Here is a 72,089-nt window from a genome sequence, read left to right on the forward strand (position 1 = left end):
CTCCAGGAAGCTGATCTGTAACTCTAACCAGGCTCTGTTGATCCTGGAGTTGTTCAGTCTCACTCGGCTCATGCTCCTGGTCTCTGACTTCCTTTGCCTCGACTGCTCTTTTTAAATTAAAAAAAAGTGTACTTTCATAGGATGTGGGCACTGCCAGCTAGGTCCGTATTTATCCCTAATTGTCCTTGAGCTGCCTTCTTGAACCGCTGCAGTCCACCTAATGTAGGTACACTGATAGGGCTATTGGAAAGGAAGTTCAGGTATTTGACCCAGGAAGGGGCAACAATGTATTTCCAGGTCAAGATGGTATGTGGCATGGAGGGGATCTCGCAGGTAATTCAATCCCTATGCATCTGCTGCATAGCTGGTAAAGGTCATGGGTTTGGAAGGTGCTGTTAAAGGAGCCTTAGTGAGTTGCTGCAGTGTACCTTATAGATGGTACACACTGCTGCCACTGTGCTTTGGTGGTGAATACTTAAACTGATGCGGATGGAAGTGCAAATCAAGCAGGCTGCTTTCTCCTGGATGCCATTGAGCTTCTTGAGTGTTGTTGGAGCTGCACTCATCCAGGCAAGTAAAGTATTCCATCACAATCTTGACTTGTGCCTTGTAGATGGTGGACAGGCTCCAGTCAGGAGGTGACCTACTTGCTGCAGAATCCCAGCCTTTGACCTGCTCTTGTCACCACAGTATTTATATGTCTGGTCCAGTTCAGTTTCTGATCAACGGTAACTCCCAGGATGTTGATAGTAGCAGATTCAGTGATTGTAATGCCATTGAATGCCAAGGAGAAATGGTTAGATTTTCCCTTGTTGGAGATGGTCACTGCCTGGTACTTGTGTGGCATGCGTGTTACTTCCCACTGATCAACCCGAGCTTGAATGTTGTCCAGGTCTTATTGCAGATGGACACATTGTTGTATTCTTCACCATTATCCGTTATGCCTTTCAGAGGTCTAAAGGGCTTATCATGTATTGCAAGAGCTCACTGAACACAACAGGTTGGTAGGAATTGAGCAGAAAGAACAAACCAAAGGTAAATATACCTAACAGTGATAGAAATAGTCATTTTAAACAGAATGAAGAGACTTGAAGGAAATAGCAATAGAAAAAGTATGACAGGAGAATGTTAAAAGAAATCGGTTTCATTTCTGGAAAGTATATGTTCTATGTAAGCTTGAAAATATTGAAAGGGTAACTGTGAATTTATAACTCCAGTGCGGATCTTCTGATGCCAGGTGCGCCAATTTGAAAATAATTTAAACCACAAATCTATGGCTGAGTGTTTAGGGCAAAGGGCATCATCATAACTATTTTATTCAATGACTGCCCTGGCAATTCATAAAACTGAAAATAATGACCTACATGAATACTTTCATAAACACTGAAGTAAAGTCAGTGTATTCCCTCAAGCTGATTACCAGCAAAGCATTGCACAACCTGGTTCAAAGCTGGAGATTGGCCCAGAATTTGCAGTCAAAATATTGGCGAGGTTACTGGCTAGTGATGTTATTTATAGTAGAGCAACTTCAGGTGAGGAGCAGATGCCTGGTTAAAATGCTAATATCCAAACATTGCTGATGACGCTGAGCCACTCTGTCAGCTTTGTGTAATGAGCATTTTGCTTTCTACCTTACCATTGACATGCATTGATATTATTGTATTGATGAGTCGATACTAACTAAAACTGTCACAGATATTCAGGGCTAGTAATTAGTAACAGATGTATCCTCTTAACGATGTGATAATTGTCAATTACTGCCAATCAAACCACTGAAAATTAACTATTCCAAGTATGGTGTCTCATTCCTTTAGGTTTTCAATGTTCACAGGGGGAGGTGATTAAAAAAAGTGTCCAAAAATTTCTTACTTCTGTCTCTTTTTCCTTTTTTTGTGTTAAACCAGTCCTTTGTTCCCTATTATGACTTATATTTCTGATTGTTTTGATTTCACCCGATTAATACCCCTTCCTTTTAAGTCCTTCCTGTGTTTAGTTCCTGGGAAATGCCTGCATGGTTGCCCTGTTAAATCAGGTGCGAGATCCTCAGGTTTCCTCACTGCACCTGGCACTTTTTGCAACTTGGTGGGCATATCTTGTTTTGAGCTGAAGGATGCAGAGCCAAGTCTTACAAATTCTAATCACCATCAGATGGCCGACTGTAGCAATGTCTGTCCATTGTATCTTTCTTTAATTTTATTTTAGTTTATCAAATTGAACTGCAATTTAGAAAAGGTGTACACTATTAATAATTCATTTTTTTAACATTGGTTAATTTTGCCAAAAGGATTGCTAATTACATTCTATAGTGCAATAAATGCAAAATTAATTAATGCTAACTCCACTCAACATATGACCTGAAATCAAAATTTTTCAAAATATGCTTTTCTGTCAATAGTCCTTCACAAAATTCCACCCTTTTCCCCCCTCAAAACATGTCTTCAAAACATGTGCTGCATATTTGCATATTTTCAGTGGCACTTGGTTCAAATGTAATCCTTAAAGCAGTGAAACAAGAGAAAGCACAAGTCAAATTTCATTTTAATTAGTTGATAATTTGGAATTGTTACTGGTACTTTAGAACGAAATTCATGATTATGGCTATTACAAATAAACATGTCTATGTTTATTTGTAATAAATGGTGCCAAAGTCTATTTGTAATAGACACTGAACAGAAGAACGTACGAACAGACAAAATAGGAGCAGGAGTAGGCCATTCAGCCCTTCGAGCTTGCTCCGCCACTCAAAGAGATCATGGCTGATCTACTTTAACATACTGACCAATAAGCCTGCTCCATCATTCACTTCGATCATGGCCGATCTTCAATTTCAACTCCACTTTCCCACTTGCTCCCTACTCCCTTAATGCTTTGAGAGAACAAAGCCCTGTCCATCTCAGCCCTAAATATATATTCAGTGATGGAGTATCCATAACCCTCCAGGGTGTAGAATTTGAGAGAATCACAGCCCTATGAGTGAAGAAATGTCTCCTCCTCTCAGTCGTAAATTGCTGGCTGCTTAACCGGAGACTGGCCCACCTTCTAGATGACCCAGCCAGGTAACAATTTTTCAGTGTCTATACCCTTATCAAATCCCTTCAGAATCTTGTATGTTTCAGTGAGATCACCTCTTATTCTTTTGAACTCCAGAGAATATAAACCCAATACCCCCATCTTTTCATCATAGGAAACCCTTGTATCTGAGACCAATCTATACAACTGTGCCAAAAGAGATTCTAGAGCTGAATAGATAGAAACTCTTGAATCAGGATGATTACATTGCTGTTTTTTGGATGCTTCAGAGGCCGAACAGGTGGCTGACCTGACAATCAACGAACTCAACCATCTGCTTGAGCCAGATGACTATCTGTTCAGCCTGCTCCCGGGTTTCAATATATTCAGCTCTTGATCCTTTGTTTATACAGCTACGAAATGAAACCTCCTTATAATGTCTGTCTGATCTCTGTATGTTAACATTATAACAAGACTTAGTTATTCTTGTATAATATTAAGTTTGCCTTCCTAATTGCTTGCTCTACCTGCACCTGCATACGTTTTGTGTTCCTTGCATGAGTACATCTAACTTCCCTTATATAGCAACACTTACAACTTTCACATCTTGTAAAAAAAATTCTGCTTTTCTATTCTCACAATTAGACTGAATAATCTCACAGTTCCCCATATTATACTCCATATTCCACCATGTTGCCCTCTCACTTGACCTATCTTTGTAACTTCTTACTGTCCTCCATACAGCTTGCATTCCCACCTAGCTTTGCATTGTTAGCAAACTTAGATCCAAACATAGTGTCATGGGAATTCAGAGCAGAAATAAACCATTCAGCCCCTCAAACCTGCTCTACTCTTCAACAAGATCATGGCTGATCTAAATGTGCCCCCACCTCCACATTCCACCAACACCAAATAAACTTTGACATCCTTCATAGACAAGAATTTATATCTCTGACTCAAAATGTTCAGTGACCCCCATCTCCAATGTGTTCCGGAAAAAAGAGTTCCAAAGACTTACAACCCTCTAAGAGAAAAACATTCTTCTCTTCTCTGTCTTAAATAGGAGATGCCTTATTCTTAAACTGTGTCCCTGAGTTCCAGTCTCTTAAAAGAGGCAACAAGATAGAGTCATAGAATCCCTACAGTGCAGAAGGGGGCCATTTGGCCCACCTCAGCAGTTTAGGGCTAGAATACAAGAGCAGGGATGTACTTCTGTGGCTGTATAAGGCTCTGGTCAGACCCTATTTGGAGTACTGTGAGCAGTTTTGGGCCTCAAATCTAAGGAAGGATGAGCTGGTCTTGGAAAGAGCCCAGAGGAGGTTCAGAAGAATGATCCCTGGAATGAAGAGCTTGTCGTATGAGGAACGGTTGAGGGCTCTGGGACTGTACTCATTGAAGTTTAGAAGGATGAGGGAGGATCTTATTGAAACTTACAGGATACTGCGAGGCCTGGATAGAGCGGACGTGGAGAGGATGTTTCCACTATTAGGAAAAACTAGAACCAGAGGGCACAACCTCAGGCTAAAGGGATGATCCTTTAAAACAGAGAGTGGTGAATCTGTGGAACTCTTTGCTGCAGAAGGCTGTGGAGGCCAGGTCATTGAGTTTAAGACAGAGATAGATAGGTTCTTGATTGATAAGGGGATCAGGGGAAAAGGCAGGAGAATGGAGATGAGAAAAATATAAGCCATGATTGAATGGCGGAGCAGACTCGATGGGCTGAGTGGCCTAATTCTGCTCCTATGTCTTATGGTCTTATACTTATTTTCAGACTTATTGGATGAAGTCCAACAGGATCTGGGGACTTGTCAACATTTTATTCTAATAATTCTCCAGTACTCTTTCGCTGGTGATTGCAATTGTTTTAAGCTCTTCCATCCCTTTCACCTCCTGATTCACAATTATTTCTGGGATGTTATTTGTATCTTCTACAGTGAAGACAAACACAACGCATCTGCTCAATTCATTTGTCATTTCCTTATTTTCAATTATTAATTCCTAACGTTCAGTTTCTAGAGGACCAATGCTCACTTTACTTACTCTTTTTTTTAAGTAAATAATTGTAGAAACTTTTACTATCAGTTTTCATATTTCTAGCTAGTTTTCTCTCGTACTCTAATTTCTCTCTCTTATTAAGCTTTCAGTCACTCTTTACTATTTTTTATATTCTGTCCAATCTTCTGACCTGACATTCAACTTTGCGGAATTATAAGCTTTTTCTTTCAATTTGATACAATCTTTAACTTCTTTAGCCACAGATGTTGTTTCTTTCCTTTACAGTCTTTCTTCATCGCTAAAATGTATATTTTCTGATACATTCTGAAATATCTCCTTCAATGTCCATCACTGCATCTATGGCTGGCACGGGATCTGGGTTCAATTCCCAGCTTGGGTCACTGTCTGTGCAGAGTCTGCACGTTCTCCCCGTGTCTGCGTGGTTTCCTTCGGGTGCTCTGGTTTCCTCCCACAGTCTGAAAGACGTGCTGGTTAGGGGCATTAACCATGCTAAATTCTCCCTCAGTGTATCTGGACAGGCACCAGAAAATGGCAACTAGGAGATTTTCATAGTAACTTCATTGCAGTGTTAATGTAAGCCTTCTTGTAACATTAATACTTAAATTTACTGACCTATCCTTAACCGAATTTCTCAGTTCACTTTCGTCAACATTGTCTTCATGCTTTCATAATTGTCCTTGTTTAAATATAAAGCACTATTCTTATATACAATCTTCTATCCCTCAAACTGAATATGAAATTCAATCATATTGTGATCACTGTTACCTCGGGATGCCTTCACTTTAAGGTCATTAATTAATCCTGTCTTGTTGCATATTAGCACATCTAGCATAAAGTGCTAACTGGTTGGTTCTAGTATGCACTGCTCCAAAAAAATCTAATCTCTAAGAAAGTCCTGAAAACACTATGAACTCACCATCCAGGCTCCCTTTGCCAGTCTGATTTGCCAAACTATATGTAGCTTAAAACCATCCAAAATTATCACTGTCCCTTTCTCACAAGCCTCAATTGTTTCTTCTTGTATACCCTATCCTACAGTGTGGTTACTGTTAGGATGCTTTAAAACCACTCTCACAAATGATTTCTTTCATTTACTATTTCTCATCTCTACCCAAACTGATTCTAAATCTTTATCTCCAAACCTAAGGTCATCCCTCTCTATTGTATCGCCATCATCCTTAATTAACAGAGCTATCCCTCCACCTTTTCTGAGCTTACTGTTCTTCCCTGGCGAATCTATGGAATTCAATGTCACAGGAAAGGCTGTGGAGGCCAGGTCATTGAGTCTAATTAAGACAGAAATAGATAGGTTCTTTATTGGTAAGGGGATCAAAGGTTAAGGGGAAAGGCAGGAGAATGGGGTTGAGAAACCTATTAGCCATGATTGAATGATGGAGCAGACTCGATGGGCTGAATGGCCTAATGCTGCTCCCATATCTTATGGGCTTATGGTCTTATCATATGTACCTTTGAATATTCAGATCGCTCTTTTTGTCATCCTGCACTGATGTCTCTGTAATGGCTATCAAATCATACTGAAGTGGGGTAATTGAAATAATTTGACATTAAATATTGATAGCTTTGAAGCAGACAAATGTAGTTATGAGCATTAAAAGAAAAGTGATGAGAGCCCTATCTCAGCATGCTGGTGTGGGAAAGTAACAATCACAAACTTAATGACCTTCACAGGATGGGAACCAAAAATGTGATAAAAAGTACAGAATTCAGACATCAGTTAAATGAAGGGGACATCTGCAACCTGGAGTGGCATGGTGGCACAGTGGTTAGCACTGCTGCCTCTCAGCACCAGAGACCCGGATTCAATTCCTGGCTTGGTTCATTGTCTGTATGGAGTTTGCACATTCTCCCCGTGTCTGCATGGGTTTCGTCTGGCTGCTCCGGTTTCCTCCCACAGTCTGAAAGACGTGCTGGCAATGTGTACTGGCCCTGCTAAATTCTCCCTCAGTGTACCCGAATAGGCGTTGGAGTGTGGCGACTGGGGGATTTTCACAGTAACTTCATGGCAGTGTTAATGTAAGCCTACTTGTGACTAATAAATAAATAAACTTTATAATTCTGCTTATTCGGATGTTATAGTGTAATTGTGATAACCAAAAAATATAAATCTGTTATGCAACTTTTGTATCAGAAACTCACCCTATGAGCAGGTTGGGTCTCCCAAGCATGCTTGTAAATAAAATTCTCTGTAACTGCAACTTACAGACTTGAGTGGTTTCAATCTATTACCGCAACAACACACATTTATTTCCATTTGAGCTGCTGATTCATCTGTTTTCTTACAAATGTTTTGTACATTCAGATGCAAAGCCTTTAGTTTTGTCTTTTTACTATTTTTGTGATTGCTGACCTTATCTGCTGATGCACTTTCAGGTTGTCTCTTTCTGCCATGCTCTGATCATTATTTCCCTTATTCCTACCTTGCTTTCTTGCCTCATCTTCTTGACTTAATTAATTCCAAAATTTGAATTTTGATTTGATTTATTACTGTCACATGTATTGGGATACAGTGAAAGGTATTGTTTCTCGCACACTATACAGACAAAACATACCATTCATAGAGTACAAAGAGAAGGAAATGAGAGGGGGCAGAATATAGTATTACAATCATAGCTAGGCTGTGGAGAAAGATAACATTATTAGGGAGCTTAAAAAAGTTAGAGTACAGTTTTAAAAGCATAGAAAAAGAGTAAAAGATAGAATTAGAGGATATGCTGGGGACAGTTCTAAGAAGTCGCAACACTCCAATGCCATCTTAAAGGAACACCTTGTCCCCACTGTTTAGTTTAAAGCCCTTTACTGCCCTACTTATAGGACTCAGCAGAACACTTGTCCCAGCACTGTTTAGGTGATGGCCGTTCAATAGGATAGCTCCCACATTCCTCAGTACAATACAAAAATCTGTCTCTTCATCAAAGTTATTAACATAGATTGCAAATAGCGCAGGACCCACTTACTCCTGCTCTCTGTATCCTGCCTTGGATCTTTTTATTACATTCCCTGAAAAGCTATGTAAATATAAGTTGTTTTGTTTTATTTCAAAAATAACTTGCTTTTAATGAAAATTAAGATGAGGTCAGAAAGTCTGTTTGCGTGTATGTTGTACATATATCTGTTGTTGGCATTACTACTTTGCCTGCAAAGCATTCTGTGACATCCTGATGTTGTGGAAGGCATTGTAAAAATCACAGCCTTCCTTTAATAAACTTGTTGATGTTTATGGAACATTTATAATCAGAAACCAATGAAACCTGTGATGGGAATATAGCTACCTGCATCTTTTACTCTTCATCCCTCCACTCCTTACTCATATGATCACAAATCAGACAAAATTTCCTGAATAAAGTTTAAATTTTGTTTAAGTTTTTTTCAAAAAACTTTCAATAGAAAAAATAACCTGTCATTCGACTAGTTAAATATTATTTAAGTATGATCAGAAATATGCACGTTGTACGTATTCAGACTGTAGGATCTACTTTTAGCTCACAGTTACTGAACAAAGATATCAGGCAGTATCTTCTTCAATCAGGGCTTGCCGATACAGCAGGACCATTTTCGGTCCAGGTACCCGACCATCTAAAATGTGCGCCTTGCTGTTGTTCTTTTAAAGAGAAAGTCCACCTAAAGTATGTGGATAAGCCTACTAGAGGAGAGGCTGTACTTGATCTGGTGCTGGCTAATGAACCTGGACAGGTGGAGGATCTCTCGGTGGGTGAGCATCTTGGGGATAGCGATCATAATTCTATCTCCTTCACGATAGCATTGGAAAGAGATAGGATCAGGCAGGCTAGGAAAGTGTTTCTCTGGAGTAAAGGGAAATACAGTGTCATCAGGGAGGAAATTAGACGGGTAAATTGGAAGGAGGCATTCTTGGGGAAAAGTACCGAAGGAAAGTGGAGGATTTTCAAGGAATGTTTGTCTGGAGCTCTGCATGACAACGTTCCGATGAGACAGGGGGGTGTTGGTAGGGTACGGGAACCGTGGTGCACGAAGGTTGTGATGAACCTGGTGAATAAGAAAAGAGAGGCGTACAGAAGGTTCAGGGAGCTAGGAGGTGTTAAGGATTTAGAGGAGTATACGGGATGTAGGAAGGAGCTTAAGAAGGAAATTAGGAGAGCGAGAAGGGGTCATGAGAAGGCCTTGGCGGGTAAGATTAAGGAGAATCCCAAGGCTTTCTACAAATATGTCAAGAGTAAAAGGATGAGATGTGAAGGCATAGGACCCTTAAAAGGTGAAGGGGGAAAAGTTTGTGCGGAACCGTTAGAAATGGCGGAGGTGCTTAATGAATACTTTACCTCGGTATTCACGGTGGAAAGGGATCTGGGTGGTTGTACTGCTGGTTTGCGGTGGACAGAAAGGATCGAGCATGTGGACATAAAGAAAGAGGATGTGTTGGAACTATTGAATGGCATCAAGGTTGGTAAGTCGCCGGGACCGGATGGGATGTACCCCAGGTTACTGTGGGAGGCGAGGGAGGAGATTGCGGAGCCTTTGGCGATGATCTTTGCATCGTCGATGGAGACGGGAGAGGTTCCGGAGGATTGGAGGATTGCAGATGTGGTCCCTATATTCAAGAAAGGGAACAGGGACAGCCCGGGAAATTACCGACCGGTGAGTCTAACCTCAGTGGTTGGTAAGTTGATGGAGAGGATCCTGAGAGACAGGATTTATGATCATCTAGAGAAGTTTAGTATGATCAAAAGTAGTCAGCACGGCTTTGTCAAGGGCAGGTCGTGCCTTACGAGCCTGGTTGAGTTCTTTGAAAATGTGACCAAACACATTGACGAAGGAAGAGCGGTGGATGTGGTCTATATGGACTTCAGCAAGGCGTTCGATAAGGTCCCCCATGCAAGACTTCTTGAGAAAGTGAGAGGGCATGGGATCCAAGGGGCTGTTGCCTTGTGGATCCAGAACTGGCTTGCCTGCAGAAGGCAGAGAGTGGCTGTGGAGGGGTCTTTCTCTGCATGGAGGTCAGTGACCAGTGGAGTGCCCCAGGGATCTATTCTGGGACCCTTGCTGTTTGTCATTTTCATAAATGACCTGGATGAGGAAGTGGAGGGATGGGTTGGTAAGTTTGCTGACGACACCAAGGTAGGTGGTGTTGTGGATAGTTTGGAGGGATGTCAGAAGTTGCAGCGAGACATAGATAGAATGCAAGACTGGGCGGAGAAGTGGCAGATGGACTTCAACCCGGATAAGTGTGTGGTGATCCATTTTGGCAGATCCAATGGGATGAAGCAGCAGTATAATATGAAGGGTACCATTCTTAGCAGTGTAGAGGATCAGAAGGACCTTGGGGTCCGGGTCCATAGGACTCTTAAATCGGCCTCGCAGGTGGAGGATGCGGTCAAGAAGGCGTACGGCGTACTGGCCTTCATTAATCGAGGGATTGAGTTTAGGAGTCGGGAGATAATGCTGCAGCTTTATAGGACCCTGGTTAGACCCCACTTGGAGTACTGCGCGCAGTTCTGGTCACCTCATTACAGGAAAGATGTTGAAGCCATTGAAAGGGTGCAGAGGAGATTTACAAGGATGTTGCCTGGATTGGGGGGCATGCCTTATGAGGATAGGTTGAGGGAGCTTGGTCTCTTCTCCCTGGAGAGACGAAGGATGAGAGGTGACCTGATAGAGGTTTACAAGATGTTGAGAGGTCTGGATAGGGTAGACTCTCAGAGGCTATTTCCAAGGGCTGAAATGGTTGCTACGAGAGGACACAGGTTTAAGGTGCTGGGGGGTAGGTACAGAGGAGATGTCAGGGGTAAGTTTTTCACTCAGAGGGTGGTGGGTGAGTGGAATCGGCTGACGTCGGTGGTGGTGGAGGCAAACTCGTTGGGGTCTTTTAAGAGACTTCTGGATGAGTACATGGGATTTAATGGGATTGAGGGCTATAGATAGGCCTAGAGGTGGGGATGTGATCGGCGCAACTTGTGGGCCGAAGGGCCTGTTTGTGCTGTGGCTTTCTATGTTCTATGTTCTAAGGACACCTAACCAAGTAAGGAAGAACTTCTATTTAAAGGGATATTGGGAAAGGTTCATAATGGCAGTAGTGATTGCAGCATACAATCCAGTGGAGGAGTAAAGAGCTGCATTATGAGTGGAAGATGTGCTAAATTGAAGATGTGACTGTCCCCTGGTTCACAGAATTGTCCCAGGAGGTGATGACTGATGCAGAATTTCTCTTCCCTGAGGATGCAGGAGGAGGCCTGCCCAACTTACCAAGAAGATGTAGCCTCCGGTTGCACGGTCTGTCAGTAGCTGAAATGTAATGCTGAGGATGTGGATCCAGTGCAGCAAAGGTTTACTGACCTCATGGGTTCCAGCAAAGTGAGTGTCCTGCCACCTGCTGCAGGTAGCCATCACTCTCTCCACTCCTTATCATTGTCCTGCCCAGCACTCTGCTGAACAACATGTCTTGCTGTCAAACACTGTCCTTTCTCTCCACTCTCCTCCTCAAACTTAAAGCTCAGCAGACATCACTCACATTCACCCTCAGTTTGCTGCCCTCTCATTTTTCCCAGCGATACCTGTGTATCTTTTTTAAAAAGTGAATGCACTGTTGCTCTTTTTCCAGCATAGGTCAGACAGCACTCCAATACAGTTTGCAATATCTGGGACAAAGTAAGTGGCTTAGATGCAGTCTGCCTATCACTGCAGAGTTATGTAAACTAAGGGACTTCTCCCTGATTCTTCAAACCCAGTAGAGTTGATAGCTGAAGTCCTGGGCAGTTGCAACTTATTCAATGATGCATACACCCTGGCCCCTGACCAATATGTTTGGCTCTTGTATGTTTAAAGATATACAATTGGCTATATTTGAGTGTGCCAAGAATTGGCTGATTTTAATGCCTAAGTTTTGAAATGTTATGTTGTTAATGTGGAGCTGTTTAGAAAGCTCAAAAAGAAAATGAACAATATTGGCCCATTTTGATTGTCCTGCCATCGCTGCCAGCAAGAACGGAAAATTTGACACTCAGCCAAAACTCCATTCACTGCAGTGGGCCTGGAGAATCCCAGCTGCAAGTGAGGTCAGTGAATTCCAACCATTATCTGCACTTTAATAAATAGTGTAGTGATACTGAGGCAAATAAACGTAGCTGGTAGACAGACAGTGGGTAGATCAAGTTATATTTCAAGATACTTAAATAAGGTAAGTTAACCTGGTTAAATGATCTTTATTTCTTGTTTTCTTCTTCATCAAGTAATATGTTCTCCTTTGGGATGAGTTCTTGATCTCAGCCAGACGTTGGTTGGAAAGAAGTCATGCATCCCAAGAGGAGATGAAGTAAAAAATAGAAGTACATCAATATTTGCTACTTTCAAAGGCATCTGTTGTCATTGAGATCAAGAGCAAGAAAACAGATATAGGGGCCTGATCAAAGTTATTTTATTGTTCATGGGTATGGCAATCAGGAGAAAACTTTGTGTTACAAAGCCTCTCAAAATCTAACACTGAACATGATATAAATCCAAAAAAAATGAACTTTATCATACTACTATTTCCTTTGTATCACTTACAGATCAGTATAATTGTCAGAGCTTAATTTTGTGCATACTTTCCTGAAATATTTATATTCTGTTGTACTTCGCAAAAGAAAAGAAATGAAAGATCCTTTACTTCAACCCTAAAATAGCTGGTGGATTTTGCTTAGATGTCTCAGGCTGGACAAAGTTATCAATACATTCCATTAACTTACAGAGTAAACCTGTTAAAAACTAAACGAGAAAAATAACTGCCCCAAAAGACAAACCACCATTTTGTTGGCATTCTTTGGGTTAACAAAGTGATCTGCAGGGTAAAGTGGATTCGCAGCAGTAACATTGCATAGGTCATCCGTAAAAATAGAAGATTCCATTATTCCTCACCTCCCCAGAGAGCAAGAAGTCTCCAGCATCATTACCTTGACTAAAATCTGACTTTTAAACTTCCCCTAATTTCCTCCCTGTAATTATAGGTCAAGCGTTCTTTTGTAATTTATAAAACCTTTGTGCTTATCAATAATGAATGGCAGAGGGAAAAATTATATAAAAAGGGCGAGAGAATTTCTTTCTGTTAGGAAACAAGGCTAATTTTGTATGACCAAAGACTGTCACGCACATTGACAGCATTCTATTATTCAGTCATTTGGGTTCTTTCAAATTAGTTATGTTAATGTCCTGTGAGCGAATGTAACACTTGGATGGGACAGGATTTCAGCAATTAATTTCTGCAGTCAGTGGAGAGACAAGCAAATTTATTTTCCCCCTCTCTGGGAATTGGTAGTCGAGGGTGTGAGGTGGAGAAAGTGCATTTTGGAGCAAGGAACAAACTAAACACAAGCCCTAAATAAAGCAGAAACAATGGGAGCCAGTGCCTCCTCATTCATTCAATTGACAATGTTTTGCAGCTTAAACCTGTTTTATTAATTATGTTTGACATTTCCTTAATTAGTTTCATTTACACCAAATCAATCCCTACTGCTGCATGGCATCATTTATCATTTTGAAAAATTTGCATACCGCGTGCTGACTTTTTCTACTTAATTATACATTAAAAGTGTCAAGCGTGCTTGCTGCCTGGCATTATCTGCAGCAGAAAGGTTTGTGGCTGGACGGTGATGGCATTAATCATTAAGAGCCTCCAAGTGCTTCTGGGTAATATCTAGGGAGAAGTGTGGCTATAATTTTGATGCTGGAGAGCCTGAGTGCTTTTGTAAAATGATCTGCTAGCAAACAAAAATAAATAACTACCAACATCAGCCATAATAAATATTTCTAAAAATTCTTACAGCACAACTGCATGTCACAAATCTTCAGGCAAAAGGACTGCAAGAGTCTTTCTTTGTAATTAAAATACTAACTTTCTTGTCCGTGTAGCAAAACAACAAGCTTTGGTCACTAAAATACTGATTAGACCAAAATAATTGTGGGACATGTGTAACCATTTACTCAGCCTTACTCAGCCTTGTGACCACTCTATTTTTAACATGTTACATTTGTAGTTTGTGACAGAAAGGTGTCTAACGGCATATTTGTTGATGAAAAGTTGTGTTGACGTAGGAGACATCAAATACTGATACCTAAGTCCCCTTGAAATTCTGACCCCAAATTCTGTCTACTTGGTAAATGCAGAGCAAATGCCAGCCAGAAAACAAAGACAAAATGAGTTGGACATGCTTGAAATTGTTCTAACCACAAGTTACAAAGTCTGAATGAAATTATTCTAATGACGTATTTTGGAATTATCTAAGAACTTAGACTTGTTCGTATAGTTTAGTAAAAGTGGAAATGGGAACCACTGGTGCTGATATTGCTGATGTTTTTGACACACAATAAACAATACTGGTAGCCCGAGAGATCTGGCGGCTGAGGGTGACATTCCTGGATCAGTTGGAGTCAGCTTCTGGGCCAGTTTTGTCTCAACACGGAGGACAAAGCTGATCTCTGTGAAGGGCTACTCAGTTGGGGGCAGACTGCTGCCTTTAGCAATGAAGGTATCAACTCTCCTCACCTTGTCTTTGTAAGGACATTTTTCAAATGCTGCCCTCAGACATTAGCCAATCTATTATGTCTTAATATTCCACCTTAGTATCTACTGCTTTGATCAGGAGGCTCAAAAGATCCCCCTTGGAATAGCAACAACAATACAAAGTCAAGCAGGAGATTTGCAACCGAACTGTGCTCCCAAATGACCTCCAAGCAACATCTGTACCTGTGGACACAAATGTACACCAGCTGCGAGAGAACATTTTGTTATTTAACTTTGCTGCTTGCCAGTTCTATATTTTAATACAAATGCTGAATATTAGATCAAGCAGATCTTATACCCAGATAAAAACCAATAGTTCTTCGAATCGATTGAGTAGGGGCTCTACTGCGTACAGTGCAGAAGCAAAATGGAGCATGTACGAGATACCATCAATAGTACTGAACTCTCAATGTGTGGGAAGAAACAGCAGAAAAATGATGACTGGTCCTTTATAGCTTACACCCTGCTGATGGATTTCCTCTGAATTCTTTCCCTGCCAGATGAACATGTAGGGCGGGATTTTACAGCCTCACTCATCCTGAAACTGTAAAATCGCACCCGAGGTCAATGGACCTTCCCATGCTCCGCCCCTCACCCGCTCCGATTCCCGTGGCGGGCGGGCCAGTAAAATTCCGGCTGTAATGTTTTTCTTTCAGTAATCCACTCTCACAAGCCTGCTCTCTCGCCGGGAATCTCTGACTTTGTTCAGCCTGTCAAGTTTATGTTGATCATCGCTCACCAAATCGAGCAGCCACAAGTCACTTTTTTTCATTTACAGAGTGTGGGCAAGTCTGGCGAGGCCAGCATTTATTACTCATCCCTAGTTGCCCTTGAGAAGGCGATGGTAAGCTGCGTTCTTGAAACACTGCAGCCCCTGAGGTGTTGATATATCCACAGTGCTGTTAAGGAGAGAGTTCTAGGATTTTGACCCAGCAACTGTGAAAGAAAGGTGATATATTTCCAAGTCTGGTGATGGTGTTCCACAGTATCTGCTGTTCTTGTCCTTCTAGATAGTAGTGGTCATAAATTTGGAAGGTGATGCTTAAGGAATTTTAGTGAGTTCCTGCAGTACATCTTGTGGATGGTACTCATGGCTGCCACTGTTTGTTGGTGTGGAGGGATTGAATGTTTGCGGAGCGGGTAGCGATCAAGTGGTCTGCTTTGTCCTGGATGGTGTCAAACTTCTTGAGTGTTGTTGGAGCTGCACCCATCCAGGCTAGTGGAGAGTATTCCATTACAATACTAACTTGTGTTTTGTTGGTGGTGGACAGGCTTTGGGGAGGCAGGAGGTGAAGTACTTGCCACTGTATTCCTAGCTTTTGACCTGCTCTAGTAGCCACAGTATTAATGTGATAATTCCAGTTCAGTTTTTGGTCAATAGATGTTAATAATGGAGGATTCAGCGTTGGTAATGCCATTGAATATAAAGGGGCAATGGTTAGGTCCTCTCTCATTGGAGATGGTCATTGCCTGGCATTTGTGTGGTGTGTAAGTTACTTGCCACTTGTCAGCCCAAGCCTGGATATTATCCAGATCTTGCTGCATTTGGACATGGACTGCTTCAATATCTGTGGAGTCACGAGTGATACTGAACATTGTGCAGTCATCAGCAAAGATTCTCACTTCTGATCTTATCAGTCCTATATATGTGGTCCTGACATTCAGCTTGCGAATTGAAGAGTTGGCATCTTCTTTCTTTTCATTTGTTTAACTTGTTTTCCTGGTGCAATGGATTCCATCCATTTGTTGAACAGAGCTCTAAGCTCCAGGCACTGATTACAGCAGAAGGATCATGGTGGGTCAGCACCTTACAATCTTGGGCTGCTCGATTTGAGGTGGATGGTGGCTGACCAGTGCAACATGATGGTCCCTGAGACCACTGAAGACAGCCTATAGTGCCCATTCGCCATGCCAGTTGAGTTGGACTCATAACTGCTGTCTCCGATGCCAGGGCAGAACATATGGGGACCCTGAACTGCCCAAACATCAGCATCAGGTGCGACCTGTACAAAAAGGACGGGTTTCACTTAAATCCCAGGGGGACCAATATTCTGGCGGGAAGGTTTGCTAAGATTACTGGAGATGGTTTAAATTAGATTGGGGTGTGGGAATCAAAATGTGGTGACTGGGAGAGAGGAGGTTAGAGTAAAAATAAGAGGGGCTGGTCGGCAGTGTGAGAGGGAGGATAGGCAGGTGAAGGGGAAGGGGAGCTCTCAGACCGAAGGGTTGAGGTGTGTTTATTTTAACGCAAGAAGTATAATGAACAAAATGGATGAGCTTAGAGCATGGATCGCTGCTTGGAAGTGTGATGTGGTGGCCATTACAGAGACTTGGTTAACTCAGGGTCAGGACTGGGTACTTCAAGTGCCGGGTTTCAGATGTTTCAGGAGGGACAGGGAAGGAGGCAAAAGAGGTGGGGGAGTGGCACTGTTGATCAGGGATAGTGTCACGGCTGTAGAAAAGATGGATGCCACGGAAGGATTGTCTACGGAATCTCTGTGGGTGGAGGTTAGGAACAGGAAGGGGTCGGTAACTTTACTGGGTGTTTTCTATAGTCCGCCCAATAGTAGCAGAGATGTGGAGGAGCAGATTGGGAAGCAGATTCTGGAGAGATGTGAGAATAACAGAGTGGTCGTGATGGGAGATTTTAATTTCCCAAATATCGATTAGAATATCCCTAGGGTAAGGGGTTTAGATGGAGGGGAGTTTGTTAGGTGTGTTCAGGAGAGCCTCCTGACACAGTATGTGGATAAGCCTACAAGAGGAGAGGCTGTGCTTGGTTTGATATTAGGGAATGAACCTGGGCAGGTGTCAGATCTATCAGTGGGAGAGCATGTTGGGGATATTGATCATAACTCTGTCTCCTTTATACTAGCATTGGAGAGAGATAGGATCAGTCAAGCTCGGAAAGTGTTTATCTGGAGTAAGGGCAACTATGATGCTATTAGGCAGGAAATTAGAGGCATAAATTGGAAGGAGGTTTTCTCAGGGAAATGCATGGAAGAAATGTGGCAAATTTTCAAGGAATATTTGTCTGGAGCTCTGCACGGCAACGTTCTGGTGCGACAGGGGAGTTATGGTAGGTTACAGGAACCATGGTGCACGAAAGCTGTAACGGATTTAGTCAGGAAGAAAAGAAAAGCCTACAAAAGGTTCAGGGAGCTAAGCAATGTTAGAAATCTAGAAGAGTATACGACTAGGAGGAAGGAACTAAAGAGGGAAATTAGAAGAGCCAGGAGGGGACATGAGAAGGCCTTAGCAGACAGGATAAAGGAAAACCCCAAGGCATTCTACAAGTATGTGAAGAGCAAGAGGATATGATGTGATGGAGTAGGACCTATCAAATGTGACGGTGGGAAAGTCTGTATTGAACCGGTTGAAATAGCAGAGGTACTCAATGGATACTTTGCTTCAATATTCACAGTGGAAAAGGATCTTATGAGCGGTGGCCTCTACCGCCAGGAACGTCCCGCCCACCGTGAGCCCCTTTTCCAGAGCGAGGTGGACCGCCCGCTCGGCCTTCAAAAAGAATACGGCCCAGCCTTGGTTGCAGTGCAGACTTGCAGTGGACTGAGAAGATTGAGCATGTGGGCATTAGGAAAGAGGATGTGTTGGAGCTGTTGAAAAGCATCAAGTTAGATAAATTGTCGGACCGGATGGGATGTACCCCAGGTTACTGTGGGAGGCGAGGGAAGAGATTGCTGATCCTCTGGCGATGATCTTTGCGTCATCAATGGAGACGGGAGAGGTTCCAGAGGATTGGAGGATGGCGGATGTGGTTCCGTTATTCAAGAAAGGGAGAAGAGATAGCCCAGGAAATTATAGACCGGTGAGTCTAACCTCAGTGGCAGGTAAGTTGATGGAGAAGATCCTGAGAGGCAGGATTTATGAACATTTGGAAAGGAATAGTATGATCAGAAGTAGCCAGCACGGCTTTGTCCAAGGCAGATCATGCCTTACGAGTCTGATTGAATTTTTTGAAGATGTGACTGGACACTTAGACGGGGGAAGAGCGGTAGATGTGGTTTATATGGATTTCAGTAAGGCGTTTGATAAGGTGCCCCATGCAAGGCTTATGGAGAAAGCGAAGGGGCATGGGATAGAAGGGGACGTTGCTTTGTGGATTCAGAACTGGCTTGCCCACAGAAGGCAAAGAGTGGTTGTAGATGGGTCTTTTTCAGAGTGGAGTTGGTCACTAGTGGAGTGCCCCAGGGATCTGTTCTGGGACCCTTGCTCTTTGTGATTTTTATAAATGACCTGGATGAGGAAGTGGAAGGATGGGTTGGCAAGTTTGCTGATGACACAAAGGTTGGAGGTGTTGTGGATAGTGTAGAGGGATGTCAGCAGTTGCAACGAGACATAGATAAGATGCAAGACTGGGCGGAGAAGTGGCAGATGGACTTTAACCCAGATAAGTGTGTGGTGGTTCATTTTGGCAGGTCAAATAGGATGGAAGAATATAATATTAAGGGTAAGAGGCTTGGCAGTGTGGAAGAACAGAGGGATCTTGCGGTCCGGATTCATAGGTCGCTCAAAGCGGCGTCGCAGGTAGAGGCTGTGGTTAGGAAGGCGTATGGAATACTGGCCTTAATCCATAGAGGAATTGAATTTAGAAATCGGGAGATAATGCTGCAGCTGTATAGGACCCTGGTCAGACCCCACCTGGAGTACTGTGCCCAGTTCTGGTCGCCTCATTACAGAAAGGATGTGGAAGCCATAGAACGGGTGCAGAGGAGATTTACGAGGATGTTGCCGGGATTCAGTGGTATGCCTTATGAGGATAGGTTGAGAGAGCTCGGTCTATTCTCCTTGGAGAGGCGAAGGATGAGAGGTGACCTGATAGAGGTGTATAAGATGTTGAGAGGTATTGATAGAGTGGGTTCTCAGAGGCTTTTACCCAGGGCTGAAATGGTTGTCACGAGAGGCCACAGGTTTAGGGTGCTGGGGAGTAGGTATAGAGGAGATGTTAGGGATACGTTTTTCACTCAGAGGGTGGTGGGTGCGTGGAATCGGCTGCCGGTAGTGGTGGTGGAAGCGGATTAGATTGAGTCTTTTAAGAGACTTTTGGATAGGTTCATGGAGGTTAGTAAGATAGAGGGTTATAGATGAGCCCAGAAGGTAAGGAAATTGTTCGGCGCAACTTGTGGGCCGAAGGGCCTGTTTGTGCTGTAGCTTTTCTATGTTCTATGCTCTATGTTCTATCTCCCTTTCAACTTCCCCAGCTGAATCCATGGAATACAAAGCACCATTAACATCAGCTTGGTTGCAGGAGTTGCTGGAAAGATGACGTACTTAGACATCAGTCTGCCTTTGGTCTCCACTCCAGATTTTTTGTCAGGGTTTACTCCCTTAATCTTCAACTCTCCCAAAGTATCCACAGCAGTGGAGCTATTGGTCCATAGCTGGGAGTTTGGTTCATGTTTACATGCCAGTGGCTCCTCCAAGTTGCTCTGAAGCTTTAACCAGAAGCCATGAGGGGGCTAGTTTCCACGTGTTGCCACAGGAAACACAGCTAAGAACTTGCCAATGGAGAGATTGTGTCCTGACAGGGAGAGACTTACACATTTGGCTTTCTTTTTTGCATTGTGTTAGCCAGTGGTGTAGGCTGAAAATGAGATGCAAACAGACACACAAAAGTGGAAAGTATTTTAAATCTCTTCACACACATGCTTGGTGCATCAAATTGACCCGTTGGACACAAAAATTAATTTTGCATCATGTAGTGAATAAAATATACAAAGCATATCACACTTGGGTTATCAAATTCAAATATCATACTGCATATTTCACATTATACATTATAACAGACTGTGTCTGTTTGTTTGTAGGAGTGAGACAGCGAGTGTGCATCTGCCTTACTCCTAATTTCAGGTTTATCATTCACTCTCAACACCACACACCAACACATACACACATCCAGTGTGAATGAGTGAGCACCCTGAGACTGAGAGAGAGTCTGGCACACACACACACACACTCTCACACTATCATTTTCATTCATCACTCTTTTTCTAACTTAACAATTTAGTGCTATGACATTGCTTTATTTTTGCTCAGCAATTGTTTCTTTGCTTAATACCTCAACCTGTTTTTGAAATTCAGTTTCATGTTGTGCCAAACCCTACCTTTCCAAAGTTTGCTCATTGGCTCCTTGAATGAGAATTAAAAAATGGAAATGTGGCCTCCGAGTGAAAAGGTTGGACAAACATGGATTATATCAGAGTGTAGAAAACTGGCAACAAGCAGGTGAAGGGAAAGGCAGACATCCTTTCATCATCATTTGTGTGTAATTTGGTACAGCCAAGTTTCCTTAAATAACAAACTCAAGGCAGTCACTTCCATCTTGTCTCTCACAATTTCCTTTCAACATACTCCAGCAGAATCATCTCTTCACCTCAGAAATGCACCACAGTTCCAGGAAGTTCAATTCAGAAATTATAAGCTCCCAATGGCAACTGCCAAATGTTTCTAGGTTAATTCTAAAAGATTCAAGCTGAACCAACCAAAGTATTTGACAAAGACCCAGTATGGGCCAATTTATATCATTGCTAAGTGCAATGATAACCAATGGGTTAGTATTTGCTGCCAATATAATGGCAAGTTTAATGGTGTTCATCATTATTAATGCTTAAGTCCTCCAACAAAGGTGGTGTGGAAGATACACATTAATTGTAAAAGTTAGCATACTATTTGTGCCACCCTGCCATTGCAAAAAATGACAGCTTGCCCTCAATATCCTCATGAATTCCATGAAGGTGTTGCATTTGTACAGTAATTGCCAATTAATCTGACTGTGGTAAGTTACGGCTGGTACTTAACAGTGTAAATACTCTTTTAACGAGATTTATATTCCTGCAAAGTTACCCAATTGTTCCATAGTGGGAGTAATTTAAATTATGGAGTCTCATTTCTACAGCTGGTAAATTGTTCTGAGAGGTATTTTACATTTGTTTTCCTTTTTTGTCTCCTTTTGCCCTCTCTCTCAATCCATTTTTTTCTATTTCTCTCTTTATTTCTTTTCATGCGTGCTTTGAGAGGGGAGATTTAAACTAACTTACTAGGGGAATGGGAACCAAGTTGTAGCAAGGGCAACTAGGGATGGGCAATAAATAGGGGTCAGCCAGCGATGTCCATGTCCCATAAATGAATTTTAAAAATTAGAAAAGAGAAACAAGGTGCACAAAGGAATGGAAGAGACAGATGGCACGAGAATAAGGAATAGATGGGGTCAGCCTGAGAGAGAATGCAATTAGTTCTAACTAAATTTACAGTGCAGGTAAGTAAATGTATAATATGTGATACATAAAATATGAGAAGAGACTGGCAGGTAATATTGAATGGAATCCAAAGATCTCCTATAGTCATATAAATAGTAAAAGAGCAGGAAGAGGAGTGCGGGGCGGGGAGGAGGGCGGGGAGGGGGGTCAGTTAGGGATCAAAAAGGTGAATGACACATGGAGGCAAAGAGCATGGCTCAAGTACTAAATTAATACTTTGCATTTGTCTTTACCATGGAGGAAGATTGTCAAAGTCATAGTAAAAGAGGAAGTAGTTGAGATACGGGTTGGCTAAAAGTTGATAAAGTGAAGATATTAGAAAAGCTTGGCTGCTCTTAATGTTGATAAATTACCAGAACTGGATCGCATGCAAAGTAAGGGGGGAATTAAAAAAGTGCTGACCATGAACTTCCAATCCTCCTTTGATGTGTGCATGGTGCCAGAGGACTGTTTACACCCATTATCATTTCTCCGGTCTCCGCTTCTGCTTTACTTTTGTTAATTTTTTTACATAATTATAGAAATGCTTATAATATGTTTCTTTGTTTCTTGCTAGTTTATTCTCTTGGTCTCTTTTCTCTTTTTGCATCAATTTCTTTGTCAGCTTTTACTGAATTCTAAGATACTACCGATCCCCAGGCTTACTGCCCCTTTAGGCAAAATTATAAATCTCTTCCTCTGATCTAACAGTATCTTTAACTTTTCTTGTTCACCGTGATTCAACATCTTTTCTTATGGAGCTTTTATTGCTTAACAGATTGTGTATTTATTTCAAGCTATAAGTTCGTTGTTCAAATGTTTGCTCTTACTTACCTACCCTCATATATTTTAATTTAGTTTCCCAATCAACCTCAGCCAACTCACTTTTCATATCTGTGAGTATTGTTGAAAAAGATATTTTGTCAAAGTTTTTCATCTTGCACTCATTAGGATGTTTGAAAGAAAACCAATTTTGGAGGAAATGACAACTTTATACTATATGAGAAGAGGGTGCTGGTAGGTTGGGAAGAGATTGCCATTCACTGGCTCATTCCACAGGGCAATGTCTTGACCAATCAGAGTTAAGCTGCCTGGTTCAAATTTTAAACAATTATTGGCAGTTAACTGTCAGTCACCATCATCTGGTGCATTCTTCATGGCAATACCTCGACCAATCAGAATCCACTAGCCAACCAATCAGCAGTCTCTTCTCATACTGTATAAAGTTTTTATTTCCTCCGACATTGGTATTCTTGATATTGCCCTGTTGAGTGCAAGATCAAAACTTTGACAAAATGTATTTTTTTAGCAATGCTCAAGTTTTGTCCTACCAAATGACTATTTCATTTCTCATATCTATATAGTTTGCTTCAGTCAATTTAAGACACTAGTTTCTGGCTTAACTAAATAACTCTCAAACTCAAACTCTATTGTATTCGCCCTGTTCAAAAGTGAATGTAAAGATAAATCTAGCAATTGCAGGCCAGTCATTTAAACCTCAGTAGTAGGACATTTTTTGGAATTGATAATCCAGGATAAAATTAACAGTTACTTAGATGAATATGACTTCATAAAGGAAAGCCAGCGTAGATTTGTTAAAGATGAATTGTAGAATATAATTGATGTACATCAATTTCCAAAAGGCATTTGATAATTTGTGTATTATAGATTTGCCAGCAAAGTTGAAGCTCATGGAATGATTAGGGCAGTGAAGAGCATTGGCACATAGTTTGCTGAGTGACAGGAAACATGCAATAGTGGTGAACGTCTTTTTTCCAACTTGAGGAAGGTAAACAGTGGGTTTTCCCAGGGGTGGTACCAGGCTCACTGTTTTACTTGATACATGCTAATCGTCAAGACATGGGTGTTCAAAATTTGCAGATGCCATAAAACTTGCAAGTATTGTAAGACTGTGAGGAGGATAGTGATAGACTCCAAGAGGACAAAGGCAGGCTGGTGGAATAGGTGGACATTTGGCAGATGAAATTTAGTGTAGAGAAGGGTGAAATGATTCATTTTGGCAGGAAGAATGAAGAAAGGCTATTTAAAATAAGTTCTAAAAGTGGTGCAGGAACAGCGAGAACTGCAGAAATCATCAAAGATAGCAGGAAGGTTGAGATATAGGCGAAAAGGTGCAGAAAAAATTCACAAGAACACTCAAATCAGCCACCCACCCATTGACACTGTCTATATTTCACACTGCCTCAGAAAAGCAGCCAGCATAACCAAAGGCCCCATGCACCCCGGACATTCTCTCTTCCACCTTCTTCCACTGGGAAAAAGATACAAATGTCTGTGATCATGTACCGAATGACTCAAAAACAGTTTCTTCCCTGCTGCCATCAGACTTTTGAATGGACCTTTCTCTAAACCCGAGCTATGCTGTAACACTACATTCTGCACTCTCTCCTTTCCTTCTATATTTTTCACTGTGTACTAATACATGTGACAATAATCAAATCAAATCAAAAAGACATACAGGATTCTGGGATTTATACATAGAACTATATGGGCACACAAACAAGAAAGTTAAGGTCAGCCTTAAAAAAACACTGGTTTGATCTCAAAGTGTAATGTCCAAATCTGGGAACTGCACTTTAAGAAGGATATGAAGGCTTTCGAGAGGTGCAGAAAAGATTCGCAAGAACAGTTCCATAAATTGATCAGAGAAGCTGGGGTTGCAACCTGCCATGAGACCCTGAACCTCCTAAGGCACTGGTATTCAGACATGTTGAGAGAGTTGCTCTGTCTGTAGAGCCAGTGTAGATGATCTCACCTCCTTGGAGCTGGATCTTGGTGTCCACCCGATTTTGCCTGCTGAGGGCCATGTGGATGAGGAAAAGGCAGCTTGTGTCGTTGCTTCTGCTCTTGCCTTTCAGCAGAGGTGGAAGGTGAATCTGCATAGAATGATGCCATGCCATCCATATTGAAAGCTGGTAATAGGGAAGCTCAGCTGAAAGTGAAGTGCTATAGACAGGTGAATGACATCTATGGAATTGGTAGTTCTTGTCAGTTCTTTGATGATGGAACAAGAAGGGTGAAAAAAGAGAACCAGTCGCGTATTTCGACTTGACAAGATGGCACATAAAATATTACTGTACATGATAAGAGCTGATGCTGTTCGGATGATATATTAGCATGGCTAACTTATAGGACAGTAAGAAGTTTAACAACACCAGGTTAAAGTCCAACAGGTTTATTTGGTAGCAAAAGCCACACAAGCTTTTGCTACCAAATAAACCTGTTGGACTTTAACCTGGTGTTGTTAAACTTCTTACTGTGTTTACCCCAGTCCAACGCCGGCATCTCCACATCATAACTTATAGGAAACAGAAAGTGGGGACAATAATGGGTCATTTTCAGAATGGCACTTGGTAACTAATGGACTGCCACAGAGATCATTGCTGGGGCCTCAACGATATTAATGACTTGGATTAAGGAACTGACCATTTATTTACCATATAAATATAGGTACAAAAGCAAGTTGTGGGAAGGTTAAAAAAGTCTACAAAGGGATATAAATACGTTGAGTGGTAAAAAAAACAATGGCAGGTGGATTATAATGTGCAAAAGTATGAGGTTGTCCACTGTGGCAGAAGAACAGAAAAGCAGAATATTACTTAAATGATGAGAGACTGTAGATTGTTGTGATATGGCGGGATTTGGGTGTACCTGTACATGAATCAACAAAATTCAGCATGCAGGCGTAGCAAGGAACTAGGAAAGTGAATGGAATTTTAGCCTTTATTACAAGAGGGATAGAATATAAAAGTAGGAAAATCTTGCTACAATTGTATAGGGCATTGGTAAGCCAACATCAAGAGTACTGCACACAGTTTTGGTCACCCCACTTAAGGAAGGACATACTTGCATTGAAAACAGTTAAAGAAAGGTTTTGTAGGCTGATACTTGGAATGAAACATCGAAACTAGAAGGAGTAGGCCTTTCGGCCCTTCGAGCCTGCTTCGTCTTTCATTTTGATTTGATTTATTATTGTCACGTGTATGAGCATACAGTGAAAAGTATTGTTTCTTGCGCGCTATACAGACAAAGCATACCGTTCATAAAGAAGGAAACGAGAGAGTGCGGAATGTAGTGTTACAATCATAGCTAGGATGTAGAGAAAGATCAACTTAATGCAAGATAGGTCCATTCAAAGGTCTGACAGCAGTAGGGAAGAAGCTGTTCTTGAGTCAGTTGGTATGTGATCTCAGACTTTTGTATCTTTTTCCCGACGGAAGGAGGTGGAAGAGAGAATGTCCGGGGTGGGTGGGGTTCTTAATTATGCTGGCTGCTTTGCCGAGGCAGTGGGAAGTGTAGATAGAGTCAATGGATGGGAGGCTGGTTTGCGTTGGGCTACATTCATGACCTTTTGTAGTTTCTTGCAGTCTTGGGTAGAGCAGGGGCCATATCAATCTGTGATACAACCAGAAAGAATGCTTTCTATGGTGCATCTATAAAAGTTAGTAAGAGTCGTAGCTGACATGCCAAATTTCCTTAGTCTTCTGAGAAAGTAGAGGCGTTGGTGGGCTTTCTTAATTATAGTGTCAGCATGAGGGGACGAGAGCAGATTGTTGGTGATCTGGATGCCTAAACACTTGAAGCTCTCGACCCTTTCTACTTCGTCCCCATTGATGTAGACAGGGGCATGTTCTCCTTTATGCTTCCTGAAGTCGATGACGATCTCCTTCATTTTGTTGACATTGAGGGAGAGATTATTGTTGCTGCACCAATTTACCAGATTCTCTATCTCATTTCTGTAATCTGTCTCATCATTGTTTGAGATCCAACCCACTGCGATGGTGTCGTCAGCAATCTTAAAAATTGAATTGGAGGGGGATTTGGTCACACAGTCATAGGTGTATAAGGAGTAAAGTATTTTGATCATGGCTGATCATCGAATTCATAATCCCCCTTCCTCCCATATCCCTTTAGCCCCAAGAACTATATCTAATTTCATCTTGAAATTATACAACGTTTTGGCCTCAACTACACACTGTGGTAGTGAATTCCACACATTCACCACACTCTGGGAGAAGAAATTTCTTCCCACCTCAATTCTAAAAGGTTTATTCCTTATCCTCAAACTATGAACCCTAGTTCTGGACTCCCCCACCATTGGGAACATTCTTTCTGAATCTATCCTGTCTAACCCTGTTAGAATTTTATAAATTTCTATGAGATCCCATCTAAACTCTAAATTTCTATGAGATTCTCTTCTAAACTACAGTGACTATAAACCGACTTAGTCTCTCCTCTTATGACACACCTGCCATCCCAGGAATCAGCTTGGTAAACCTTCGCTGTCCTCCCTCTATAGCATTTGCATTTGAGTTGCATTTGAAGAAAGGTTGAGCAGTTTGGATCTGTACTCAATGAAATTTAGAAGAATGAAAGGTGCTCTTATTGAAACATGTAAGATTCTGAGGGGGCTTGAGATGATAGATGCTGAAGGGATGTTTTCACTTATGGAAATCTAGAACTAGGGGACATTGTTTAAAATAATGGGTCTTCTATTTAAATGGAAATAAGGAGGACTTCCTTCTCGCAGTAAGTCATTAGTTTTTGGAATTCTCTTTGGCAGTGAGCAGTGGAGGCTGAGTCATTGAACATATTAAAAGTGAGTTAAACAGAGTTGGTCGGCAAGGGAGTTGAGAGTTATGGGGGAAAGGCTCACTAATGTCCTTTAGGGAAGGAAATCTGCCATCCTTACCTGATCTGGCCTACATGTGACTGCAGAGCCACAGCAATGTGGTTGACTCTCAACTGCCCTCGGGCAACTAGGGATGGGCAATAAATGCTGGCCAGCCAGCGATGCCCATGTCCCATGAATGAATTTAAAAAACTGGTAAGTGGAGGTAATGCCACAATCAGATCAGCCATGATTTTCTTCACTGGCAGAACAGGCTCGATGGATGGGCTGAATGCTCTACTACTGCTCCTCTTTCCCATGTTCTTCTGGCAAGCAGTGAAAGCACTCTGTCAGAGAAGATTTGCTTTGAACAGCAGTCTCTCAATGGCCAGTACCTGACCAAAGCTTTAACAGGTTGTCAGGTTCACAGAAGCTCCTCTCAATTAACCATTTATTCACCTCAATTTCTTTCCCACCAGTTACCCACATAACTTGGAACATACTCCAGGGAAAGAGGGAAGAGGGTGAAATGATGTTGGGATCCTAAGGCAATGTAAATTTTGGGACTTTTCCATCCCACACATAACCTGCCTCCACCTGACTGGGAAAATGCTACGATAATTGCTACGGGCGACACGGTAGCACAGTGGTTAGCACTGCTGCTTCACAGCTCCAGGGACCTGGGTTCGATTCCTGGCTTGGGTCACTGTCTGTGTGGAGTTTGCACATTCTCCTTGTGTCTGCGTGGGTTTCCTCCAGGTGCTCCGGTTTCCTCCCACAGTCCAAAGATGTGCGGGTTCGGTTGATTGGCCATGCTAAAATTGCCCTTAGTGTCCTGAGATGGGTAGGTTAGAGGGATTAGTGGGTAAATATGTAGGAATATGGGGGTAGGGCCTGGGTGGAATTGTGGTCGGTGCAGACTCGATGGGCTGAATGGCCTCTTTCTGTGCTGTAGGGTTTCTATGATTCTATGATAATTCACCCTTTCTCATTTCCTCCAGGTCTTTTTCAAACTTTTAATATCATTGATTAAGGAAATAGCCTGTTGACCTCATCCTGCACTGAGATAACCACGTGCCCCAGTGCCCTTGCTGCACCATTATCAAATCGCACTCCCGGCAACTTACAGCGCAAAGATATTTTGAGCAGAAGCTTGAGGGAAAATTGTGACTAACACGACAAGCTGCAAGATGCCCACTCCAGCAAATCTGGGCCAATTCTTTTCCATCTCTCACATAACAGTGAATATTCATTTTGCATCGTAAAGTCTGCAGGCAATTTGAGATGGATAATCTCCTGTGTGTGATTGTACTATTTTCCAGATAGGTTTCAGTTTGATGCTACCAAAAATATGCTGCTGAGCTCTCTCTGAACTGCATTCACTCCCAAATACAAGGAGTGAAGCTTTATTAATTTTACATAACCGATAAGGAGCTGAGTAGGTTTTTTTTGCATATATTAGCTGACATATATGCAGTGTGATGCAGAAGACAGCCCTAATGACTTACACACTTAGCTCTGCTGGCTCCTGGGAGCAGAGAAAGATTTTGGATAATTATCAATATATACTCCGCATGAATTTTCTTCCCTTTACCTGGGCTCTCCTGAGGCCCTGCCTCAAGTTGAGGTACAGATTCATTGGCATCTAAAGTAGTTTCCCTCAGTGAACAATTTTTATGTGTCAGCTAGGACAATATTAACTAAGTTTGACTAGGTTTGAAGGGGGGAATGGTACACAAGAAGCAGATTTGACTTTAACCTCCACAGATGCTGCCTGGCCTGCTGAGTATTTCCCTTGTTTTTTGTTTTTATTTCAGATTTCCAGCACCTACAATATTTTGCTGTTTTATGGCGATTGACTTTAATACTTTCCTCACTCGCACTGTCAGCAGTGAATCCAACCAGGACCGGGATATGTGGCTAATTTTCCCCTGGACAGTCTGTAGACATGAAGCTGAAATGTACCACCATCCATGCCGACAGGATTTTCCCACGGTAGGCTATTGCAGAAAATACGGAGGCATGGGATTGAGGGTGATTTCGCGGTTTGGATCAGAAATTGGCTAGCTGTAAGAAGACAGAGGGTGGTGGTTGATGGGAAATGTTCATCCTGGAGTTCAGTTATTAGTGGTGTACCACAAGGATCTGTTTTGGGGCCACTGCTGTTTGTCATTTTTATAAATGACAGTAGAAGGATGGGTTAGTAAATTTGCGGATGACACTAAAGTTGGTGGAGTTGTGGACAATGCGGAAGGATGAAGCAGGTTACAGAGGGACATAGATAAGCTGCAGAGCTGGGCTGAGAGGTGGCAAATGGAGTTTAATGCGGAAAAGTGTGAGGTGATTCACTTTGGAAGGAGTAACAGGAATACAGAGTACTGGGCTAATGGTAAGATACTTGGTAGTGTGAATGAGTAGAGAGATCTCGGTGCCCATGTGCACAGATCCCTGAAAGTTGGCACCCAGGTGGATAGGGTTGTTAAGAAGGCGTACGGTGTGTTAGCTTTTATTGGTAGAGGGATAGAGTTTCGGAGCCATGAGGTCATGTTGCAGCTGTACAAAACTCTGGTGCGGCCGCACTTGGAGTATTGTGTACAGTTCTGGTCACTGCATTATCGGAAGGATGTGGAAACATTGGAAAGGGTGCAGAGGAGATTTACCAGGATGTTGCCTGGTATGGTGGGAAGGTCTTATGAGGAAAGGCTGAGGGACTTGAGGCTGTTTTCGTTAGAGAGAAGAAGGTTAAGAGGTGACTTAATAGAGGCATACAAGATGATCAGAGGATTAGATAGAGTCGACAATGAGAGCCTTTTTCCTCGGATGGTGATGGCTAGCATGAGGGGACATAGCTTTAAATTGAGTGGTGATAGATATAGGACAGATGTCAGAGGTAGGTTCTTTACTCAGAGAGTAGTAAGGGCGTGGAATGCCCTGCCTGCAACAGTAGTGGACTCACCAACATTAAGGGCATTTAAATGGTCATTGGATAAACATATGGCTGATATTGGAATAGTGTAGGTTAGATGGGCTTTAGATTGGTTTCCCAGGTCGGCACAACATCGAGGGCCGAAGGGCCTGTACTGCACTGTAATGTTCTATGTTCTATGCTGCAGTGAACGGAGATTTGGCTGGGCGTCAAATTCTTTGACCTCACTGCAGCGGGAGCTTGGCGTGAATGGCCGGGAAGATTACGCCCTGAGAATGATTGCAGCACCCCAGCTTAGAACAGCTAAAGGTGACTTGAGCTTTAACCTTCTTGGTTTGTGCAGCTTGGTGTTATAACACTTATTTATTAATGAATATTTGGTTACATAGCATAAGAGCATAATAAATAGAAGCAGGAGGAGGTTATGTGGCCAGTCAAACCTGCTCTATTGTTCAATAAGATCATGATTGATCTATTATTTGAACATCACTTTTACACCTATCCTTATGTTCCTTGATTCCCTTAGAGCCTAAAGATCTATCCATTTCAGAACTGAATATACTTAATGACTGAATAACAGCAGCCCTCTGGGTTAAAGAATTCCAAAGATTCATAAACGTCTGAGCGAAGAGATTTCTCCCTAACAGTTTAACTGACACTGTGACCCCTAGTTCTAGATTCTTTACAAAATGAGGCATGCAAGTTATAGCTCTCATTTAATTTCACTCATAGTTGGCCATGATTTTCTCCAATATAGTCATCACTACTTTCGTATTTGAACGATAGTGACCAAAAGTTTAATTCTCCGTGAAAATAATCTTATTCTAGCACCATTTTTCACAAGTAGCTTGGTAACAATATTGTGAACGTGAATTGTTCTAAGTGAGAAAATAGCTTATTTCGCAGAAAATAATTGAAATTCCTATTTCATTTAAGCTGAGCAAGAGATTAGCTTGGCAATATTTCTGGTCAGCTAACTAAAATTCTCAAGGCCATAATTCTTTTATACTGAATTGCAGATCTATATAAACAATCATTGAAATCCAGATGAGATCTTACTAATGGTAATATGCTGTGTATATTAATAATAAACATGATTTAGGTACAGTGGTCAAAATTTACATAGGGCAAAGGGTTATAAAATATATGGCAGCCAAATTATGATTCATACAGGACACACAGAATGCATTTAAGATGCCGATAGAAGTATTGAATAGAGGAAATCCTTGATACATATTTACAAATTCAGTTCACGTTATAACCAGAGGGATTCTTAACTCCAGATGGCGTGTTTGGGGCGTCGACTGCAGGGCTGCAGTCCAAAGATGTGTGGGTTAGGTTGATTGGCCAGGCTAAACTGACCCTAGTGTCAGGGGATTAGCAGGGTAAATATGTGGCGTTATGGAAATAGGGCTTGGGTGGGATTGTGGTCGGTGCAGACTCGAAGTGTCGAATGGCTTCCTTCTGCACTGTAGGGATTCTATGACTGTGATTTCCAAATCTGCAGAGTTACATAATGGCTGGGAAATTCCTCAGAGCTGCTTGCACTCCAGGTTTGTTACATCGCTGGACAGTTGTTTTTGTACATGTTAAGTGTTTATGTTTCATTGAGATCACATTGGTGGAGCTGGAACAAGTCAGAGGGATTTTGCTGAACATAACTACATCAAATAAACATTCGAGAAGTCAAAATCTTTAACTGGTAACTGGTTTCTGGATTCGAAAGAGTATCCTTTCTGACTCACGTTCCTTCTCCACTTCCACTTTGGGCAGAATATAATCGGATTTCTGGGAATGGGAAGTGAGGAAAGTAGTCAGACTTATTTGGACGTGAACAGAAATTTCAGGTTCCTGATGCTGAGTTGAGTTTTTGAAATTACATCAGCAGTATTTCAACACTGTCCAGAAGGGAAAAACAATAAAACGGGGAAATAAGAAAACTGGTCTGAACTGGTCTTTTATACTTTACAATGGAACACCAGTAAAATGGGGAAATAAGAATACTGGTCCAAACTGTTTTATTTTCCTTCTGGGTGGTGGCTGGTAACTCTTTTCCATGTATTTGCATCCCATAGATATTCATTATATCAAAACCTTCAAGATGAAGCTAGTGGCGCACACAAAACTCATTCCTCCTGAGGGCAGAATTAAATTCTAAATGTGAGGTTCCTAAATGGCGGAACTAGAAGTGGATGCAAATTCTGCTTGCATGGCAGGAGCCTGAATGCATGCAATCACAATGGAAATTGAAAGGGTGGATGACAGCTATGCAGGCCAGGTGTAATTCGGTCGCAGGACTGGGCAGGAAATGTCTGAATGAAAGGTATAAAAGAACTGCCTGCAGTTCTGTAAACAGGGGACAGGCGTCACTGGGGAGCAACCAATTACCTCTCCAAGCCAATGGAAGTATTTTTTTTGGGCCCACAGCTAGCATCCCCCCTTGGACCTCTTTAACCTCGCTTCCATTGTTCACCTAATTGCCCCTTCTCCTCAGGGAGTCAGTGTCATGTCAAGCACACCACTTTGTTGGAAAAGCACATACCAGCTGCCTGGGGATGTCCTCTCAGGGAACTCCCAGGATGAGCGGTCACTCGTCTGCCAGTGATCTCAGTGCCTCCAGTCGGTAGGGCCGGGAAAGATGCTCCTGCACCCGTGCATGATACTCCCAGTTGGCAGTAACCCTCAAGGCCTAAGCCCACCAGAAGATGGCAGCCAAAATTATGATGTGGAGATGCTGGCGTTGGATTGGAGTAAGCACAGTAAGAAGTCTCACAGCACCAGGTTAAAGTCCAACAGGTTTATTTGGCAGCACAAGCTTTCGGAGTCTTGCTCCTTCTCCTTCAGAAGTCTTCTCACCTGAAGAAAGGAGCGAGACTCCGAACGCTTGTGCTGACAAATAAATCTGTTGGACTTTAACCTGGTGTTGTGAGACTTCTTACTGAGCCAAAATTATCACAGATTCCGGATCATAAAAAGATCACTCAGCAGCCTGCCTGCATCTCAGCTGTGGATGTCAGAGTTAGTGGGTGTAAGAGAAAAGTTAAGGCCTTGTGAGTTCAGAGAGATGACATGGGTGTTCAGCCACTGTACACTTCATGTATTTATTTCATATTATATTCCTTTTACTTGATTAAAGTGTGTAGCATGTGGATTTATTGGGACTTGCTTAGTCACTGGCATGCCTTGTGGTTGGCAATCATTAATGGCTGAAGGGGACTGAAGAAGGTCTCATTTCTGGAGGTAACAATGTTATTTTTGCATTCAGTCTTTATTGGATCTTCAAGTGTGTGGTAAATTTGTGTTCACAAGGCTGTGGGACATGGCTGAGCATTCATTCCTGGTGGCCCTTCCATATATGCCGTGACAAGGAGATTAGCCGACGTTGCTTGCTCAGTTGAACTATTGTAATGTGCACTCATGGCCCTGTCACAGGGTGCCAAGGTCAGAAATTCATGGTAACTTCAGTGACTTATGTCCAAGTGTGAGGCCATTATACTTGGGGCAGACCTTACTTGTGATTTCCTGCAATAAAGATCCACTCCCCTTAGCCCCCTAGAGGTTAGAGGACACATACCTATCGAGGGGTAGTTCAGCAGAGGTGTGTGCATGTATTAAGCAGGCAGTGGTTTGCAGGTGATGTAATGCTGGTGAGCTAGGTAGCTCATTCATGTTCATATTGCTAAATTAAATTTATTATGTTGGCATCCAAATACAAGTTGAAGTTTGATAGTCTTATCATCATGAAGATGGATACTTACCCTTTGACCAAAAAATAAAGAAAAGGTGTGCTTATGACAGGTGTCAAGTAGAAAATACAATTGATGCATCCAAGGAAATTGAAGGAAGGGAGAGTGGAAATTGCAAGGGTGCTGGCCATAATCTTCCAGTCTTCCCTAAGCTCAAGAGAGGTGCCAGAGGACTAGAGAATTGCAAATGTTTCACCCTTGAACAAAAAGGGTTGTAAGGATAGCTGGGGCATATAGGGGGAACAGATTCCGGGTCATAAAAAGATCAAAAATAAGAGGGCACAGTTTTTTTTCTTCATTCATGCGATGTGGGATCACGCGCTGAGTCAACATTGATTGCCTGTCCCTAATTGCCCTTGAGCTACTGGTTTGCTAGGTCATCTCAGAGGACACATAATTCCATTACTGTTGGTTTAAGAGTCAAATGTAGGTAAGGGTGGCAGATTTCCTTCCCTAAAGGACATGAGATGGGCTTTTAAGACACTCAACAATGGTTTTATGGTCATAGAATCATAGAATCCCTACAGTGCAGAAGGAGGCCATTCAGCCCATCAAACCTGCATCAAACACAATCCCACTCAGGCCATATCCTTTTAACCCCATGTATTTATCTTTCTAGTCTCCCTGACACTATAGGGCAATTTACCATGGCCAATCAACCTAACCCGCACATTTTTAGACTGTTAGACTTTTAATTCCAGACTTTAATTAAATTCAAATTTACCATCTGCCACGGTGGGATTCGAACCCAGATCTCCAGAGCATTACCCTGGATTCCTGGATTACCAGTCCAGTGACAATATCACTACACCACCACCTCCCTCCAGAGCCAGGAGGGGCAGGTATGCTCCCCACCTCGATAATCCACGTGATCACTTTGGAACCATAACCCTATTATTGCTTCATTTTCTCTCTGGAAACTTACTTTATGGCTACTGTTGGCAAGACAAGCAACTTGAAATTGATTTTGGGTTTGGGATAGAGTGAAACAAGCTTAATCCTGTAAGCTTCAGGGCAATCCTCCATATTTTTAAAGGACTCAGGAGAAACCTGACAGTATAAAAGTGGCCAACTCTGGCTGCTGGCTGATAAAAACCTCCCAGAAGGCTCGGCAGGACAAACATAACCTGCCTGTGGACTGTGCTAAGGAAACGGTGTGAGCCCCTGAATATGCAAGTGGTCAGAAAGGCAGACACACCAGTGATCTAATCATCAGAAGGACAAAGGGAGATGGAGGCCAGCAGACGAACAGTAAACAGACCAACAGGGAGACAATGGCCTGGGAAATCGGCCCATCCACAGAAGACAAGAAGACCCATCCCACTAATGGGATACCGTTCAGGAAGCTCCGGAGGAGCATTAAGAAGTCATTAACATAACGACCCACGGGGGTCAAGGCAGTTCCAGCCTTTTGTGTTTGGACTTGACTCAATTAAAACCGAGACTGCCGGTGATCGGTAGCCCATTGTCCTTGAAAATCACCTACGGGGGCAGGGAAATTGGTTGTTAAATTGGGCTGAAGTTAAGATTAAAAGGGAGGCAGACAAGCAAGACCGAGCTCTCTTCCAGAATCGCAAGCTGATGTGCAGAGGTGAAGACCAACAGCAGCCCAGTTTCGACCCTGCACTAAGACATTCGAGCTCACCACAAAGGAACCCCTTTTAGAATTGTGAGTATCCCAGCCAACCTTGTGAAGCTCCCGAGGATAGGATCGCGGTTGAGGCAAGGGGAGGGGTGATGTATTGTAATTTTAAAGTTCAGTAATCTTGTTCTGAACTGTGTAAAGTAAGATTTTACATTGTACCCGTTAGCATTTCTCCCATAGTGATAAAGTATAAGTTTTATTCATGTGTGGTGGGTATTGGAAAGGTTGATTCTATTGTTAAATAAATCACTAAGTTTTGAAACTCGTTTGGAGTCCGTCTTGCCTCTTGTTCTCTCATCAGCACACTCTGACGAGGTCACAGTTTTCAATATCCCTTACCATAAATCCTGAGTCTAGAACCAAGGGTGATCTGAGCGATTCGAACCCGCTCACTCAAGGGAGATTGCTGGTCAGGAGATAAAAAGGACAGAATCTCTCTGTTCTCTCTCTTGGAGACCTACTCGAGTGGAGTGGGTGCAGGGTGGCCGTTGTCCCACCGACAAGGGAGAGAATCACTCAGGCCTTGGTGGCGGTTTTGGGATGGCTATGTGATATAAGTATCAGGTTACCGGTCAGGTATAAATGGTGAGCCTGGTTCAGCGCTCTCTCCTGCGGAGTTGCCCCAGTGCAGCATTCCCCGGCCTTTGAAATTTCAAGGCCTGTAAGAGAGAGACACTCGCAGCTATCGGCAGACCCCCCAAATACCGGCCTGTAAGTGGAGTAAAGAGAAAGATCCCGCTACAATCCCAGGTCTGGAAAGAGTGAGTGTTACAGAAAGCCCCTTTACCTAGCCTGTACTAATGTTCTTCTTTGGTTGGTCATGGAGCTGTGGCAAATATCAGAAAAAATGATTTTGAAGATGAGGGAACCAAAATATTAAAAGCTGTATGAGACACTGAGCAAGTTGATCGAAAGGACTGAGCTGTGAAATTTGCACAGGCACCTTGGTACACGGCATTAATTTCAATGGCATGGAAGTAGCCTCTACCACAAAAAGAAACATGCAAAAAAATTGTGTGCACCTTAGTGTTTATCCAACTATGCCACAAACAGTTTGGAAATCCATCAAACTCAAAAGCCCAAATATAGCTTCATTCTTCCAGATATTACCAAATCCACTCCTCAAACAACAAGCAGAAATTGCAGCATCCCACATAAAAGAAACAGTTGCAATAGTCTTCCTACGGAAAGAGACTTAGCAAATATACAATTAATTGTCCACAATTTCAGTCATCCATTGTATTTTTAGCACTGCTCGAAAGTCAGAAAATGATGTTTGTAGAGTAGAAAACCAAGCGAAAGGAATGATTTCCAAAAAACCTGTTCCCTAAGCTATGCCTTCATGTTGATATAGCATCAGGAAAACTATTCCATCACTATGGTTAAAAGGCAATAGGACAGGCTGGGTCACGCAGTGGAGGCTTTTATATAAGTTCATTAGTGACTCTTGGGAAATTTTCCATGATTAGTTACCTCCTGTCACATGATCACTAGGCCACATCCTGATAGTGAAGAATTAAAAGCATAGAATTAGTGAAGCAGGAGGACACATTGAAATGAAACATAAAACTGCTTCATCATCATTTTCCAGTTAATCAAACAGTACCATTACTTCATTTCAGTTTGGTACAGGCTATTTGACTTAACTGTGAATAGGGTAATTTCAGATCACGTCGTTTTCCTGAATTTTTTCTTTGCTGTACTAAATTCTTCATTGAACTAAAAATCAAAGGGACCTTGTCTGAATATGCATGGAATGCTCTTCTTGTGTGTAGTATCTTTCAAAGACTACCAAATAGATTAATGAATGAACAGGTTATTAAGGTAAGTAACTATGTACAGCGAGTGATATAAAAGCTACTGTACTCCACCACTCCAGACTCCGAACTGGCAAAACCCATGCTTACCCCCCACCCCCCCCAACCAGGATTCACACACTCTGCCCTGATTGGTCGAACAAGTCACATGACCCTCTGAGAGCTTGCCCTTAAAGGGGCATGCTACCCCCATCCCTCCCCTTTAAGTTCCCGATTAACACATTTCAATAACAATTGAACTATTTACAACATTGTAAAGGTAACTTCATTTTGAACCTCAATGGGTCGACTCTCGACTTACAAAGGTGCATCGGTGTAGATAACTTCTCCAGTTCCCTCTTGGTGCTTCCTCGGGGTAGCTTGCTACTGCACTACTTCCATGCAGAGCAATATCACTGAGAGGCAAACTAGGGTGTGAATTGCCCACTGGTTCTGTGTGCAGTTCTGTTCTTCTCAAATGGTCCAGATGTTTCTTTACCCTTTTCTCTTGGACAAGAATTTCAGACGACACTGGACCTGTTCTTGGCATGACTGTTCCAGGGATCCAATTTGGACCAGCACCATCATTCTTTACAGTCAAATATGTTGAACGCCATTGGTTCTCATGAAATGTTGGAACTCTTCACTAGTGAAAGCAGTGTCATTATCGGATATTAACACCTCAGGCAACCTATGGGTGGCAAAAGTGTCGCAATTTCTCGAACGTTGCTTATGAGGATGTGGACTTCTTCGTATGTCCAACCATTTGGAGTGCGTATCTATTATTAGCAGGAACATGGTGCCAATGAATGGGCCTACAAAATCAATGGTCGACCTGGCAACTCCTAAGGCTGCATTAGGGCTGCAGATGGTAACCCTTGCTGCATTTGACATTGGTCACATTGACCAGATTCCCGATGCCACCACACATAACTTTGTGTGAGCATCTTTATCATCCCAGGATGGGCACAATGTAACACAGGTAACAATAATTTTCGAGCTGGAATGGGAGCGACCATGTGCTCCCCATAATAATACACAGCCCTCACAACTTAACTCATCCTTTCTTTTCTGGAAGGGCTTGAATTGCTTAGACCTGTCATCATAATGCCAGCCATGGAGGACCATGTGTTTGACGCAAGATAACATGGGGCCTTTCTGGATCTAAAACTTGACCTGTCGTGCTGATACGGGCAATGTATCGAGAAAGTGTAAGGCAAGAACAGTTCCTGTGTCACCGGCGAAGGTGGTATACTTTCGGATACGGAAAGGCGACTTCAAGCATCCCAGTTTGAAATATGTGTGCCTGGCCTATGTTGAAAGTATACTCATAGGCTACTAGCAATAGAACCCAGTATTGGACCCCCACTGAAACTATGGGAGGAATGGCCTTATCTTTCTTATTTAAGCCTAATAGAGGTTTGTGGCCAGTGACTATTACGAATTGTCGTTGATAAACATACTGATGATGGACAGTCCCTCTTTGTTGATTTGAGAATACAATTTTTCAGCATCAGTCAGAGTCCTCGAGGCATAAGTGATAGGCCTTTCTGCACCATCGTCCACCTTGTGTGGTAAAACAGCTCCGATTCCATACGGAGATACATTGCAAATAATTATTATCTCTTTTGGGGGTTCAAAATGAACTAAGAGAGTGGATGAAAGTTTAACCTGTTCAAAGGCCTCTTTCAGAAGCTCTTTCTAATACCACCTCTGCTGTTTCTTGAGCAGTGTGTGTAGGGATGCCAATACTGTAAATGGATTAGGAATAAATTTTCCACAATTTTTCCATTGCTAAAAAAAGATTTCAATTCCGACACATTTCTGGGGGCCGGTGCTTCCTTAATTGCTTTTATTTTCTTGTCCATAGGGTGTAGCCCCCTTGCGTCTACTTTGAATCCTAAATACGTTATTCATGAGCCTGGAACATACATTTCTCCCTTTTTAGCCTCACTCCGGCCTTCTTAAATCTTTTTAAAACTTCTTTGAGATTTGTCAGGTGCTCCTCCTCGGATGCTCTTGTCGTCGGTATATCATCAAATAGACAACACCTTCGCAGAGTTCTGTAATAAGCTTACCATCGTGCACTGGAAAATTGCATCCACCACCGACACTCTGAAGGGCAGCCGGGAATACCAGCGAAAGCCTTTGTGGGTGTTGATTGTAACAAATTCTCTAAATGCCTTGTTGAACTCTAATTGTTGATACACATGGCTCATATCAAGTTTAGTATAAGTTAAGCCTCCTGCTAACTTGGTGTACAAATCTTCAATTCTTGGTCTTGGGTATCAATCTAATTTTGCTGCTTGATTGACAGTTAATTTATAGTCCTGATGGTTCTACCTAGCTTAACCACTGGTACAATTGGGGCTGCCACTCTGAAAACTGAAAAAGACTTATGATGCCTAATTCTTCCAGCCTCTTGAGTTCAGACTCAACCTTCTCACGCAAGGCAGAGTACAGGTCAGGCTCTGTAGAAATTGGGCGTGGTCTCAGGATCCACGTAAATTTTTGATTTTAGGCCTTGTATCAAAAGGTTGGAAAACCTTTTGATTATTTTCAAGACACCATGGAAGTTTTCATTGTTGATCGTGAAGATTTCCAATTTAATCTAATTTGGCGAAACCAATCTTGGCCCATCAAATGGGGCCCTTGGCCCACTACTATTATTAGAGACAATTGAGCTGACAGGTGCTGTTGTTGTTCCGAGGATTCTTAAAGCTTCCCCGGTATATGTTACTAGCCTGGCCATCGTGCTTCTTAACTATAGGGACTAAACACCTCTTTGTAAATAACAAAATGTTTGTCCCCCTACAAATGCAGTGTAGGCAGTAGTATCCATCACCATTCTGAATGGCTGACCATTTATTACCAACACAATCATAAGTGGGGCCATCTTGTCCACCTTGTTGTTCAACCTGTATACTTCAAAATCATTTTTGGGATTATTCTCAAGACTGTATACTGGAGTGGGATTTTTTTTTGTTGGTCCCCAGTAGGACCTGCTTGTTCTTGTATTTGCTCCCAGTGTGCCCCTGATGAGCAAACTTAATTCCAATGTGTCTTTTAATGAATATCGCTTCCTAGCTCAAACTTTGTTCTTCTCTGACATCCTGTAGCAGAGGTGGAGGCGATGTCCTGTCGTCTTTGGTGATTTTGATGGACACCCTCTGGACCTTTGATGTGTGGAAGGCCCTGGCCTGCTTTGAATCTCCTTCTGTGCGGCAGGTTCATCCTTCTCAGCCTTACAGCTGGAGGTGATGGGATCACAGGCAGAGAAGACTGGGGTTGGTTGAACACTCATGGGTCACTTTAGTGGATGGGTCCAGGCTGTTCAGCTGCTGGCCTTCTTCCCTGTGTGTGCCCGAGGACCTCTGCCTGATTCCATGAGGAGAGGCACCTGGGGAGAGATAAAGGAGCCCTGTCCCCCTCTCACCTAGACACTGATTGATCCCACCAATATGTATGGCGATGGAGTGAAGGTCCGAGCACAAATCCAGTAGAACCTGCTGGATCAGCATCTCCAAGGTGGCTGCCACCCTTCCTATGGAGACCTCAAGGTACTCGTATGTCGGAACCACAACATTAGACCGAATGTGGATGGACCCCTCCATCCTTTGCTCCAATCTGTTGACTGCCTTTGACAACTCTGCCTGATTTTCTGCCGGCTGTCATTACATCTCCAACATGTTAGAGATGGCTGTTTGCAGAGTCCCATAATCTGACTCGGACTCTGAGTGCCAGAGACCTGGGGTGTCACTGCCTCCGACTGCTGTGGAGACATGTCAGTGAGGTGTTCCAAAAGTCTAATCTAGATCTATGACCCACCAGCTGTGTGTCTCCACATTAGTGGAGGGTGCAAGTGAATGCTGTGATGGGTCTTCTTCAAATGGCTCCTCAACATCCGCCTCTGAGCTGACCTGGAGGCTGGGGCTTAGGTTGTCTGTGCTTGTCTGTCTGGGCCTGCTGCTGCATGTAAGAGAGAGCAGATAGATTTTGGGTCATGAACAGGCTCGGTATAACATTGCAGGTCACTCACTGTGAGTGTTAAAATGCAATCAATTCATAGAGGATTCATCAAGACTGATTTGCTGGGAGAGGCTGATCGTGCCTTCTCCACAGAAGCGATCACTACCCTCGCCTGCGAACTTAGCGGCATTCTCCTCAAACTTGGAGAGATCCTGGACGTCTGCCATCTCTTCTCCGGTCTGGGATCTCTTCCTTTTGTTGTGGGAGAGTTTGACCTGCATGTAAACAAAGGGATGGAATGTGATGAGAAAGGATGGTGCAGACGTTTGGAAGCTTGCATGTCTGCTCTGTGTGCTTAGTATTCCCGCTAAGGCCGAGGATGTTTATGCAGGATGATAGATGAGATGCTGATGAATACGCTTTCAATGCTGATACCTCTTCTGCTAATATTTTGTGAGATCCTTGAGCTGAGTGACCTCGGAGTGCAAAATGCCATTGAGAGCGTGTGCATTGAGTGAGTTGAATGGTGACTTATCTTGGTGGTGCGGATGAAATCATTCATCCTCTTCCTGCACTGCATGGCGCTCCTTGGGAAGGGGCCCCACCAGCTGACCACCTTCAAAACCACTTCCCAGGCAGACAGGGTGAGGTTGATGCACCTTCTGAAACCATCCCTCGAGTAGAGAACATGCCAATACTGGTGCAGGCTACAATTAAGAGCCTTAGGGAGTTATTGCTGAGCCTTGGCACTGTCTTAATTTTCCTTAGAGCCACTCAGCCTTGGTTATCCACACAGCTGGGCCGCAGTGAATAATGTGTGTGTTTGGCTGACATTTATAAATGGTGCTTGGACCTTCTGACCTCATTGGTCATGGCATGGTGGTCAAATCATTGGCCACCTCGCCATGTAATTCAGAGAGCTACTGGCCGATGTGTAGTTAATGAGTTACAAAGTGTAAGATCAGGTGTGATTTCCCAACCTGCCAATCAGTGGGAAGCTCACTGCTAATCCCACGCACCACTGCACTTAGTCAACGGAGAGAAACATTCGGCCAATTTTTTGAAAAATAGTTCAAAAGGTTGTGGAAATTGAGTTGTGCTGAATATGAACGATGTTTAAAATTCCATGATCAGTTATACCAGGTTTTGCCAATTTCAGCCACATTATGCTAAAAATTATCAGTGCAATCAAGCAGAAACTCCAGGTCAAGATATCTGGAAACCAATTAGCTTTTGCCTCCCTTTGTCTGCATTGTCAGATTGTCTCCATTTATAGTACTCGGCTAAATTGGCCTATGGTCTACACAACTTGAAGGTGCTGCACCTCTATTTCAGTTCTTAAATAGGTGCATGAACTTCCAACGTGGTGAGCCACAAGTTTGATGCCTACTACTTTGGTGTCGCAAAATGGTAGCTGTTCACGGCCCATGGAAGGTTAACCAGCCATCCTTAAAGAGATCACTGCAGACCACAACAAGAAAGGAAAGTGTGTTGAATATACAGTCCTCGCCACTTAAAACATTTATGTTTAAAATGGACAAAAAGTGATAATCATGACCTATTGCATTCATTCAATTTCAAAATTGCTCGACAGTTTTAAAATCCAATCTGATCATTACATTTTCTGCAACAAAACATGTTAATTATTCTTTTATGGAATGTGGGTATCACTGAAAAAGCCAGCATTTGTTGCAGATTCCTAATCACCCTTGAACAGATTTCAAGGTCATCATAACTGAGACTAGCTTTCAATTTCAGATTTATTTATTGAATTTAAATTCTACTAATTCCAATGGGAATTGGAATGTGAATCCCTGTTTTCTTTATTCAGTAAGAAGTCTCACAACACCAGGTTAAAGTCCAACAGGTTTATTTGGTAGCAAACGCCACTAGCTTTCGGAGCGCTGCTCCTTCGTCAGGTGAGTGGGAGATCTTTATTCATTCAGGGGATGTGGGCATCGCAGGCTAGGTCAGCACTTATTGCCCATTGCTAATTGTTGTTTTCTCGGCCATTTCAAAGGACTTGTAAGTCAACCACATCTCTGTGGATCTGGAGTCACATGTCGGCCAGACTGACAGACCAAGTAAGGATAGCCCTAAAGGACATTAGTGAACCAGATTGGTTTTTTTAACAACAATCAATCTAATAATTGTTTTAAAAATTCCAGATTTTTATTGAATTGAAATTTCAGCATCTGTCATGGTGGGATTTGAACCCAGATTTCCGAAGATTACCCTTGAACTCTGATTATTAGTCCAGTGACAGTAGAACTATGCCACTGCCTCTGGATTGCTAGTCCAGTGACATTACTGTTATTCTACCGTATTCCCCTCATCATATTGACATTTACCTGTAGAGATACTGGATAAATAATTTTTTCCAAGATTGGTTACAGATTCCTGTTTAAAACTGGAAAATAAGTGTCTCTAAAGGAAAGCCTACATGCTCACCCTGAAAGTGAGAGTACAAAAATTACTTCAAAAATCTGACGGCTATTAAATGAAGCACAATTTAATCAAAATTATCCTTAGGGTCTCTCTTCAGAAAATAGAGGATTGGTTCCAGATTTTAGCTTCCAAGTTGGCTACGTCAATAGGAGAAACAAAGCAAAAAAATAACCAAGGCTACTTTTTTTTAATAAGACCATAAGACATAGGAGCAGAATTAGGCCACTTGGCCCATCGAGTCTGCTCCGCCATTCAATCATAGCTGATATTTTTCTCATCCCCATTCTCCTGGGGATGAGACATGAGACACTCGTGGGACATGGGCATTGCTGGCTGGCCAGCATTTATTGCTTATCCCTAGTTGCCCTTGGAGGGCAGTTGAGAGTCAACCACATTGCTGTAGCTCTGGAGTTACATGTAGGCCTGACCAGGCAAGGATGGCAGATTTTCTTCCCTAAAGGACATTCGTGAATCAAATGGGTTTTTCCAACAATTGACAATGGTTTCATGGTCATCAGTAGATTCTTAATTCCAGATTTTATTTTTATTGAATTCGAATTCCACCATCTGTCGTGGATTTGAATCTGGGTCTCTGGAACATTAGCTGAGTTTCTGGATTCATAGTCCAGCGATAATACTACTCAGCCATCACCTCCCCTGCAATAATGCATTAACTAATAATTGTGGAATCTGTCGCTGGAGATTAACCGTTCTTGTACTGTATCAAATTCAATCTCCAGTATAATGCAAGAGATGACCACCACTTTGGAAGACATAGCATTTTAATCAATACTTCATTCTGTTAAGCCCTTAACTTAAGAGAGAAGAACTATGTTACAGAATCCTAGACCCTCAGGTGCTTAATGCTCCCTCTGCTCATTAGTCTTAACAAAAGCACAAAAGTGAGAAAAGATTGCTGGGATGTCACCAACAAATGATTCCTTTACATTTAGTACTGCTCTGAGTAGTCCTGGCAATGTGAAAACAAGTTGAAAAAGAAGTAAAGCTCAGATGGTAACTGGTGCTAAACAAATGGTAAGATTTCAAAAAATCGCCAAAGCAACTATAAAGGTTAATATTCCTGAGGAATGTTCCTTTGGAAAGTGTGATTGTATAACAGGTCAGCGATGGCCTTTTTCAGGTATGTTGCAGTGAAATGGGAGTGGAGGGGAAAATGAAAGCAAAGGCAGCATAGTTGCTTCAACAGAGTACTTACTTAAATCAGAGAATTTAGTGAGTGAGAGAATTCAGAGCTATGAGAGAAGAGATTGGTCCAGGAAAGAGAGCAGGAAGCCTGAGATCTGAAGTCAAAAAGCATTCATTTGGTAAGTAGGTAGTTTTAAGGTTTTATTCTCTATCTAAACTGGGCAGAAGTATAAACTGGGAGTAGAAAAATATAAGTAAAGTTTTTAAAGTTTATTTATGAGTCACAAGTAGGCTTACACTGCAATGAAGTTACTGTGAAAATTCCCTAGTTGCCACACTCCAGCGCCTGTTTGGGTACACTGAGGGAGAATTTAGCTTGGCCAATCCACCTAACGTGCACATCTTCGGAGTGTGAGAGAAAACCGGAGCACCGGGAGGAAACCCACGGAGACATGGGGAGAATGTGCAGTCCAAACAGACAGTGACCCAGGTCCCTGGCACTGTGAGACAGCAGTGCTAACCACTGTGCCACCGTGCCGCCCTACAGTATTAAAATTATAGCTTAACTGCTTAAACCATTTGATTGAACTAAAAATAAGCATGGAATATAGTCTTCAATTAATTTAATTAATAAATAGTTGAAGACATGGCAGATTGCATGCCTGGGCTGTATGGCATGGGCGTTTGAGAAAAGCAAAACACTTCTGAGCAAATGCTGCTGTCATAAGAAACATTAACCCTACTTTCCCACACTAGCCCCCTTTAGCCACATATTCCCTCTCCTACTCCTATATCAATTTGTATGTGACTCAGGCAATAATGCAGGGATATTATCTTTGACATGCAGTGTAACTGGAGACAACTCAATGTGGCTGCAACAACAAAAACTGTTTATTAAACAATGATAACTATTTACACTCTAAGGGCGGAATTTTACCAGCACGCCTGCCCAAGGTTCATAGGATCCAGCCCGAGGCCAACGGAGAATGCCGTTTTCCGAGCCTCACCCACCTCTGGAACTGGGACGAGCGTGCCGGTAAAATTCCAGCCAAGGGTCTGACAGGAACATTGCACAGGTCTGCTACCTTCCCCTCCCCGGCTCCAACTGGACTCCTCCCAGTCACCAGAACGCACCCTCACTCCCGATAGGCCTGTCTTCTTGCGCTTCCATTCCATAGGAGTCAGCTTGTTCATGCGGCCCGCAAAGGATCGTCCCTTAAAGGGGCCACATTACCACATTTTCAATTTGGAACCTGACTCAGAATCTTTTTCAGCAAGCCCTCCTCATGTTCTTACCGATGCCACCTCTTTCAACATAGGCCACAAAAACTGGATAGAGGGGAGAAAACTAGAGGTGGAGTGAACGTACATATTAAGAATAACATAATGGCAATAGATGGGATGCTGTTTGCAGGAAGACAAGTTACAATCCATGTGGATGCTGATAAAAGATAATAAAGAGTCCCATGCTAATAGGCATAGTGTACAGATTACTTAATTGTGAAAGGAAGGTGGAGGGAGAAATATATGAACAAATTTAGGAACTCATTAAAAAACATAGAATAATAAACATGGAGAATTCAACAATCCTGATATTGATTGGACAGTAGAGATAGGCAAAATGGATAAGGGAATGGAGTTCCCACAATGCGTACAGGACATCTAGAAATGAAAAATATAATAATGAATAGCCAGCATGGATTTCGAAAGGGAAAATATTTCTTGATCAACCGTAATGAATTTTGTTGAGGTAGTAACAGAAAGAGTAGACAATGATAATGCAGTAGATGTAATGTTTTCAAAAGACCTCTGAAAAGGTGCCCCGTAACAGACTAATGGATAAAGTCAGAGAATGTACAGCCAGGAGAAAAATGGCAGAATGGATTATGAGCTCACTTCAAGAACAAGAGATAATTATTCAGCGTTGCAGAAAACAGGAGATGGTGTTCCACAAGGATCAGTGATGGGACCACTGCTGTTTCCAATTTATATTAACAATTTGGACGACAAAATTAAAAGCACAAATTTTAGGATGAGGATGGGAGGGGTTGGGGATTGGAATAGTCAATGTTGAAGAGGACTGCAAGAAATTACAGGAGAACATTCATTAAACTTGAAGGGCAAATAATTGGCCAATAAAGTTCAAGACAGATAAACAAGAGGTAGTAGTACATTTTAGTAGGAAAAACAGTGGGGTAGAGGAAAAAAAGGAACTTGAAGCACAAATATATCAATCACTAGAAGTTGCACCATAGGTTAGCAAGTCCATGTAAAAAATCGAAGCACTGGGTTTTATTGTTAGAAGGATAGAATTGAAAAGTAGGGAAGTTATACTAAATTTGTATTGAACCTTGGTTAGATATATACACAGCAAAACAGGGCCCATTAAAGCTATCTTGCAAGATAATGGCTACCCTAATCAAATCATTACTCACTGTGTATTGCGCATTCTCATTAATGAGCCTAATGTTGCTATTTCGGACTTAAAAAGTGTCCAGTCTAATTCAGATTACCCCTGGAAGGGTAAGATAGCTCCAGAACATGAACAACAGGTGAAGCTAGTCATTTTACACTGCTACAATGCAAAAGCATCACAGTGGTGTTTTCCACTCACAGGATGCTGCCAACAAATAAAAAGACATCCTGTTTACCACACAAATGAGAGATGTACTGTATGAATTTCAGTGCTGGTGCAATGCCAAGATGTAGGCTGTACATCCCAATGAGTGGCAGATTGGATCAAATAGCACATCCCTTCAGCAGTTTGCAATAGACATACTGAACCAGTCTATGTTGCAAAACTCAGAACATAATGTCAAAGGTTAGATGTGATTCCACAATTGATTAGCACCTGCTGAAAAATCCCAAGTGTGCTGAGAATTACATTCACAAGCAATTTAAGATTATCAATTGGACTCACAATGTGGCCTAAAAGCTGCATATCTACATATTCTAGAGATCTGGTGAAGGGAGCGTGTCCAAGCACTGTGCCTGTTTTGAATGAAATAGAAGTGTGGGACAATAGATCCTTAGTGCATTCTCCATGACAATGCCTCAACCAATTACAGTCAACTTGCCAACAAATCAGCACCCTTGCCTCATGCAGTATAAATTGCTGCTCCCTTTGAAATTTGTTATACCTGGATCTGTCCAGATGAATGTAAGAGATAGCATCTTTTTTTTCAGTAATACTCAAAGTTCTGTACTATCAAGCAACTAATTTAGTTGTGCAGTTCAAGAATTGTTTAATGTGTTTTGCTGCTCTGAATACCAGACGTGTGCTGTTAAATTGTTTGGATTGATTGTAGGCACCCCTTGGTTGCAAAAGTGGCACTCGTAGATGATTGCATAATGAACAGTTAGGCGGAGGGGATACAGAATGTTAATTGCCTTATTCTATGATTAATCTATGATGCCAGGGTTTTCTATTGTTGTGGGCTGGGTGTTGCGAGAAATAATGAAAAATGTTATTTTTCCACAGCTCTGTGGATCCTAATGTGTGCCACTCCTGTGATAATCTAAGTTGGCTTCTATATCCTGATGATGTCTATTGATCTTTGTACATATAGGACAGAGATACCTGTGGGCCTTTCTCACAGTAGCTTGTAGTTATTCTCCACTGAGATGAAGCCAACAATACCCAAACATTTCAATTGGATCCCAGGCATAATTGGCACAAATCTCCGTTAACTGGAGTAGAAGATTTGGAAATACCCAGTCTGGAGGGATTCTGCACCCTTTGCACTCTAAGAAATTACAATACAGGGAACATGAATTTATTTTCTGCGCATTCCAACTATAACAAAGGTTCATGCCTTCCGAGGTTTCCAGACTACCCCATCTATGGTACAAACTTATGGTAGCCATGATGTGGAGATGCCGGCGTTGAACTGGGGTAAACACAGTAAGAAGTCTAACAACACCAGGTTAAAGTCCAACAGGTTTATTTGGTAGCAAACGCCACTCGCTTTCGGAATAGGCTGTTCCTTCGTCAGGTGGGTGGGAGTTCTCATCACAAACAGGGCACAAAGACACAAACTCAATTTACATGAATAATGATTGGAATGTGAGTCTTTACAGCTAATCAAGTCTTAAAGGTACAGACAATGTGAGTGGAGAGAGCATTAAGCACAGGTTAAATAGATGTGTATTGTTTCCAGACAGGAAAGTTAGTGAGATTTTGCAAATCCAGGCAAGTTGTGGGAGTTACAGATAGTGTGACATGAACCCAAGATCCGGGTTGAGGCCGTCCTCATGTGTGCGGAACTTTGCTATTAGTTTCTGCTCAGCGACTCTGCGTTGTCATGTGTCGTGAAGGCTGCCTTGGAGAACGCTTATCCAAAGATCAGAGGCCAAATGCCCGTGACCGCTGAAGTGCTCCCCAACAGGAAGAGAACAGTCTTGCCTGGTGATTGTCGAGCGGTGTTCATTCATCTGTTGTCGTAGCGTCTACATGGTTTCCCCAATGTACCATGCCTCGGGACATCCTTTCCTGCAGCGTATCAGGTAGACAACGTTGGCCGAGTTGCAAGAGTATGTACTGTGTACCTGGTGGATGGTCTTCTCACGTGAGATGATGGCATCCGTGTCGATGATCCGGCACGTGTTGCAGAGGTTGCTGTGGCAGGGCTGTGTGGTGTCGTGGTCACTGTACTCCTGAAGGCTGGGTAGTTTGCTGCGGACAATGGTCTGGTTGAGGTTGTGCAGTTGTTTGAAGGCAAGAAGTGGGGGTGTGGGAGACAAACATCTCGCCAAGGCCATCCCCACACCCCCACTTCTTGCCTTCAAACAACCGCACAACCTCAAACAGACCATTGTCCGCAGCAAACTATCCAGCCTTCAGGAGAACAGTGACCACGACACCATACAACCCTGCCACAGCAACCTCTGCAAGATGTGCCGGATCATCGACACGGATGCCATCATCTCACGTGAGAAGACCATCCACCAGGTATACGGTACATACTCTTGCAACTCGGCCAAAATTGTCTGCCTGATACGTTGCAGGAAAGGATGTCCCGAGGCATGGTGCATTGGGGAAACCATACAGACGCTACAACAACGGATAAATGAACACCGCTCGACAAGCACCAGGCAAGACTGTTCTCTTCCTGTTGGGGAGCACTTCAGTGGTCACGGGCATTCGGCCTCTGATCTTCAGATAAGCGTTCTCCAAGGCGGCCTTCACGACACACGACAACGCAGAGTCGCAGAGCAAAAACTGATAGCCAAGTTCCGCACACATGAGGACGGCCTCAACCGGGATCTTGGGTTCATGTCACACTATCTGTAACTCCCACAACTTGCCTGGACTTGCAAAATCTCACTACCTTTCCTGTCTGGAAACCATACACATCTATTTAACCTGTGCTTAATGCTCCCTCCACTCACATTGTCTGTACCTTTAAGACTTGATTAGCTGTAAAGACTCACATTCCAATCATTATTCATGTAAATTGAGTTTGTGTCTTTGTGCCCTGTTTGTGATCAGAACTCCCAACCACCTGACGAAGGAACAGCCTGTTCCGAAAGCTAGTGGCGTTTGCTACCAAATAAACCTGTTGGACTTTAACCTGGTGTTGTTAGACTTCTTACAAACGTATGGGGCAGGATTCTCCAACCGCGCTCACCTCAAAACCGGAGAATCATGCCTGAGGTCAATGGATCTTTGCATGGTTAGCTCTCCATCTGCTACAATTCCCGTGGCAGGCGGGAAGGGAGAATTTCCCCAATGATGCTTCTAAAAACTGATCCCAGATTAAAGTTGTCAATGGTTTTGCTAAGGCTTTGGGAAAGATACCCAAATTCTTCCTTATCAGAAGGATCAACTGGAATAGATGTCCTTCCAGAACACTCTGACCACCACAGGAACACAGAAAGAAGTCTAACAACACCAGGTTAAAGTCCAACAGGTTTATTTGGTAGCAAAAAAAAAAGCTTGGGGCTCCGAAAGCTTGTGGCTTTTGCTACCAAATAAACCTGTTGGACTTTAACCTGGTGTTGTTAGACTTCTTACTGTGTTTACCCCAGTCCAACGCCGGCATCTCCACATCAACACCACAGGAATAGCATAGCACAGCTCAGACTTTGTGGTTGGCAGATAGTTTGAGCATCACTGATTTGCCTGTCCTCATTTTTTTAATGACTCCAGCTCTCTAATTTAGATGAAGGTCTGGTTCCCACGAGTTGGGGACACACAGCCTACTCCGCTATGCTTCCTCTCATGGTGGGAACTTGATCAGAATTTGAAACCCTATGACTCCAATGTTTTCGACTCAAAACCATCGTGGCAGCAATGTGTAAGACTGTGGAAAATGCTCCCACCATTCTGTCATGAACATGGAGTTACGACGGTCCAGCTTTTGTAAAAAAAAAGCTAATATTTCTTTTGAATGAACACAAGGAGCTTTAAAAATGGCTGCCAAAAGTCACCTGACTTTTTATAACTGCAATGTTTGTCAAGCTTCTTGAAGGATCCAAGTGGATTCCAAATAGACATACCCAGGCTTGTGAAGACGTTTAAAATTATAAGTACGGTTCCACACGGTGAACAGAAACTCATCGACAATAGCTTCCCTGGAGATGTGAACATCTCTTTCCTATTGTAGTAAACCTGAAAGTATAGGAGCTACTCAGTGTAATGGCTGAGCCATTTAGAAGGTTAATTACCTTTGTTCAAAGACCTTGGAGAACCCAATCCCAAAATGGAAGCACGATTCAACAGTTTGGGATAGCAACCATTTTGAGTTTTGTACTGTATAAAGTCTGGTTGAGAACAGCCATTTTGTGCAGAACCCCAGGAAGAACTCAGAGAGATATCATCCAAAAGAGATCTTGGCTAAGTTCGGGCAAAGTGGAAGGTATTCAGAAACCTGCCACTGTGTTGAAAGAGTCAAAGCAATCTGCAAGTACTGTAACCACAGAACGAGTGAGGAATAAGTAGGCTTCACACTCACCCAAAACCCTGCTGAGTCCACCTGTAAAGCAACCTCTGACTAGTTGGCTTGACTACTGAAGAATTTACAGCCGCTGAACGCAAAACTTTAACTTCAACCCTCATTCCAGAAACCAACAATCCAACTGCAAGCTATGGGCTTGCAATGATATCCTGAAGCACTGAACTGAATTTCATCTTTATAAGTATCTTTTATCTTTAATTGCACTTAATCTTTGTACGTATTCCATTACTAACTTTATTAGTTTCACTTCAGTAACCTACAGTAGAGTTTTGTAATAAACTAACTTTTATCTTGTTTAAGACTAAAGTCTTGCTGCTGGTTATTTATAAATTAAACCACCCACTAGTTAAAAAGAGGATACATACAAACACACACAAATTCTTAGCTCACAAGCTACTTTGAGGAGATGCCATTTACATTGTCATGACAGTTCCTTATTAAATGAGATTGCCAGTACAGATATCACTCATGCTGACATATACTCGATGGCATCTTACAGTTTAAAAAACTGGTGCTTCATGATATAACTCACATGGGACATGGCGGTACATACATTGGGTTCTTCCACACTGTTTTGTTAACCCTTCAGTTTTTTAAAACAAGACAATCAAGAATGCTGCTGCAGCACCAGTATCCACTCCAAGGTTTGCATTCTGATATAATGCAATAGGGGCAGTAAGCATGCTGGGTCTTTACCCTGTACCAGCTGGCACCTCATCAACCATCACAACTGGCATCACTTCCTCAGCAGTACTCAGTGCTCTGCCTTGTGGATCCTCAAGAAAATCATTATTGATTTTTCCTTTTGTGTGCGTATCTGTGCAGATGGTGGCAGTTAGTTTACAAGCCTGTGGTCCTCTAAGTTTTAACTGTTCTGTAAAGAGAACAGATGTCATATTAAGAGGACATAAGCATCCTGCTCCATTTGTGAACACCACTGACATTGTAAAAGAAAACTCATGGAGTATATGATTAATATATGCTGCAGCACCAGTTTGGCACTGTACATCAATCTTTACAGTCCCGACATTTTCTCAGCTCTCCTCTCCACAAACATTCCACCAGTGTTACCATCCAGGTGTAGATGTCCTCATGGTGTTATGCATAACACAAACATTAACAGTTTATAAGAACCATCTTTCTATTTTTAAATAGTGCAGATTTTCCCTCATGAGATTCCTAATCTAAATATTGAGACAAATTGATAAGCCCACAGAATTTTTTCCTGTTGTATATTCTTTCTCTTGTCACGGCACGCAAAATACAATATTTATGATCTTGTTAGGTCCCCTTTTACTAGCTTACTTGGTAGATTTTTGCCAATATCGCTTGATACTTCAACAACAATCTTTTTCTAAATACACATTTAACAGCTACTGCTTCATGTGTACCTGTTATCTGTCTGCTTAATTAACAACCATATTCATGTCTTACCTTTGTACTCTTCTTTTGTGTCGGGATTCATTTTATGGACCTCCTGCCAGGTCTTTGCAGTCATAAAGATTGTGCCCATTCTTTTGCATGCCTGCCAAGCTTCCCAATTTTAGCATACCATTCTCATCAAAGTGACTATGACTACACCATGACTAAGATTATCAGTGGTTTTCAAGGCTTCTCTCATTGTTACTTTTTAGACATCTCCCAATCATTGCACCTCCCGTCACAGGATTATCAAACTTGGATTATTTGTAATGGTTAAATGGCTCATTAATGAGAAGTGTGAAAAAAGTTACTGCAGGGAACTACACAGAGAAGAACAACGTTATTAACCAAGTTTTTTAGAACATAGAACATAGAACATAGAACATTACAGCGCAGAACAGGCCCTTCGGCCCACGATGTTGCACCGACCAGTTAAAAAAAAAAACTGTGACCCTCCAACCTAAACCAATTTCTTTTCGTCCATGAACCTATCTACGGATCTCTTAAACGCCCCCAAACTAGGCGCATTTACTACTGATGCTGGCAGGGCATTCCAATCCCTCACCACCCTCTGGGTAAAGAACCTACCCCTGACATCGGTTCTATAACTACCCCCCCTCAATTTAAAGCCATGCCCCCTCGTGCTGGATTTCTCCATCAGAGGAAAAAGGCTATCACTATCCACCCTATCTAAACCTCTAATCATCTTATATGTTTCAATAAGATCCCCTCTTAGCCGCCGCCTTTCCAGCGAAAACAATCCCAAATCCCTCAGCCTCTCCTCATAGGATCTCCCCTCCATACCAGGCAACATCCTGGTAAACCTCCTCTGCACCCTCTCCAAAGCCTCCACATCCTTCCTGTAATGTGGGGACCAGAACTGCACACAGTACTCCAAGTGCGGCCGCACCAGAGTTGTGTACAGTTGCAACATAACGCTACGACTCCTAAATTCAATCCCCCTACCAATAAACGCCAAGACACCATATGCCTTCTTAACAACCTTATCTACTTGATTCCCAACTTTCAGGGATCTATGCACACATACACCTAGATCCCTCTGCTCCTCCACACTATTCAAAGTCCTCCCGTTAGCCCTATACTCAACACATCTGTTATTCCTACCAAAGTGAATTACCTCACACTTCTCCGCATTAAACTCCATCCGCCACCTCTCGGCCCAACTTTGCAACCTGTCTAAGTCTTCCTGCAAACTACGACACCCTTCCTCACTGTCTACCACACCACCGACTTTGGTGTCATCAGCAAATTTGCTAATCCACCCAACTATACCCTCATCCAGATCATTAATAAATATTACAAACAGCAGTGGCCCCAAAACAGATCCCTGAGGTACACCACTTGTAACCGCACTCCATGATGAATATTTACTATCAACCACCACCCTCTGTTTCCTATCCGCTATTGATAGAGGGACAAATGTTTTGACCAACATTTGTCCCTCTATCAATAGCACTGAACAGATTGACTGGTGAATTGTCACCTCAGCTGTTCTTGAGAGTGCACTGTACAAAATGGCTGCCATATTTGTCTACAAAACCCTGGTAGTGCGCCCCTTTAAAGAGCAAGCTCTCAGAGGGTCATGTGACCCATTTGACCAATCAGGTTGGAGGGCGCAAATCCTGGAGCTGGGCACGGGTTTTTCTTTGCAGTTCGGAGTCTGGAGTGGTGGAGTACAGTAGCCTTTATATCACTCTCTGTACATAGTTACTTACCTTAATAAACCATTCGTCTGTTAATCTACTTGGTGGCCGCCCGTCTTTGCCAAATACTACAAAAACAGCAATGACTGCACTTTGTTTTGAAGCAATTTGGGAAACCCCAGGGATGTTAAAAGGGCAGCATAAATACAAGTTATTTCTTCTTAGTGACAATTTGTCTCAGTGGTAGCAGGCCCTGCTCTACATCAGAGAGTCGTGGGATCATGCTTCACTTCAAAGGCTTGACCAATCCAGACTGAAACTGTTGCAATGCAGAGTGAGATCTGAGCTATTGGAAGTGCCATAATTCAAATGAAATTGTAAACTTAAGCCCATCTGTCCTCTTATGTGGACATTAAAGACCCCACAGTACTATCCTCAGTAACATTTATTCTTCAACTAACATCAACAAGATAGACTATTTGGTGATTTGTTTCACTAATGTTTGTGAAGCCTTGCCAAGCATAAATTCATTGCCACAATTCTTTACATTACAAAAGTAATGGCATTTCAGAAGTACTTCATTTGCTGAGAAGTGCTTAGGCAATCCTAAATGTAAGTTGTTTCTTTCTATAGATCTTGTAAAGGCCAGATAAAGAGAGCTTAGGTTTTCTCACGTATTGAGGATATAGTCCGACTGCATGGAAAAATTATGCTTTCTTGCTTTTATTTGTAAGAACACAACAAAAGATGCAGCATCAGGAAGGAGAAAGTTGCTTCAGTAAAGAGAGCTCCATCATTACATCTATTAACATGGGGCCAAACGCAAGGAAATAATCCTTTGTTTAGAAGATAATGTGAGCTGTAACCTATAGTGATATGAAGTTGAATGGGTTTCTGCTAAAGGCTTTACAAAATAGAAGACATATTGAAGATGAATGGAAGAAAAATATATATATCATCGCAGAAAATGTATCCATCATTGTTTAGAATGGAGAAAAAAGGACACTGAGAATTGTCTTTCAGTTACTTACTCCTTGTTACTCTGTTGAACTGAGGCATTCTTGGAGCTGATGTTTGCACATAATACCTTCTAACGTGATACCAAGAAGTTTAGTTCAATTGGCAACAAAAACGAAAGGGCGTTGCCCAAAGATTGCTGTTCTTATTTGTGATGCTACTTCAATGAATACATGTGCTAATCATTTCCCCAGCTATTAAAAGCTAATAAGCTTTTAGCTAATGGAATATTATCCTCTATCTTTAAGAGGACTTGAAAATAAACTTACAATTCAGTTGTACAATGTTTTGGTCAGGTCCCGGCAATACGTGTTTAGGAGATTAAAATATGAGGACTGATGACATAAAGTTGGCATATATTTCCTTGGATAAGGAAAATCTGATCAAGGAATTTAAAACATTAAAAGGATTTGATAAGGTAAATACAGAAAAATTATTTCCTTTGATGGGACGATCAAAAACCAGGAGACATGATCTTGAACAAAGCCATTCAGAGTAAATTCAGAAAGCACTTTTCCACATAGAGGTTATTAGAAGTCTACAAATCTCCACCAGAGGCTATGGATGTTGGGTCAATTGGAGATTTGAACATAGATCAATAGGGCCTATACAATACTGTGGATGCGGTAACTCTGAAATAGAAACAGAAATACTTAGCAGGTCAGGCAGCATCTGTGGAGAGAGACACTGGAAGGGCCAGGGCCGTAAAATATGATGAGTTGTTCAAATGTGGTGAAGTCAATTGACTTCAGTGGGAGTGGAAAATCTTGCTGGCTGGCCGAAAATTCCACCCATAGAGTTAATCTTTCATTAGCAAATCATTGAGCTGAAACGTTGACCTGAACTTTTGTTAAGGCACCTCTCTGTCTTTGTGAAAATTATTGCAAATGTTTGGACCCAGAAGTCCCAACGCCAAACACGGCACCTACCACTTTCACATAGTGGGGAATGGGGGTTCTAAGTTACACATGTTTCATGGAAGCAACTACGCATGTTAAAGTGCAGCTGCCTCAGGCTGATCTGATTTTCATTAGTGGGATGTCTAAAACATAACTTGGGCACTTCAGACCTGGTAGGAGAAGGTCTAAAGCTGCCGGAGTTCTTTGGAGAGGCAAGATATTCTTTTGGATATGGTCCCAGGACACCTTTGAGAGAGGTCAGGTTCCCTTTAGGAGAGGTAGCGTGTGCTTTAGGATTATTAAACGTAGACATGGATGTGCAGAAGAAGTGCATTAACTCACTAGAACTGTCAAGCTCATTGGAACTGTCAAGAGAGCTGTCAAAAAGAGCTGTCAACAGAACTTTCAAAGGGAGCTATCAAGGTGTCAAGGCATTTGAAACTCTTGCCATTTAAATATTTGAAAAAATTGTAGTATTAAAAAAAATCAGTGCCCGCTATTTTGCCCTGTCTGTTGACATAAACCTGAGGGTTATATTGCAAGATTAGTGCTACATGACTGTCAATTCACCTGACAGTTCCAAGTCATTATAAACTCTTTAAAGTGGGACTATGAATTCCAAGACTTGTTTTATAAGGGACTAAAGGAAGTTAAATGCAATGAATTGATTTATATCAATGAGAGTAGGTTTTCCTTTAAATAGGGAATTCATCAATGGATATTTAAGAACTTTGTTTAATCTCAGCATGGGTTCTGAGGTCTGCCCCTGGTAAATATTGGGTCAGCTGGTACCATAGATATAAGGGCAAATGGTGGTTGGTGGAGCTGTATGGTTTGGCATAAGTTGGCAATAAGTTGGCAGAGGGCATATAAAGGACCATGTGGGTGGGCTGAGGAGCATGGGTAGATACAAAGAGTGTGATGGGCAATGGGTAGAAGGGCACAGATTGGCAATGAAGGGCCACGGGGTGGGTGGGGGACATGAGGCACCATGGGATAGCATGGAGAGTGTGTGGTGGGTTGAAGTATGTAAGAGACTATTCGGTCTGTAATGACAATGATCAGCAGCACCTCTTTGCACCAGTGAATTGCCTGAATTGCTCACAGATGCTGATTTCCATCCAGAGAACAACAATAAGGAGCATGGGTTGGAGGGCTGTTCTTTGCTTTCCTATTTTTCATTGCTTCAATAAAGTGCCAGTGAATTGAGGCAGGCCTTCCACCCAGCCTGCCTCTGCAGGCCTCTGTAAGCCTCTGCACTGTTTACGGTGTTGCCCCCCCACTACTCCTACAAATCTCCCAACTGAACTATTATCCTAACTCTTCATTCCTGGCATGGGAGTGAAGATTCAGATCATCTACTATGCTCCTCTCTCCACAGACACTGCCAGGGCAACCGAGTATTGCAAGCATTTTCCGTTTTTGTTAATTAAGGATTTTAAGGAATGTGAAGCAAAGGCAGGAAAATGGAGCTGTGGTGTTGACAAGTCAGGATAGCAGAGCATATTCAAGGGGCTGAATAGTCTACTCCTGTTTCCAATATTTGTGTATTCCAAATTCTTTCATAGTTGCAATTTACACAGGAGGACATATAAACTGGGGACATATTTTCTCAGTGAATTTCATGATGGGCTGTTGCAGATTTAATCCATGAATTTCTGTTTGTCAAAATCTAACCTGCAGCAGAAAATAATTAAGTTACAAAGAACTGAGCTTCAAAGAATGCTGAATATTCTACCTTTAATTCCAACTTTTCCCAAACCACAATGCTGGTCTTTTGGCAGCTATGTACGCTACCAATATAATATTTCTTATTCATTATTCAATGCAATTTTCAAGTGTCTGTCCAGAAACCATGATTTATGCAAAGTTGCAAACCGCAGCCAAAGGTCTCTAACTAAATCATTTCATGGTTTTTGATCATTAGAACATAATTAAATATCATGTGTTTCTCTGTACCAGATTGCCCATTCTAATTCTCCTGCATTTTCTGTTCAATTATTTTATAAAAATTCCCATCATGTTTGGGTTTTAATGATAACCCCTTGAAACAGGAGCAAATAAAACAATTAGCACAGGGATTTATTTCAAATCTAGTTGGGGCAATTCATTGCACATACTGGGGAAACATAATTAACGGTAGGGTTTAAATGGACATTACAACTTGCTGGTTTACTGATGTGAGCTCACTTACCATGTGAACATGATAAGGTTAATCTTTTGTAGTTATTCTCTGCTAAATTCAATAATCCAGTTTTAACATGAAAAAGTGTAAAGCCCACAAGAAGGAAAGCATGATGGAGACCACTACTTTTCCAGCGTCAGTGTTTATATTTTAATTGCTCACTGGATTAATTTAACTAGGCTGGAGATGAGAATAATAATTTTCCATGAAACTTTGGCTATCATCAGCATTTGTCATATGCAGTGGAGTTCACAAGTTTTACTTGGAAAGACCAAAGCTCATTAAGATCAAAACATCTATATACAATTGCACTTCTTTTTCATTGGAATGCAATTTATCTTGTTCAGGTTCAGCCTGTAACTTTTGTCAAGGGTCATTGGAGGTTATTGCAGATCTTCTTATTGGTTTAGTCAAACATCTGTTGAATTATGATAATTTGCACCACTTACCATCTCTTGAGTGACAATCAAAAAATCTGCCTGCTGTTTAAGTTTGTAACGTGGTTACAAACTGCAAGCATCAAGCCATCATTACTCTAGCCACACATTGAACCATTTTCAGTTCAGTTTTTCCCTTCCTTTCACTTCCAGTGATGCCATGAAATACATCCTTCTCCAGCTGCTAATATAAGGGAAGACCTTTTTTTCTGAATTGCTTATCCATTTACCAAGATATAATTTGAAGAAGAGTTACACAGACTCAAGACACTGGGCCCGGTTTTACCATCTTCATTCTAAGTGCTGAATCTGGGCGTAATTCAGATCTGACTTGGAAATCTGCTTTCAGGCTCCCCCATATGCACTTTACCTGAAAAAAAAATCGCGGGTCCCATTCGCGCTGTGGGTGGGGTTTAGCGCGCCCAAAACGATCAGAGCTTTGAACTGCGCATGCGTAGTTAGAAAAAAATTTGAAAAAGCGCGCCCGTGTCAGATCGCTCCCGGGCAGCAAAAAGCAGAGAAAGTGGCCCAGGAGCGAAAAGCGGGAGCGATGGTGCACACACACATCACTGTCCCCCTTATCCACCCCCCCACTACCCACACACATCACTGTCCCCCTTATCCAACCCCCCCCCCACTACCCACACACATCACTGTCCCCCTTATCCACCCCCCCACTACCCACACACATCACTGTCCCCCTTATCCACCCATCCCGCTATCCAGACCGATCACCATCCCAGCCCCTCTCCCCCGCCCCCACCGATCGCCCGCAGAGTGGCAGTGGAACCCCCTTCCCCCCCCCTGCGCCCCTACCAGAGATCTATCTGCTCCCCCCCCACAGAGATCCATCTGACCCCCACTACCAGTGAGCGATCGGGCCTCCCCCTCCCCCCTCCCCCCTCCCCAACCAGAGATACCTCTTACCCGCCTCCCTCCTCCTCCCCCCCCAGACAACGTTCTGGCCTCACTCCACCACCCCCTACCAGAGAATGGTCTGGCCTCACTCACCCACCCACCCACCGCCCCCCCAAACAATGATCTGGCCTCACTCATCCCCCCCCCCCAGAGAATGGTCTGGCCTCACTTACCCTCCTCCCCCCCCCCCCCCCCCCCGAGGAACATCTGACCTGCCTCCTCCTCCCTCCCCACCAGACAACGATCAGCCCTCCCCCCCGACAACGATCAGCCCTCCCCGCCCCCTCCCACCTCCCCACCCCCCCACCCCCACCACCAGAGATACATCTGACCCGCCTCCTCCTCCTCCCCCCCCGCCCCACCCCCCCAACCAGACAATGATCTGGCCTCACTCCCCTCCCGCCCCCCCCCAACCAGAGAATGATCTGACCCACCTCCCTCCTTCTCCCCACCTCTGATCTGAGTCAGAGAGCCGTTGGGAGCTCTGAACGCGCTCTTCAGCAGCTGGAGCACCCGATTCAGACTTCTGGTTAGCAGGTCCATTACGGCACAGTTCCAGATTGGCAAACGCGGCGGTAAAGGGGAAATGCTAATGAAGTTGGGCGGGCAGTTCATTAATTCAAATGCATTTAAATCGCCATTGCGCCCATTTTGGGCGCAAAGCAGATCGCCGCCATTCCCGGGTTTCGGTAAAGCGGCAATCTGCGTGGACGCGGGCGTGGATCGCGTTAATGGCCTCACACCCGACTTTACCACGTTTTCACGCAATGGTAAAATCGAGCCCGTTAACTCTGTTTTTCGCTCCACAGATACTGCCAGACCTGCTTTGTTTTTGCAGCTTTGTCTGTCTTTATTATAAGCTCAATGGGTTGAATTTGAATCCCTTCCCCCTTCAAATTGGAAAGTTATTCTGAACAGCATTAGCAAAGTATAAAATGTGTGAAGTAGCCTCAGAGGGGAGAGAATGTGATGGGATTAGCAGCAGGGAGGGCTTTAGGTTCTCTGATACGTTCATGGAAGTGTTGGAATTAGGGCTGAAGGGAATTGACTTGTGTTTTAAAGACAAGAAGCTTCATGAGATGATCGTAACTTGGCAGCTACTGCTTCAATATATAACTTAAGGGTCAACCTAATTACTACATTTGCACACGGTGAGCAACGCATGTAAGAGATTATTCGGTCTGTAATGACAATGATCAGTCGCACCTCTTTGCACCAGTGCATTGCAAGAATTGCTTACAGATGTTGATGTCCAGCCAGAGAGAGACCATAAGCCTGTTAGCTAAAGGCTTCCTCCAATACCTGCATATGAGGGGCTCCAGGCAAGGGGCTGGATTTTATGGGGGAGGTGGGGTGTGGTGTAGCTCGCACCCCACCTCTTCTCCACTTTGCCAGCAGTGGGCAACTGTACCCATCTGGCAGTACAGTCGGATGTACTCCTGGGACTACAGAGCTGTCAGCCATCCAACCACCTCTCTCAGGTAATATATCCTTCAAGATAGGGACAGCCTTGACTTAAAACATTTAATGCTGCTCTCGGTCTTACATTACTACAGGACAGCCATTTATGATTGTCGGCAGGCTCTTTCCAACTTTTAGCCAGTGAGCATGTGATGAGGGGAATGTGATGAGGGGAATGGTGTGGGCAGCGACCAGGGTGCCCCATAATATTAAGGCCATTGGGAAGAAATTGAAGGACACAATTCAATGCCATCCTGTGTGGTGACTTTGGTGGAGGGAGACATTTTAACAGGTGGGAGGGTGATTGGTGGCATGACATGCCTTCCTGGAAAGAGGCGACGTGGGGCTATAGTCAGCTCTCTAATTGGCAGTCAAGACCCCATTGGCACCAGTAATCCCATCCAAAGTGCATGGTTCACCTGAAGTAAGCAATTGAACGCAATGACAAATTGCTGTCTGACCAATTTGGCAAGTGACCAAATGCTATCTGGCAGGATCCATTCATAAAGAAATTGAAGGCAATGGAGGCTTTAACTGTTAAAATGGATGCTTTTTCCTAGATAGCAGTTGACATTTTTCCTCAATAACCTCAAGAGTGGGAGTGGGAAGCAGAATCACAGCTTTCTGAAGCACTGACATGCAGAGAAATCAAAGATTGACCTTCTACTTCTGCGTCATCTTCTATGAGAATTCATTTTCTATTGTCTCTATTCATATCTTTTCCAATGTGCCCTCCCCTTCTCCTTCAAAACATAAACCTGAAAAGATTTCCAATGGAAAAATCCTTTCCACAGTCCCCAACTGTACTGACTACATAGTTTACTAAACAGACCAGCCTCAGTCCTCACAGAATCTTCAACACATTACACAGCGAACATCAATATGTTGGTAAATCTTCAGCTCAAGTAAACATGATTGCCACCTCACTTTAGAGATGAGACTCTGCTGCTCATACCACCTCTTATAATAATTAAGATCTGGCTTGGTGTCCAGATTAGGAAAGATGGAGTGGAGAAATATGCCAAATTCACTTTTATAAAGTCTCACAACACCAGGTTAAAGTCCAACTTGTTTATTTAGAATCATGGGCCACAATTCTCCCATCGTGACCCGCAACTTTTCTGTTGGGTCGGGGTGGGAGATGTGTGTCGCCAGCCTTGTTCCAGGATTTGCGCATGCCCCAGGAACGCATGCGCATCTCCCAGAGCCGGTGAACAGTCGCCGGTCAGACCATGCTGTAAACCGGCGGGAAGACGGGTAAGTAATTTGAATTTTTTAAAAAATTATTTTTAATATGTTTTAAATGTGATTATTGGGAACTTTCGGGTCCCGATTGAATCTCCCACCCCACCAGGAGTACTTCATTCCGGCGGGATTTAGACTAGCTCCCCATGTATGGGGAACTAGCTGGAGACCCCGCCGGAATGAAGGGGGGGGAATCGGGGGCACCCTGGCAGTGCCAGCCTGTGCCCCCTGGCACTGCCCAAGGGACAAAGTGCCCATGCCCAGGGTGCACCTTGACCCTATTGTGGGTGGGGCCTAGGGACAATTGGTGTGGGTGGGGGGGTCCTGCTGCCACTCTGCAGACAGGGTCGGCCTGGGATAGAGGGAGGACAGCAATTGGGATGGGCTGGGGGGAGTAGTCTGCTGGGAGGGGGAGATGCCTCCCGGGGGGTCAGTGGTGTGGGTCTGCCAGGGTGAGGGGGGTGGGGGGGATCTTCAAGATTGCCACTGCTGGGGGGGGGGGCGCGGCTGTGCATCGGGCACTCTGGGACGGGGGTGGTGTCAAGGCTGGCCCGGGAATTGCTGTGGAGGCCAGCAAACGGGGAGTCTGACAAATCGGGACCACTGCGCAGGCGCAGAGTTCCATACCTGTCAAACTCCGGCATGAATGGGCCCCATTCCCCTGGGTTTTTAATGATATTCATGACTGGAACCTCTGCAGTGCACAGAGTGCGGAGATTCAGGTGAGAAGCTGAACTGACAAAACAGTCGGGATTTAGAACAGTTTTCCCGCCAATTCAGCACTTTTGGAACAATTGCCATGAGCTTTCCGAGCGCTACTCCTTCATCAGCTGAGTCAACCGATGAAGGGGCAGTGCTCCGAAAGCTCATGATTCCAAATAAATTGTTGGACTTTAACCTGGTGCTGTGAGGCTTCTTACTGTACCCACCCAAGTCCAACACTGGCATCTCCACCTCAAGTTCACTTTTGCCATTTTGATGTGGCTGAATGAACACCAGTATTTTTTTTAGAGAGATCAATCTCAGGTGCCATCCACTTAGCAATAGACCAGAGGCAGTCAGTATTATTGTCTCCTTTTATTCACTTTAATGATTCAGACCTATTAAACATCTGGCAGAAATTCAATGGAAAATCCTACCCATCAATGTCGTACAACTATTTGTTTAGATTATTTCTTTCATTGGATATCTATGTTGTTTATAAAAGTCACTGCTTTAACTACCATATTTTAAAATGTCCTTTGTTGCATAAATAAGCAGCACTGATTGATAGAACTTATCAACTGATACAAGTTAAATGCATAAATATTTCATTACTTTTATTTGAAAAAAACATGAATTTATCCCAGATGCAGCCAAAATATATTGCATATGAAGATGAAGATATAGGCACATAAATATTGTTTCGAGCTTCATGCAATATGGGGGTCAAAGACAATTGTAAATTTAGCTTCAACTAATTAATTCAGTCAAATATACCAAGCGGAGATCTGTATTCATTTTACTGCACTCTTATGCTGTTCTGTGCCATTCTTTGTCTGTCTTCTGAATACTTTGGCTATTTAAAATTAATATCGAACTGACCTATGAATGAGACAGTGGATAAAATATGTACCAAGTTGGCTACTTCAGAGAATCCCGACAGTGCCAAAAGAGGTCATTCAGCCCATCAAGTTGCACCGACCATAATCCCCACCCAGGCCCTATTCCTGTAACCCCACATATTTATCCTGCTAGTCTGCCTGACACTTAAGGGGCAATTTAACATGGCCAATCCACCTAACCCTCACATCTTTGGACTGTGGGAGGAAACTGGAGCACCTGGAGGAAACCCACGCAGACACAGGGAGAACATGAAGACACCACACAGACAGTGACCCAAGCCGGGAATTGAACCCAGACCCCTGGCACTGTGAGGCAGCAGTGCTAACCACTGTGCCACCATGCCGCCCACTTCCTGTGATACTGGAATACCTCAAATATATCCGGGTGCTCCGGTTTCCTCCCACAGTCCAAAGATGTGCGGGTTAGGTTGATTGGCCATGTTAAAATTGCCCCTTAGTGTCCTGGGATGTGTAGATTAGAGGGATTAGCGGGTAAAATACGTAGGGATATGGGGGTAGGGCCTGGGTGGGATTGTGGTCGGTGCAGACTCGATGGGCCGAATGGCCTCTTTCTGTACTGTAGGGTTTCTATGATTTCTATGATAGCTCATTTTAAACAATTCTATGAATTTCCATTAAATGTGATACTATTTATTTTCAGCTTAGCCGTATAAATGCTGTACCATTTTAGTGCACTATTTTTTCAAAACACTGCACTAGCCATCAAATTAATGATAACAGTATATATATGCAATATACATGCTTTTGAGTTATGCTGTGCCATTTTTGTGCACTATTTTTTTCAGAACAGTGCATTAGCCATCAGATTAATAGTAACAATATATACTCTATGCGTGCTTTATCATGCATTTGAAAATGATGAGAAGAGTCACAGAAGCAGTATTAAGGAAGAGTGATTTCGGTGTTAGTGATGAAAAATATTTAAATAGTACCGTTTTGAAGCCATTTAATATTGATTTTAAAGTTACCACGAGCTGTTATTTGTGCTACACCTGGAAAACATAGTGATAAAAAGGAACGCAAAACTCATTTGGCGAATATGTGGAGTTTACCACATGTAGCAGGAATGCATGGAAAGGAAAAATAAAGGCCTGAAGATTCATTTTCCCTGGTTGCTAGGGTTGTACCATCCTGACAGCAGGATTGTGCACTTACACCATGAATCAGGACAGATTAATACTGCAGCGTTCATCCAGAGTGAAGATCCCCAATGGTCAGCCCAATGATGTATGTTGTGACTCCATGGCTCTCATTATCTGTATGCTGGCCACATGTGGTAGGGTTGTGCATCTGCATCATGAGCCACGCGGATAGCCCTTGACATCCAACAGCCACTCTCCTGTTTGACATAGTGGTTCAAACACTCTGGGAATAGTGGACTGGGGCAGAATAAAGGTATCATGGTTGCTACCAGAATATTGGGTATTCATTTGCATGTATGCTGAGCATAGTTGCACACTACAACAAAAACAGAAAATGCTGGAAAATCTCAGCAGGTCTGACAGCATCTGTGGAGAGAGAATAGAACCAATGTTTCCAGTCTGGATGACCTTTTGACAGAGCACACCAACTGCACATTCAGGGAATTGAACCCTTTGTGATTAGGGTACATTTCTGCATATAGATGTAGTTCCCAAAGCCACATGTGGATTGTTGATGGCAAAGTACATAATCGGGATGCCTGCAATTCTGGCAAAGCCATGTGCAGGTTCCTTCTGTTTTTGTCTAGTCAGAGTGAACACAATGCACTCCCTCCCACTGGCATAAAGAGCATCAGTCACCTCCCTTATTCAGCAGTGGGTGACAAAAGGGGCATGTTAGAGATATCGCCTGCATCAGCCTGGAAGGATCCCGATACAAAGAAGTTAATGGCCACAGTCCTCTTCACAGCCACTGGCAGTGTCAGCGCTGCCCTGATCTAAGACTGCAGATTTATTTTCAAGTCTCTGCAGATTTCGGTAAGCATTCCCTTTGTAAAATGGAATAGATGCACACACACCCACACCATTCCTAGCTCAGACTGAAGCAAGAGAAATGCTCCCTGAAGATCTTGGGTGTATAAGGCCTTCTACTGAGAGCCCTTCTCCCCCTCCTTCCTCTGCGAGCGGCTTGTCCTCTTCTGTGCTGCATTTGTTCAATCACCCTTTCATTCTGTGAGCCAAAGGGGATGGTCGTCATCACATTCATGATTGGAGGCAAGTGATCTGGCTAGAACTCCTGAAGAAGAAACCGTGGCTTTTTCTATGTCCAGCATCACTCCTGTTGACTTCAACTTTAAACAGCAGGAGAAAACTCACAGTAATTCTACAAACTCAGAGAGAGCCATCTGAAATCAATCAGCAACTAATCTGAAAGTAATTGATGATCTCTTTAAATAGCACAAGTGGGGGGAATCCTTCCAGCGTTCAACTGTATATGTTTAAAAGAAAGCGATATCTGGAGCAATGAGGTCAAAAATGGCAGCACTGGCATCAAATCAGCTGAATGATGCCATGATCTGCCCACTCCCCTTACTCTCGTATAACACCTGCATTAATGCCCGCATCAAAATGATGTCCAGCGTAGGTAGCGCCAGGTGTGTGCATGGACAGTGCAGACATCATTTTGGTAACAAAACAGCACTTACTGCTAAAATTACGAACACCATGGATTCAAATTAGGTGACCACAATGCTACATTCAGTAAGTGAGGGACTAATGTCAAAACAGATTATCTGGTCATTTATCTCATTGCTGTTCATGGGACCTTGCTGTGCACAAATTGTCTGCTACATCTATCTATATTACAACTGGCACTTCAATACAAAGAAACCTTGTTGATTCTAAAGTGATTTGAATGTCTCAAGAACATGAAAGTGCTATGTTAATGCAAATTCAATCTTTTCATTTTGTTTGCTCTTGCATATTACAGTAATTTGGCTCATGTATGAAATTAATTGAAAGTTGTCACTCAGGACTTCCACTCTTCTTGCCAGAGAATCTCCTAAGCAATAAGAGGAAGATAAATAGTAATGGAGGAGGGCTTGCACTTACCAAAGGGAGAGGCCATCATTGACATGATTGGAAGAGACACAGCAGTTCGGAGACACAGCAAGGTTATGGGCAATTTCCCTACCCTTCTTTTCTTTCTGCTGGATTATTTGCACTCAATTATTTCCTGAAACAACTGAATGATGGCATAGCAAGTTCTTGCCATCTAACTAACATCTGAATATTTCCACTTCAACCCTCTTCCTGGATACATCAGAAGACTTGGGCGTGAGGACCATACAGACTGATGAGCAACGTTCTCTGCAACAAAGCACTGTACCTTCTAGAGGCTTCAACGCATAGAACATAGAACATAGAACATTACAGCGCAGAACAGGCCCTTCGGCCCACGATGTTGCACCGACCAGTTAAAAAAAAAACTGTGACCCTCCAACCTAAACCAATTTCTTTTCGTCCATGAACCTATCTACGGATCTCTTAAACGCCCCCAAACTAGGCGCATTTACTACTGATGCTGGCAGGGCATTCCAATCCCTCACCACCCTCTGGGTAAAGAACCTACCCCTGACATCGGTTCTATAACTACCCCCCCTCAATTTAAAGCCATGCCCCCTCGTGCTGGATTTCTCCATCAGAGGAAAAAGGCTATCACTATCCACCCTATCTAAACCTCTAATCATCTTATATGTTTCAATAAGATCCCCTCTTAGCCGCCGCCTTTCCAGCGAAAACAATCCCAAATCCCTCAGCCTCTCCTCATAGGATCTCCCCTCCATACCAGGCAACATCCTGGTAAACCTCCTCTGCACCCTCTCCAAAGCTGGGCTGGGTACTGACTATACAGCTTGGCCAATGCACATAGGACACCAGGGAATCAGCAAGATGAACAGAAATGGACGGAGGGTACTGGAGTGATGCCGTTACTAGGGAGTCTGCATGGAAACAGCTACTTTCAAACCAAACCAAACCTAGCTAGATGCTCTCAGAGCCAACAGAATCAAATCTCAGCAGAATGCTCTGCACTGCACCAGTCAATACTGGTTGAAACTCTACAACTGGATACATTCTATTGCTGAACCTGGGGGTGCTAGAATTATGTGTGAAGAAATTAAGAAAACAACAACCCTAGAAATGACCAAACCATCCTCCTTGAAGACAACGACAGGAAAGATCATCACTGAACTTAGCAAGCAGATGGAAAGGTGGGTGGAACACCATCTTGAACGCTACACAATGGAGAATGTTGTCAGTGAAGAAGTTCTCAGTGTCATTTCTTGTCATGGAAGATTTGTACAGTGAGCCCACCATAGAGATCAACAAGGCCACTGACCATGTTGCCAGTGGTAAACCCCCAGGAAACGATGGCATTCACCTGAATTCACCAACATTGGAAAATCAGCACTGCTGCAGCATCTCCATTAACTTTTGTGTGTCTGTTGGAAGGAAATATTTGTGCCTCAAGACATGATGCAAATATAGTCACCTTGTACAAAAATAAAAGAGATCACAGTGACTGCGACAATTACTAAGGCATCTCTGTGCAAAGTATTGTGGAGAAAGTCTTTGCCCAGGTTACGCTGGCCATTTGCAGACCCTAGCATCATACCTCAATCCTGAGTCACAGTGCAACTTCAGAGCTGGTAGATAAATAGCCATGATGTGGGGATGCCGGCGTTGGACTGGGGTAAACACAGTAAGAAGTTTAACAACACCAGGTTAAAGTCCAACAGGTTTATTTGGTAGCAAAAGCTTGTGTGGCTTTTGCTACCAAATAAACCTGTTGGACTTTAACCTGGTGCAGATAAATAGCCAACATGACTTTGTTACTTCAGCAGTTACAAGGTAAGTCTCACAAACAGAGCAGACCACTCAATGTTACCTTCATAGACCTTGTCAAAGCCTTTGATCTCATCAGCAAAGTCAGACTCTTTAATTTGCTGTGGAAGTTAGGTTGTCCCCCTGGGCATCATTTCTCCTTTCCACAAGACCATGCAGTTCCATCAGTTACAAAGGAGCAACATCTGATGCTTTCAAGGTCAGCAGTAGGATGAAGCAGATTTGTGTCCTGGTGCCAATTCTCTTTAGCATATTTTTTTCTATGCTGTTATTCTACACTTTAGGCAACTCAAATGAGGGTGTCTACTTGCATGCTGAAGCTGACGGTAAACTGTGCAACTTTGCAAGGTTGTGCACAAAATGTATAATGTCCCAGTCTTATGATTTGCTGTTTTCTGATAATGCCATGCTGACATCCCATACTGAAGTCCACTAGCAGCAATGTGCAGTTTAGTTCTCCTGAACTGACAAGGAGTTTGGACTGACAATCAACATCAGGAAAACCAAAGATATGGACCAAGACATAGATCCATCAACATCGACAACCTCTCTGTGGAGGTTGTCAACGGTTTCACATACTTTGAATTATCAGCAACCTGTCCTTTGATGCTAAAATTAGCATCAGGATTACCAAGGCCTTTGCTGTCATGTCAGAGTTGAGAATTTGAGTGTGGACCAACAGCAAACTAACTGAAAATACCAAGTTCTGTATGTGCCAAGTGTGCGAACTCAGCAACCTCTGTTACAGTAGTGAAGCATGGACAACTTAGGAGAGCACAGAAAACTTGAACAGATTCCACCTCTGCTGCTTCAGATGAATATTGGCCATTACCTGGCAAGACAGAGTGCCAAATATGAAGTACACCAGCGTGCAGGGACCTCCAGCACATTAGGGCTCTTGAAGCAGCAACAACTCTGTTGGTTGAATTATGTTCCCCAGTGGATTATGGCCACATTTCCAAAGTTATGCCCTTTGGTGAGTTTGCTAACAGTATGAGACCAATAGGTCGTCCATGTCTGCTGTACAAGGATGTCTGCAAGCGAGACCCGAAGTCGACTGGGATCAGAGTTGATGCCTGGGAAATCCTTGCAGCTAATTGGAGTGCCTGGAGACAATCAACCAGGAAGGACTTGGAAAAAGCAGAGGACAAAAGTAACAACCAGATGGTGGAAAGGAGATCCCGCTTAAAGGAAAAAAAAAATCAGTCCATGTTGGACCAATACAAATTCATTTCTGCCAGCTGTGAGAGGGACGGCCATTCATGAATTGGCCTCCACAGCCACATTAGATGATGTTCAATCCAGAAGTGACAAATTCCCATCCATCATCTCCCAAAATTGGATGGATGCCAGATGTTTTAACAAAGTGAAAGACACACACAAAGGAAAGATAAAACCTAGCCTGGTCTTGTTGAAAGTATCCAAACTAAACTACCAAAGTCTCAAATGTAGTTTAACCAATATTTATTAAGTAAATATGACTCCACCAAATACTATCCACCCAAGGTAAAAATATTTAATTATGACTAAGTTTAAACATTTCCAGAATAGGTGTATGAAACCTCTATCAAACTAAAAATAGTGACTGCTCTAAAACAAACTGTTGCAAGAGCACAGCTTCATTAATGCATTTTATTAATGTTAAGAAAATGTGTTCAGTGCTTAAGAGGCATTCTCACAAATTACTTATACATGGACTTCAAAATAATACGGTCATATAGGGCCTAATAATACATGAAAAATGGTGTGGCATTAAAAGTTAATAACTCTTGTATATTGAATACAGATTTTGACATGCTGACACCCACACAAAGTACCATTAAAAGGAGCAGGGTGTGCATATTTTTCAAATTCACAATAAAATGTTCTTCATTTAAAAAGCTTTAATGTCACTCATGCAATGTGCTGATGAAATACTTTTATATCAGATTTTCTATTTTGCATTTAATTTTGCTTGGTTTAATAAAATCTAACAAAATACACGGTCCACAGTAGGGTTAAAATTCTACAAAATCAAATTAACTTCCTGCTACTGAATCCCCGTTTTATAGCCGAGAAAGAAAAATCAAACAATGCAAAACATGTAACACTAAAACTAAGTCCACACATGACCCATGCTGCGATACTTGCATCTGACAAAATGCAAGCAATATAACAAAAAATATAATGTTCTGTATATGTCGAGCGATATTTCTGTTGTGGGACCCCCACCACCCCACCCTTCCCCCTCCCCCAATGTAAATCAGGAAGCCAATGGCACTTATCAGCATCATCACAGTAGAAAGAAACACAGTTATAGACAACAAAATTAGAAACCAG

This window comes from Mustelus asterias, chromosome 6 (assembly GCF_964213995.1).
Source record: "Mustelus asterias chromosome 6, sMusAst1.hap1.1, whole genome shotgun sequence".
Classification (NCBI taxonomy): domain Eukaryota; kingdom Metazoa; phylum Chordata; class Chondrichthyes; order Carcharhiniformes; family Triakidae; genus Mustelus; species Mustelus asterias.